The 72,089-nt window shown below is 37.8% G+C and overlaps 1 protein-coding gene across 1 annotated transcript; it reads left to right on the top strand.

Annotated features, from left to right (window-relative positions):
• The first annotated feature begins 28,955 nt into the window (after window positions 1-28,955).
• Window positions 28,956-65,457, top strand: LOC125238944 (vitellin-degrading protease-like). The gene is made up of 5 exons (XM_048146447.1): window positions 28,956-29,181; window positions 52,708-52,876; window positions 54,466-54,718; window positions 63,407-63,556; window positions 64,839-65,457. Exons 1-5 carry the CDS (start codon window positions 28,956-28,958, stop codon window positions 65,010-65,012), a joined length of 972 nt encoding a protein of 323 aa, XP_048002404.1. The 3' UTR covers window positions 65,013-65,457.
• The last annotated feature ends 6,632 nt before the right edge of the window (window positions 65,458-72,089 follow it).

Raw genomic sequence — 72,089 nt, 5'->3', positions numbered from 1 at the left:
CTGTGTAGTGATTTTAAGTGTTTAAAGTGTTTGTTTTCTAATAATGTGTAATTATGTTCAAGTAGAATCAGTGAAATCAGGAAGTGTTTAAACTTATTTATAATTTAGTTTTAAGTAATATAAAGTTAATCATTTTATCCCCTTAGGTCATCACGTCGGGTGTTTTATATTTTTTTTAGCTTAGTCCAGCGTGATTCGCGAAGGGTTAGGGAAATCGTCAGTGGACGATTCGTACGTAGGACAAAATAGATCTCTTCTGCAAAGTTCCCGAGTCGAGCCAGCTAGCGACAGTGCGAGTGAACGAGAAGAAGATTATAGGGAGCCCTTCTGGCTACTTTCGTATCTCATGATTTAGTTCGTAATTATTTAATTAGCTATGAAAGTGGATAAAATACTCTTAAAATCAATTTTACTTTGATCTGTTTGCATGAATTGAATGTTCACATTGCAGTGAAGTTGTTTTGAAGGAGGAGCCGAATACCATACATCATACACTCAATCATATTTTGGCTCTTTCCGACAGAATGACAAAATTGTAGTGTCACGCATTTAATTGCTTCTTTGATCCTTATATTATTTGTGACGAGATAGTGAACCACAATAAAAAACTACACACACACACACCCATGTATTCTGTCTCACAAACATAATACATGGACACACACACTCGATACACACCACACTACACTTACACACACAGCTGACACACCACACGTTTAGTCCATTTGCATACACACACTTAGGTACACTCGGAAGAAGGTCGGTGGCTGAGACTAGCTCCTGCCGCACTGGGCGCCGAATCTGGCTTTGGCCTGAAGTATCTGACGTGTCAGTGCTTCAGAAGTCCGAAGCCTCTACACCACACATTAGGTACACACCCAAGGCCTGAGTTGTTTGTATTTCTGCAATATATCGCTCTGTGGGTTCTGGGATGTAATCGCTCGATTATACGGACCTTCGGCATCTGCGTCGATTAGTGGAAGTAGAGCGACAATGCAGTCCAATTTAAGGGATCCTCAGTACAGTGAATGTTGTAGAATATAAATGATATTCAGAGCACCTTTGGACAAATTCACACACTCACTAACTTTGTCACAAATACGCGGCTGCATGTCGAGTTAGGGAAAAGCGTAAATATCGCAGCGCGTAGATAGCATGGCGTAGTTTATAAATGCATTGTGCGTAAATATATTTTTGAGAATGTCAGAGAAGTGCAGTATGTTGAAGAATGAATACCTAGGTGCGATGGTTTGAATGTTTTTCATGGTTAGATAGGTAATGCGCCACGAAGGATTGTCGGACGCGTAGACGGGCTTGTTCCATTCTCAACGTCACGCGAGGTAAGGGGTGTAGGCGTGCAGGGAGCCCCTTTTCGTTCCAAAACAAAGTAATAACTTAGGTTCCCCTTTATAGACCTATGGTCTTATATCACAAGGTCCCTTTGTGGTCGGGTTTTATTTTAGGTTGTTGTTTGTTTGCTGTACGACGGAGTCTATGGATATTTATTTAAGTTAGAAAAGTACTTAGTTGTTTAATTGTAATATAATTATATATTATAATGTATTTGTAAAATAAGGTAATTTTGTTGATTCATTAATTTTATTCTTAGTTTTAAGCCCCAAGCTGTTTTTTCGGGTGAGTTGCATGTTCATTTATGTAGTTAGTTTTTTTATTTTTCATAATTTATGTCTGCGGGAATTTTATTGTGTTTTCATTGTTTCATTTTGTACGTACAATTTTATTTAGCACGGTAACGAAATTTATTCGTAATTCTAACGATATTTTATCACAACGTAGAGGGTTCTACATTTTAATCTAGACGATCACAAATATGTAGGCCAATAGTTGAATAAAGTATTTCTTAAAAGCCGTAGGGTTATTGCTTTTACAGTGGTGCCGTGACCAGGATTCAAGTCATTCAAAATTAAATTAATTCAGTTAATTTAATTACTTGAGAACGGATCTGAGTTATTGTTTACTTAAATTGCTACACATATCGAATGTTCTTTATTCAAATCAAAATATTATCAGGATTCTTCAAATCGTGAGGGCGTATGTTAGATTCATGTAAGTAGTAACGTTTGTTTACTGTTATTAATGTATTTCGTTTAAACATCGGTCAAAGGATATTGAGGGCGTAAAAGTACGGTTTAAAGGGCTCTTATGACTCTTGCTTAAAATCAAAATTTAATTCATAATTTCCTAAATATGTTCCTATTTCCTATTTAGATATCCTCACAATTTTAAACTCTTCGATTCTAAAATTGTATCGTCTATCTGAGGGCGCTCTGTAACATCAGTGTTACAGGGTTAGGTATTAATTCCTTATAACTGGCTAGTATTTTAATGCGGATCCCTAAAAATATATTCACAAGTCGCAAGCTCTTGAAATCGACCTAATCTAAACACACGGTCATAATTTTTGCTTTTTATTACCTTTTTTTCGGCGTGTCGCTCTTATGGTACTTGACACTATCGCATACTTGATAGCTAAATACAAGAGTTCTATTTCAGATGCGTGTTAAAAGGGCGTAGGTTAATCTAAATAAGGTAACACATACGTCATCTAGTTAGAAATTACAATGATCGAAATTATGAAATGACGTATGTTAATGCAAAACGTATGTACAAAAGTCTTTTTATTACGAAGGTATATTCGTGTGAATGTTATGGTTTTAAAAATATAGACCTACAGGAGTTAGTCAAGATTTGGAGCCCGAAACGACTGGCTGGATACGCGTCGTGACATTTAGCCAGAAATCAGTTAATTGTGTCTTTATCTCTTAGGTCAAATCTATATAGGTAGATTAGCCTTGAAAGTGAATTATAGCAATAGTGTGATTTAAAAATGACAATAGACTGTGTAGAGATTTTAAGTGTTTAAAGTGTTTGTTTTCTAATAATGTGTAATTATGTTCAAGTAGAATCAGTGAAATCAGGAAGTGTTTAAACTTATTTATAATTTAGTTTTAAGTAATATAAAGTTAATCATTTTATCCCCTTAGGTCATCACGTCGGGTGTTTTATATTTTTTTTAGCTTAGTCCAGCGTGATTCGCGAAGGGTTAGGAAATCGTCAGTGGACGATTCGTACGTAGGACAAAATAGATCTCTTCTGCAAAGTTCCCGAGTCGAGCCAGCTAGCGACAGTGCGAGTGAACGAGAAGAAGATTATAGGGAGCCCTTCTGGCTACTTTCGTATCTCATGATTTAGTTCGTAATTATTTAATTAGCTATGAAAGTGGATAAAATACTCTTAAAATCAATTTTACTTTGATCTGTTTGCATGAATTGAATGTTGACATTGCAGTGAAGTTGTTTTGAAGGAGGAGCCGAATACCATACATCATACACTCAATCATATTTTGGCTCTTTCCGACAGAATGACAAAATTGTAGTGTCACGCATTTAATTGCTTCTTTGATCCTTATATTATTTGTGACGAGATAGTGAACCACAATAAAAAACTACACACACACACACCCATGTATTCTGTCTCACAAACATAATACATGGACACACACACTCGATACACACCACACTACACTTACACACACAGCTGACACACCACACGTTTAGTCCATTTGCATACACACACTTAGGTACACTCGGAAGAAGGTCGGTGGCTGAGACTAGCTCCTGCCGCACTGGGCGCCGAATCTGGCTTTGGCCTGAAGTATCTGACGTGTCAGTGCTTCAGAAGTCCGAAGCCTCTACACCACACATTAGGTACACACCCAAGGCCTGAGTTGTTTGTATTTCTGCAATATATCGCTCTGTGGGTTCTGGGATGTAATCGCTCGATTATACGGACCTTCGGCATCTGCGTCGATTAGTGGAAGTAGAGCGACAATGCAGTCCAATTTAAGGGATCCTCAGTACAGTGAATGTTGTAGAATATAAATGATATTCAGAGCACCTTTGGACAAATTCACACACTCACTAACTTTGTCACAAATACGCGGCTGCATGTCGAGTTAGGGAAAAGCGTAAATATCGCAGCGCGTAGATAGCATGGCGTAGTTTATAAATGCATTGTGCGTAAATATATTTTTGAGAATGTCAGAGAAGTGCAGTATGTTGAAGAATGAATACCTAGGTGCGATGGTTTGAATGTTTTTCATGGTTAGATAGGTAATGCGCCACGAAGGATTGTCGGACGCGTAGACGGGCTTGTTCCATTCTCAACGTCACGCGAGGTAAGGGGTGTAGGCGTGCAGGGAGCCCCTTTTCGTTCCAAAACAAAGTAATAACTTAGGTTCCCCTTTATAGACCTATGGTCTTATATCACAAGGTCCCTTTGTGGTCGGGTTTTATTTTAGGTTGTTGTTTGTTTGCTGTACGACGGAGTCTATGGATATTTATTTAAGTTAGAAAAGTACTTAGTTGTTTAATTGTAATATAATTATATATTATAATGTATTTGTAAAATAAGGTAATTTTGTTGATTCATTAATTTTATTCTTAGTTTTAAGCCCCAAGCTGTTTTTTCGGGTGAGTTGCATGTTCATTTATGTAGTGCTTTTACAGTTAGTTATAATTAGCTTTGCAAACATTACTCATTTAATAATGTTATTCCATACCAAGAGCGATATAATACGGGACTGACAAAGCCCATACCATAACCTAACCACAAAATTAAAATTTTGAAAAAACCCCCTACCGCGACATAGTAGACCGATTTTCATGAAACATGGGTAAGAACACTCCCGACTTACTTAACTTTTAGACAAAAAAACTAAATCTAAATCGGTTCATCCGTTCGGGAGCTACGATGCCACAGACAGACACACACACAGACAGACAGACAAACAGACAAACAGACAAACAGACAGATAGACAGACAGACAGAAAAACAGACAGACAGACACGTCAAACTTATAACACCCCATCGTTTTTGCGACAGACAGACAGACACGCCAAACTTATAACACCCCTTCGTTTTTGCGTCGGGGGTTAAAAAAGCGTACCCCTGAATTGTATGGGCTTTTTAGGCTTAAAACTAGATGGCGCTGTTTCGCAGCCTGGAAGTGGTCAAAATCATATTTTCCCGAAATATTTCTTCGTGTTTTTACTTTTTATAAGAACAAAATGACATATTTCTTTATTTATCACGATCTCAAGTCAATACTTACACATTTTGAAAAAAAAAAAAAATCTTTAGGCATCATCAAAGAGGATCGAGTATTATAGAGAGCTACTGACAGACAGACAGACAGACAAACAGACAAACAGACAAACAGACAAACAGACAAACAGACAAACAGACAAACAGACAAACAGACAAACAGACAAACAGACAAACAGACAAACAGACAAACAGACAAACAGACAAACAGACAAACAGACAGACAGTCACACGTCAAACTTATAACACCCCGTCGTTTTTGCGTCGGGGGTTAAAAAAATCACAGTGCATATACTGCCATCTCTCGACACAGGCTTAATACTTTTGAACCTTTTTGACAATTTGTCCCATATTCTTAGATCGATATGTGTCAAAATGTCAAAATTAATATAAGCGCCATCTAGCCGAGCGTCCCCCAAAAGGTGTAACGTCATTTAGGCCACCGTACCTTTTTCTATTGGTTCTGAGGTACAATACAATACAATACAATACAATACTCTTTATTGCACACCTTGATAAAATACAACAATACAAAACATGGAAGCAACACAAACAAAGGTAAACAACAGGCGGTCTTATCGCTAAAGAGCGATTTCTTCCAGACAACCTTAAGGTAGCGGAAATTGATAAATTTACATAATGTCACGTGAGGTACGTTTTTTTCTTAGACTTTATCTGTCTATACGGAGTTATATATGTCTTTGGCATCATCAATGTAGTTATGATACTATTTAATAGGTGGCGCTAAAAAATCGAGGTACGATTCTTAGTATGAAGATTGTAAATCCTATAGGTATACTTATAAATGATCCTTGTTCCATACTGACCAAAACGATATCGGAGCCGGTACTACCACAAAATACAAAATATAAGGTATCCTACAGACAACGTAATGTTTTTGTTGGCTAGTTTGTTGTTTATATACGACTATTTTATTAGCATTTCGACCTATTCACATATTTTCCGTTCCTTTCCTACGGAATCTCCAAATCCGTTCTCTAATACAAGGTCACATACACTTTTCTCTGAGAAAATCGGGAAATCCTGTAGAAAGATAATGTTAAGAGCACCCTAAGCCAATGAGTGTAGAGGTAAGTATAAGGAATATTATGGAAGTGAAGAAAGCTAAAGAGGCCACCTATACAAAAATGGTCAGCTGCAGAGAAAAGTAGACAAGTTTGTATGTAAGGGGTTCTACTTTTCTCTTCGGGTGACTGTACTTATTACCTTCACAGCTCACGGTCTTAAGGAGCGACCTCACCGCTGCTTAAAAAAAAACGGCGACAGTACGGAATCGCAGTGACGTATCGTGTCCGTCAAAACAATTTACCGAAAGTCATGTTCTACTTTTGTGATTTTTTTTCACATTTTTTGCAGCTCAAAAGTTAAAAACGGTGACGGTACGGAAACCCGCACGACGTATCCCATACGAAAGTCACTGTGTTTCCGTACCGTCTGCGTATTTTGAGCAGCGGTTACTGAGTGTGGACGGACATGACGGACAAAAATCTAAAAGTTTTTGAACCCTAAAAAAAATCGCCCCCGACTGCGACGTAGTGGACCGATTTTCATGAAACATGGCTAAGAACACTCCCGACTAACTAAGCTTTCAGAAAAAAAAAACTAAATCTAAATCGGTTCATCTTTTCGGGAGCTACGATGCCACAGACAGACACACACACAGACAGACAGACAGACAGACAGACAGACAGACAGACAGACAGACGGACAGACAGACAGACAGACAGACAGACAGACAGACACGTCAAACTTATAACACCCCTTCGTTTTTTCGTTAAAAACGGCGACGGTACGGAATCACAGGGGTTACCGTTTTTACCGCAAAACTGCAGCTCATAAAAACGGGATACGATGCGTCACTGCGATTCCGTACCGTCGCCGATTCCGTACCGTCGCCGTTTTATAAGCAGCGGTGTGGTCGCACATTTACTCGGGCATTCGATTCCAGGTATTCAACAAACATTAAGTTTTTAGAATTTGAATTAAGTAAATGCAAATGTTTGAACATTTAACCACAGGGTGTATTCATCATTAAGACTTCATGATAAGTAGACATACGGATAGAGCACTTAACGGAAGATGAACCGCAGCGCTACTTGATTCCAACGTATTTCCAACTAGCTTTTGCCCGCGGCTTCGCTCGTGTTAGAAAAAGACAAAAAGTAGCCTATGTCACTCTCCATCCCTTCAACTATCTCCACCTAAAAAATCACGTCGATTCGTCGCTCCGTTTTGCCGTGAAAGACGGACAAACAAACAGACACACACACTTTCCCATTTATAATATTAAGTATGGATGTCCCTCAATCTGTATTGCCCTTAAAAAAATATCCTTACACAATTTATTCTAACAGGAAAATGCGGATTACTTTTATACACGGTGTAACATGACTTATTATCTCAGCACAAAAAGCTCTTTTGATGCCATCGGGCATAATCTAACTATCTTCGTTGATAGATGTCAAAGTGACTCGTTATGAAAGTATTTTTGGGAAAAAAATGTCAAATTTATTTTAAGTGCCACTTTTACGAATAACATTTACATTTTGTGTGAAAATACACCCAAAAAAACAAAAAAAACTTTTTTGATCACTTTTGCTTGACGTCATATAACATTTTTTATCTTTAAAAAAAAAATATTCCTTGTGTTATATTGTAGATTACCAGTCCTTTCTCTAAAGTCTTAGGGCCAGTTGCATCAACCACATTTGACAGACACATCATCGTCACGCAGCAGACGTCTATGGAACTTCCCATACAATAAAATTTAACGAACGCTTTAACGGTGACAGAGGGTTTGATTGATGCAACCGGCCCTAAGTTTTGAGTAGATGATACGATGGTAATTTAACATACATTATTTCCTAGAATACCGGCATAGAGTGGATCCTTTGGGATGCAAGCAACGCTCGTCGAAAGGTTCAGGCTGTTGAATTTCTCTTGAAATGCAATTTCTCATTACAGCGTTGCAAGAAACGAGGATTGTTTTAATAAGGAAACTGCTTTATCCGCTCAAGAATGTGCAGATATTACTTAGTTATGGAACTTATGGATAATAGCTTCATCAGAGCCAAATCAGGGCTATCACGCTACATAGACTACCCGACCTACCCGTAGAAAGTGAATTTTCAATTCGCAGTGAGATAATGATGCGCCAATTATTGTAGCTCCAGTGTGATCGTCTTTTTCGAAATGTTTATCATAATAACGGGCTCGCTTGGACCTATTTTTAACCCCCGACGCAAAAGAGACGGAGTGTTATAAGTTTGACGTATCTGTCTGTTTGTTTGTCTATCTGTCTCTCTGTTTGTGTGTGTGTGTGTCTGTCTGTGGTATCGTAGCTCCCGAACGGATGAGCCGATTTAGATTTAGTTTTTTTTTTTTGAAAACTGAAGTAGTCGGAAGTCTTCTTATTCTATAATAAAAAACTGGCCAAGAGCGTGTCGGGCCACGCTCAGTGTGGGGTTCCGTAGTTTTCCGTATTTTTCTCAAAAACTACTAAACCTATCAAGTTCAAAATAATTTTCCTAGAAAGTCTTTATAAAGTTCTACTTTTGTGATTTTTTTCATATTTTTTAAACATATGGTTCAAAAGCTAGAGGGGGGGGGACGCACTTTTTTTTCCTTTAAGAGCGATTATTTCCGAAAATATTAATATTATCAAAAAACGATCTTAGTAAACCCTTATTCATTTTTAAATACCTATCCAGCAATATATCACACGTTGGGGTTGGAATAAAAAAAAATGTCAGCCCCCACTTTACATGTAGGGGGGGTACCCTAATAAAACATTTTTTTCCATTGTTTATTTCTGCACTTTGTTGGCGTGATTGATATACATATTGGTACCAAATTTCAGCTTTCTAGTGCTAACGGTTACTGAGATTATCCGCGGACGGACGGACGGACGGACGGACAGACAACATGGCGAAACTATAAGGGTTCCTAGTTGACTACGGAACCCTAAAAAAAGAGCGTGTCGGGCCACGCTCAGTGTAGGGTTCCGTAGTTTTCCATAAAAAACTACTGAACCTATCAAGTTCAAAACAATTTTCCTAGAAAGTCTTTATAAAGTTCTACTTTTGTGATTTTTTTTATATTTTTTAAACATATGGTTCAAAAGTTAGAGGGGGGGGACACACTTTTTTTCCTTTAGGAGCGATTATTTCCGAAAATATGAATATTATAAAAAAACGATTTTAGTAGACTCTTATTCATTTTTATTAAATACCTATCCAACAATATATCACACGTTAGGATTGCAATGAAAAAAAAAAACACTCCCCACTTTACGTGTAGGGGGGGTACAGTAATAAAAACATTTTTTCCACTTTTTATTTTTGCACTTTGTCGGCGTGATTAATATACATATTGGTACCAAATTTCAGCTTTCTAGTGCTAACGGTCACTGAGATTATTCTCGAACGGACGGACGGACGGACGGACAGACAGACATGGCGAAACTATAAGGGTTCCTAGTTGACTACGGAACCCTAAAAATTGTCAACATTCAGTTCTATTTTAAAGTTTTCGTTTAGTCGCTTACGGCTCGATTCACTAGATAAGAATTCGATCGGCGGTCAGAGTCGAAATTGATTGACCTTTTTGTTTGAAAACCTCGTTTTTGACATTAATTTGTCTGATAAATATACAGCAAATCATTAAAATTCCATCATAATATGTAATTGGAGTACTGATCTATTTTAATATTATCTTCGTCTAGTTTTTGAATTCCAATATCTTCCAAATAACGCTCCCTTCTAGCCTATTTTTTGCAAAAAAATGTCAGTTTCATTACTTAGATTTCAGTCAGCCTTCCGCTTAGTCGCTTCGAGTGACAAGTACCAGGCTGAAAGCCAAGCTGACCCGCTTTGTACCTATAGGATAGGACCTATACCTGTATGGAGCCAATCTAGTTCTTTCGCTACGATGTCGGTGAAGTGCTACTCTTTACAAGGCTAAGTGACAGGGATTTACATCACTAGAATGGACTTGAAAATGTAAATCGATTAGCATGACTGTATTAACTACGTCAAAGACATGAGAGAGCAGACCCCAAAATGCGACGTTTCAGTAGACGACGCGTCCGTTAGTGGGAAGTGGAAGGAAAGGACAGGAAAAGCAGACACTTCACGGTTTTCAATAAATAAATCTGAAAAATCACAATGCAATATTTTATTACAATACTTATATGTTAACACTGAACTGTTCCGAGGATGGAGAGTTGGAGACTGCTCAATGGTCAATGGAGATAAATAAAAACGCAATCCAAATTTTTTGTGTACTGTTAGAATTGTCGATGTGAATATTATTTGTTGTTTGTGTAAATAATATTACAGACAGCGATAAAAGATTGTCTGAATAATGAAAATATTGAATAAGTATTAACATTCATCATCATCATCATCATTTCAGCCATTAATTGCCCACTGCTGAACATAGGCCTCCCTTCGTGTACGCCACTTATCCCAGTCCTGCGGGCCGATTTTTGAGTCTCACATCTTTCACGCGTTCGAATTCAGAAAATTGTCACTGAAAATAATAAGCAAGATAATAATAAGATGATAATAATGATAAGATAAGATAAGATGTAATAGTCTGTCGGTAGATGGCGCTAGACGTCACCCCAAGACGTGTGTACAAAAAGGAAAGGCATGGAAACATTTGCGAAGTCCGGCGTGGCTTCCGTAGCTCAATTGGTAAGAGCATTGCACGGATTGCAAAAATGGTGCGGGTTCAAGTCCCGCCGGAAGCGTAAACTTTCCCATTTTTTCCTTTAATATAAAAATGTTCAGAATCGTTAGCAGACGTTTCTGCTTAATAAAAATTAATAAGCAAGTCACCGTTTTCAACCGGTATTTTAGTGACAAAATCCCGTATGCGAGATTCAAAAATCGCCCCCTGGGCTAATCTCATCCAGAAGTGCCCCTCAGTTTTTCGAATGTCGTCCACCCAACGAGCCAACGGATGCCAGGCGCTTCTTACATCCGATAGCTGCCACCATTCGGTTAACATTTTGGTCCACCTGCCATCACTCTGCCTGGCAACATGCATTCCATTTGAGTTTGGAAATGACGTCACCCACGTCACACACCTTGGTGATATCAGTAGTATTGCGTAATCTCTCTTGGATGCTCAAACATACAAGAGTATCATAGATGAAACTAAATTAAAATTCCGAGTATTTGAACTCAGCAAGGAAGCTGCATAAATCCTAACACACGCCGCCGCCGTCAGAAGGTGGAAGGGGATCTTTTCATTGTTGATATGCACAAGTTTCACAAACGCTTAGGTACGCGCTATCCAGCATTTCTATATAACTTTGTCAAAATTATTCTCTAAAAGCCCGAGCGACCGGCAGGTTGTCTGCAGCTGTTTCATAATATTTTTAGAGCTACGATATAACAAGCAAATATTAAAAGTGGAACTTATGATTCCAACTCATAAGCGCATCTTACGTTGTTTTACAGATGTCCTGGACATATTTAGTAACGCTGCGTTTTCACTTAGTGTTCGAATGATTCCGGCGCCAAACTGAAAACAGTTCTGAGCGAGCATCTTCGTTCGTTCGTGAGCGTTTCGGAGCGTTTGGTCGTCGGCTACGCACCCTGAACAGTGACGAACAGTACGTACGAACAAACTGTTCGCTCAGACACTAACATAAGTGTATTGAATGAATTTTAATATTTCGTGATGGATGTAAAATCCATTCTATAGTACAGTAAATAGGAGTACAGTATGCAGATACGTCTGAGCATCTACTATGGGGTTTTGATTGGTTACTACCTAAGGTACAGCGGTATGTTTGTGTACCTATATGAATAGTCATTAACAGTTTTACAATAAAGCACAAAATATTTTTTATATTTTATAAAATAAACAAAACGTAAATTCATCGCGCGAAGTCCGATGGAAGTTTCAAAAGCAATTATATGTGAATTGCGACCGAGCTCGGTTCAATGCATAAGAGTTTCTTTTTAATTCCTGATTTTTAAACAGGATACAATGACGTGGGAATATGTAAATGTGAGATGGGAATGGAGAATTCAATCGTCTCATATTCTGCTGTTTCATGCATATTATGTGATCAATACTGGACTCATAAATGAATATGAAAATTATATCTCTTTATAAATCACAAAATATTTTTTACATACATATTATATCTGTGTTGGTAATGTCATTCATCGATATCGATACATTTTTATTGCGTTTTAATGTATCATAAATCTCTGAAAAGCAATTTAGAAATACCATTTTTTATATTTTCAGCATTACTCTTACAATACATACTCGTATGTATATGTATTATTAGTTTTCAGTAACTACATACCTACTTAGTACAAGTTTTTATTTTGTTGCCAATGAACGAGCCGAATACAAAAGGTCATTAAAGTTTTGGCTGACTTTTAGCGTAGGTACCTGAGTAGGTACTTACTCGTAGGTACTAATCATCACTTCATTCTGGCTACACTCTTGTCTTGTCATGTAGAAGTGCATCATCATTATTATGGGTATATGAGACGCCTATTATGAACGTTGTTTGTCATATACTACTGTTTCTACTCCCGAACTGTAATTCGTCATGAATTACACCCTGTAGGTCGTGCATAGATTTTTAAAACCCTTTTTCCCAAAACCGGCGCCCACCGGCTTCCCGCGCACGCGCGCAGTAACGAAAAAATTTAAAACTCATTGTTTGGCTCTGGAACCATGGCAACGCATTGTCATAACGATACTGCGCGTGTGCGCGGTAAGCCGACGGGAGATGGCTTTGGGCAGCTGCGCTGGCAGTGCAAAATACAGGAAACAGTGTGAAATTCACGAAAGTTATTCTATGTAGCAAACTATGTATTAAAAACTAAGTCGCATGGTCGTAGAAAAAATATTGATTGCAAAGGTGTTTAACTGAGTAAAAAAATACTCGTGGCGTGTTTATTAACAATTTTCGGCTTCGCCTCAAATTGTTACCCACGCCACTCGTCTTTTTTGACCTCCCTTAAATGCCTGTTGCATAAAATACTGTTAAAACAATCGCTTTTATTCTACACCATCCCGCAGCCTGTTACAAATACTTCCTGGCAGATACAAGATAAATTGTGGGTTAACTCCCTCCGATTGTTTGTAGTCCTTCCTTGATTGAGGCGCCCGTGCAAAACAACCAATCATGCAAAGCCGCTCGACAAATTGAAGCCAAATGTGTTTTATATGCGCGAGCCGGGCCCAATACAGGAAGCTAGTCTGAAATTGTCTTTGTAACTTTGGTATTTTTCGTAAGATGATCTTAGACTACACGAGACGTGGTGAAGTGTAAATAGAATGTATCTAGCCCTAAAACGGTATAGAATGGGAAATGAATGAATAATAGTAGGTATAAGAAAATCGGATAACGTTTGGATATTTGTGTGGCGAGTATTCGTGCTGTTTAGGTACTATCATTTACTTAGCCTTTAATCTATTTGTGACTGCCAAAATCGATAGGAACAAAACAATAAATTAACATTTAAAGCTAATATTTTTTTTTGCACAAAATTAAGTGCCTAATGCTATATACCAATTTAATAAGAAAAAACCTTAAGGTACCCTGTTCAGAACACTAAGTGAAAAGTTAGCGTTACCTCTATAGTTAGGCTGTCGATTAAATAGGTACTTATTTAAAAGCGAAAAATGGGCAAAGTACAGTGGGGCAACTCTCGGCGGGGGCAATTGGGCACTTGCAACAGATCCATTTTTTCCATTATTACACTATGATGTTGAGTTCTACATGTATCTATTGAACACGCCTACCATATTATAACCGGTGGACACTCTATTTAATAATGCAAACATTGTAAAACATGGAAAAAATGGACCAGTTACAATTGCCCCCCAGTCGAGATTTGACCCGCTGTACCTTGTCCCTTTTTCGCTTTTAAATACCTATTTAGTCGCCACCCTAACCTTTGTGCCGAATGGCACAAACGCTCACGAAACGAATCGCTCGTAGATAATCTATCTCTATTGCTCTTGCATATTGGTGCGACAGAGCCCGACTACCTTTCGCGGCATTTCGTTTTCGTTTCGCGTCGCAGAAATTCCATTCGGCTATGGCACCAGTTCTGAGCGAGCATTCGTTCGTTTGTGCACCGATGAAGGTATGGAAGTCAAGACGTGTTTTCATCTGCACACGAACAAACGAATGCTCGCTCAAAAGACTAAGTTATAACCTAACCAGAAAATTAAAATTTTGAAAAAACCAACGACCGCGACATATTAGACCGATTTTCATGAAACATGGCTAAGAACACTCCCGACTAACTCAGCTTTCAGACAAAAACAAACTAAATCTAAATCGGTTCATCCGTTCGGGAGCTACGATGCCACAGACAGACACACACACAGACAGACAAACAGACATACAGACACGTCAAACTTATAACACCCCTTCGTTTTTGCGTCGGAGGTTAAAAACGAAGCTTAAGATACGTTTCTGATAATGCTAAATAAATTCAGTTCCAGTTTTGAGTAAGGTCAGGTGGGGTAAGGGAAACATACTTCATTTTTTATATTTTACATCGAGCTCTAATCACTTTATTTAATGTCGTATATTCATCTTGACCGACACAAAGTATGCTTCTTTAAGTCTGCTTTCTAGGGCAAAATTAATTTTTAAACTAGCTTTATTGCATGTAGCTGGAAATGTATAAAATGTTTAGGCTGGTCCCGCCGTTTCCCTTTCCCGAGTTTTGGGGTAAGGGAAACACTTGTCTAAAATCTCAAAGTATTGGTGCTAGTGTGGATTATACCGGCAATGTAAATTAAAAAAACCTCATCAATCAAATGGAGACTTTGGTTCTTTGACATATAGTTTAAAATAGAAAATATTTACATAAATTGAAATTCGGGGTAAGGGGAACATATGGGCTTGAGACAGGGGTGGTTAACTAAAAATTATAATTGTTTTTTAAGATTTTTTTTACAAATTTTTTTCGAAAATTCAAATTTCAGTATTGCAAATTAAAAAACGACTATTAATTATTCGTATTTAAAATACTGAAGCTTGGATCAATACAAAATTTCTGTACTTATAGAATATGTGTCTCTGAAAATGTTCATGACCCCTGAAATCGGGAAAAGGAAACATATGTTCCACTTACCCCGGCTATGGTAGTTCCCGTTACCCCGGTATGTCATTTGTAGGTTGTGTTATGAATCACGTTGAATTTTCATATTTACAGCATAGTTTTCTCAAATTCAAATACGAGACATGAACATTAAACATATAAAGGAATATTTACAGATATCAAAACTCTTCGGACATGACTTTTTACTACCCAAATCACGACACAAATAATACTCGTCCAACTCGTGGTCTTGTAGCACGACAACAGATTTTTTGTTTTTGTCAAGGACGCACACTCCTTAGAGCTAGCGCTATTTTTGTTTTTGTTTTGGAACTAAATCCTAGGTAGTACCTTACCGACCACCAAATGACCCAGCTACAGTCTATAAATTCAGAGTTACCAATCAGTGTTTCCCTTCCCCCATAGTCCCCCTTACCCCACCTGACCTTATGTGTAAACTGTGTAAAACTAACAATCACAGACATAAGCCAAGACAGTGAGAATGACATAGCTAAACTACCCCCAAAATTTACCGATATTGACATCATCCCAAAATACACAAGTCGGCAATTTGGTTGTCAGAGTGCTAAACTAAACATAGCTGTCCCAAAATAGACACTGTCTGCGGTCACAGAAAGAGGACTTAGTTCTATAGTAACATTCTATTGTCCTATTATAAAACTGTGACGAGTAGACTGGGTAGGGACTCTGGCTGCTAAGGCTGGAGTTACGTGCATATTCACTACCATTGATGGTAGTGAATATGCACGTAACTCCAAACTGGCCAAAATATTTTTATTTTTAATCTTAATTTCTAAAAAAATGCGTTTACAAAGTACTTTTGTTTACCGTAATTTAATAGTGAAAAATTTTAACGCACCTTTTTAGGGTTCCGTAGTCAACTAGGAACCCTTATAGTTTCGCCATGTCTGTCTGTCCGTCCGTCCGTCCGTCCGCGGATAATCTCAGTAACCGTAAGCACTAGAAAGCTGAAATTTGGTACCAATATGTATATCAATCACGCCAACAAAGTGCAAAAATAAAAAATGGAAAAAAATGTTTTATTAGTGTACCCCCCCTACATGTAAAGTGGGGGCTGATATTTTTTTTCATTCCAACCCCAACGTGTGATAAATTGTTGGATAGGTATTTAAAAATAAATAAGGGTTTACTAAGATCGTTTTTTGATAATATTAATATTTTTTGAAATAATCGCTCCTAAAGGAAAAAAAAGTGCGTCCCCCCCCTCTAACTTTTGAAGCATTTATGTTTAAAAAATATGAAAAAAATCACAAAAGTAGAACTTTATAAAGACTTTCTAGGAAAATTGTTTTGAACTTGATAGGTTCAGTAGTTTTTGAGAAAAATACGAAAAACTACGGAACCCTACACAGCGTGGCCCGACACGCTCTTGGCCGGTTTTTATTTTAAATTCCCGCACAAATTCTCAAAACGCAACGTGACGTCATGTTACACTTGACGTCTGTAAGTGAGAACGAGAAAGAGTTATTCTTTTCTCGCTCCCACTCGTGTGTACGGCGTTGCCGTGTGACGTCAGATTACGCTCGAACGAGCGCGCCAAAATGGCCGCGTTTAAATTGCTCGTAAATTATAGTGTTTTCTAGTTTCATAGTTTGAGTTTTTGATGTAGTAGAATCGTATAAAAAAATCATGCATATACCCTAAAGAAAAAAATTTTTTTTTTTTAATTTTAATTAGCCTCTTTTGTGTCCCACTGCTGGGCAAAGGCCTCCCCTCGCTTTCTCCACTCGACCCTGTTGTTGGCATTTTCCCACCATTTCGGGTAGAATGCGTCCAGGTCGTCCCGCCATCTCCTTTTTGGTCTGCCTGCACCCCGGCCTGTCCCGTCTATGGTGTTTCGCGGGTCCCAGTCTGTAAATATTTTGGCCCACCTTTCCGGGGTTTTTAAGAAAAAAATATTATTAAGGAAAAATATAGTCGCGTAGGTACCTATTTTATTTTACCCGTTTTACCTCGGTTTACGCTTTTGGTATATTTAATAGGATTTTCAAGTTGAAATCACACTGTGCACCGTTTTGTTCAAAAACTTCAAATTACTATTACAAAGAGATCCTGCGCGCAGGCAACAAAGCAATCCTAGTTCCCTTTCTCTCTGTACATAGTTTGTAGATTTCTCCTTTCATGAACAAATAAATATGTAGGTACGCTAGCCCGCCCATATGAGCGAGTTTCAAAATCATATTGCCTGCTTTGTGCAATTTGGAAGGATCTGCAACGCTGAAATTTTAGTTTGAAAAGAATAGTTAAGCCCCATTTAGATGGTACGAGTTTCTCGCCCGTCTTGGTCGAGAAACTCGTATGACATAATCGTATGCGATAATCGCCTGGCGAGTATCGTACGAAAACGTTTACATTAGTGCGAGAAATAAAAACTCGCATACGAGTATCGTATGCGAGACTCGCCAGGCGATTATCGCCAGGCGAAATAGTTTAGACGGAGAGTAGAATTTTCGGGAGATATTTCCATAACATTTCTCGACTCGTCTAAACCGGTTCTCGTATGACATTTTTTCTCGAACGTGCGATTATCGCACGAATCGGAGCGAACCGATTTTCATACGAGTTTTGTCTGTCAACTTGCGTGCCTAGTTGCTAATTAATTAATTATATACACATATATTATATGCTTTTTTATAATATTGGGTATAATTTACCTTGGATTTATTTGAATTTAAGATGAATAGTACCCAATAATATTAAAAACACTATAAATGATTTATGAAGGTCTCAATAATATACAATAGGGAAAATAATGATTTCGACCGTAGCGTTACCTAGCTAATAAAATCTTGGTTGCGATACTTGCGATTAGGTTTAGGATATTATTAAACATAGATTATAAATAACATTTTTTTTAAATTATCGTATGCATTTTGCCCCATAGATATATGGGGTAAAATGTCAGTAGGTAAACATCTGTATAATATTAATAAGCCGAATTTATTTTTGGTTTTAGCAGTTACTGAGAGGTAGCTATAAATATAAAAACACCATGTTTTACATGATTTCTACTGAATACATTTCGACTGAGTAGCGTCACGTAGCGTATAAACTCGTATACGATTCTCGCATATGTGTTTTGTTTACACGGAGACATACAAATATCAAAGGCGAGGCGATTATCGCCCCCTCTCGTGCGATATCGTACGCATAGTTTACATGATACGATATTTTTTCTCGTACTTCGATAATCGTACGTTCGAGGCGAGAAACTCGTACCATCTAAATGGGGCTTTAATGTGCGAGTATGTTTCAAAGTGGAACTACTGCCTTTTCTTTCAGCATATTTGTAGAATGGTGTATGAAATCACATATCTACTTATTTAAATAGGATCAATTTTGTATATAAGTAACTATACCTTATAAACTATAATAAACTGAAATAGAGAAGAGATTTCGTACACAATAACCTAACCACAAAATTAAAATTTTGAAAAACCCCCGACCGCGATTAGTAGACCGATTTTCATGAAACATGGCTAAGAACTCAGCTTTCAGATAAAAAAAACTAAATCCAAATCGGTTCATTCGTCCGGGAGCTACGATGCCACAGACAGACACACACACAGACAGATAGACAAACAGACAGACAGACAGACAGACACGTCAAACATAACACCCCGTCGTTTTTGCGTCGGGGGTTAAAAAAAGAGACAAATCAATTGGTACGTGTCTTCTGCTTACGTGGATAACGTCCTGAGAGCGTTTTCAAATTATCCGATCCGATAATATATCGGATGTAGGAAGGAAGTAAAATAAAAGCGGTATGGCGGTGGAGGCACAACAATGATTCTACATCGGTCTCCGTCACCACTCAGCTACCGCGGTACCCGGTATCTCTCTATAACTACTATGAGTAGAAACGGGCTTATGGGCTTATTTGCAAATGTGATGTCAATTTCCTATAAAAATATGACGTTCAACATCACCGTAATATGTTGGATTGTAAACATAAAATTATTTTGGCCCAAAAATGCCTATCACCAATTATTTTTCATTATAACCCGATGTAATCAGACTGAAAATGAGCAGAATAGAATACATCTTCCCATCCATTAAGTGTATATTTCCCACCCTATCTGTCTTCGCGAATGTTTAGTGCCTACTTAAGGTGTCATCGTGATTTATGCTCCCCCTTAAGCTGCAACCTCAGCTGTCCTCAGGATTGTCGACATGCGACATTTTATGAGGAAAATCATAATTATAATACATTGATAAGGAATTGGTACACATGGAAAAGATATTGAAAGGAGAGTGAATGCTGGGAATAGAGTGAATGGAGCACTAAACGCTTTTATGGGCAGCCAGAAAGTGTCGCAAAAAGCACGTCTGGCGGTGCATAGAGGAGTTTTGGTGCCTACACTTATGTATGGTAGTGAAAGTTGGGTGTGGGAGAAAAGACTTCAAAGTCAAGTGAATGCCGTAGAAATGAGAGCGTTAAGAAGCATGGCTGGTGTAAAGTTGAGTGATAGGATCAGAAATAGCGTGATAAGAGAGAAGTGTGGAGTGGATGTAGATGTGGTGACAAAGATTGAGATGGGTATGTTAAGGTGGTTTGGGCATGTAGAGAGGATGGATGAGAGGAGATTAACGAAGAAAGTATATGAAAAAGGAGTGGAAGGGTCAGTTGGTAGTGGAAGACCTAGGCGAACTTTTCTTGATCAAATCGGGGAAATATTGCAAAGAGGCCAGGTCAGAAGTACTCGAAACCGACGAGCGTGTATGAGAAATGTTATGAAAGTGTGTGAAGCGAAAGTGGTTTGTCAGGATCGTAGTAAATGGAAATCCGTGATCTCTGCCTACCCCTCTGGGAAACAGGCGTGATTGTATGTATGTATGTATGTATGTATGTATGATAAGGAATTTCCGCGCGCGCGTCATGCGAGAAAATAAAAATGTGACAAATTCTTGATATATCACTTTCGTTTGGAAAGGGCTTAGGAAAAAATACCTTTGAAGAATGATGTTGTTTGTGAGGCCTGCTCTGCTGCTGGTTGTTCGACATTGCTTTATACTTTGACGATTTTTAAATTCGTACGTAATTTACAAGTATAACAAATTACTTCAGTGATTTTGTAGATAAATATAAATAAGAAAACGTGCTTACACTTATCTGGCGAAAATCAAAGGTTCATCAATCATGAATTTAATTATTACGGCTCATGATGGATGGACGGATAGGAGGGGCCCATCTTGGATTAACCTTGGGCGTCCTGATCAACTCATATTTAGGGTTACATTCGTCTGTATCTTTAGGTATTTAAATAAATATAAACAAAATCTACCTTCAAAAGGCTCCTTAAACCAGTTAAAGGCAAGAAATGCTGAATACATTACAAGATTAAATTTAATAAGGATAGGTTTAAAACAGGTCGCTCGGTTACAAATCCGCTTCGTTTTGGTTGGTTATGGTTACCTAACCAACAAATGTTGTAACTACCCGACGATGTACAAATTATTTATTTACTTTTTTATAGGTGTACCTAAACCTATACCCAAAAATACAGTGTAATAACGATTGCATCGCCTATCTATATATCACTAGGTCACTACGCCTTGTGCCTGTTTGTTTGTATGTTCGCGATAAACTCAAATGCTATATAAAAGCTACAATTTGTATGATGCGGTTAATGGAACTACTTCTGCACATATTCTTTACCAATAGTTAAATCAGAATACTTACCCCTCTAAAGTATCTTTAACATACTCCAAATAAGCTAACTCCAGCGATTTCTGTACAAACATTACAACCAGTGAGGCCCCTTAATTAGACAAACAAGAGTAAGTTTCAGTAACACACCTCGGGAACTTACGAGTTGTTGGAAACCTTATCAAACAGGTAGTTCCCGGAATGAGAAACATGTTGATTTACGAAGACGGAGCACTATGGCTACATTACCTTAATTCTCGCTTTCCTGCTTCTAGTATAGTTCGGTATTAGTTTAATCCTGAGAGAGGTGAAAATTAATAGAGTTTTAAGTTCAAAGCGACTCAGCGTACAGCGGGATTAAGCACTTTAATCGGATTACGGTCACAGCAGATGCTACACTCATCATTTTATATAATACCTACTTTAAATTCTCGCGTTTTGTACACAAATATCTCAGTTAGTCTTCCGTGACGATGGCCAGGGCAGGTGTCAATGTTGTGAGTTCAAGGATGATTTTAACTATAAAACTTGAGACTCAAGGATGACGCTATATCGACTTAATACGTGAGTAACCCGCTTAAAATATTTTGATGATGCTGGGTTGGCCGGACATACATTCATTGGACAGCGTATCTCACTAAATGAATCTATCTCAGGTTTCGAGCTTATTTTAGTTATCTACGTATTTTTTTGCCAGAAAAATAAAGATAACCTGGAAAAATTAGTCATCACTGCTGAATTGAAGCGGAGACGCAGGAGTCTAATGAGAAGGAGAAACGTCACAGTTCCCTACCCTCGTAAATAGTCAAATTGAGGTTTCTAAAGTTGTTTCCAATAAGTTGCAATGACCAGTACAGAGCCGGATCCAGGGGGAGCGGTCAATTTCAACTTCGTTAAATCCAAGGGGCGCCTTTGTCACTTTTTAGTTTTTACCCCCTTGAAACCCCCTGGATTTGACGCTGCTACAGTACTACAATTAAGGAAACCATTGCAACATGTCGAAGTAATGATTGCAACTATGTTTTGTAGCTGAAACTAGAGCTGAAAATATAAATGTGAAGTTGATAAGTGCCTTGATTCAACCCGGAAGAAACCTATATTAATAATAAATAAATAAATAAATTACTATTGTATATTTACATTACAACTATTTACAACTGTTTTAAAAATGCAATATTCTCGCGTCAATATTGTATTTGAAACGATTGACGCGAGGATATAAAGAATATAAAAGTACATTTCTTTGTAGGTTATCAATAAAATTAAAATAAAAGTTGCATTTTCATTCTTAAGGCAATGGAAATGAAATATTTATTGGATAGGTATTGTTTAATAAAAGACTTTATATCCGTTGGACAGTCGCTATCTGATATACCGAAGCAGGAAAAGTGCTCACAAATATCGGACATGCACTTTATAACTGTATTTTCACATTATCCTATTCGATATCGGATGTAGGACCGATATCTGATATATTTAAGCGGCCACTTCTGATTTTTGACATTGAAATCCTTTCTACATATCCGATATCGGGTCGGATAATTTGAAGACGCACTAACGCCTTAGTAACAGAGGTGTTGTTACGATAATTGAGGCAACTTGTCCGTTCATGTATCTGATGGCGTCCGGACTTGTCGAATCGAAAAAGTAGTTCAATAATAGTACATTGTGCAACAAGGGGAGGAAGTTGAATATTACTAACGAGAGTAAGTTAAATCGCGACGGCTTGCCGGAGCGATTTAAAGACTCGAGTTAGTAATATTCATACTCCCCGAGTTACACACAATGTTTTTCATCACATTTGAGAGAAAAATACAGAGGAAACAGTTATAAGGCAAAACCTTCAACCGGCGGCGTTGCGACTAGTAGTGTATCTTGATTTACATCAGATTATTCATATTAAATCCATTGTTTTTGATAACAAACACTTTTTGAACGAAAACAAACTCGAAAATACTGCGTATAAATTAAATGCAATGTTCAAAAAAGCAGATAAATCATATGATTGAACTAAAATTTCACTTATTTTCCATTCAGTTAAATATTTTTATCTGTTGTACTCTCCGTTGCTAGGCAACGATGGGTGCCTCGCGCACGCACGCGGTCAAGCGCGAGTAGAGAGCATGTTGTCAGATTATAAATTATAACAATCTATCTCAGTTAAATTTACGAAATAAATGCAAAACACACTGAGATAATTGTAAAACATAAATAAAATGCATTTTTAATACCGTATAATATCTTTTATAACTTAATAGACAAATTTTGCTTGTGCAATAAAAATCCTTGGCAGATTGAAACATCCTTTGCCTGAAGTATTGTACGGATTGTATTCATTTTTAAAACTAAATCCATTATTCCCTTGGGAATAAAATAGTACATTATGCTTCAGTACACGTAGACGTAATGATACCTTTAAACAGCAAATGTGATGAAAAAATATATGTTGTCACGATCTTCCAAGATTCGCGGTTTACAACCGATCTGGGGGCAGTAAAAATGTGCGAGAGATCGAAGGTTGGGGAGCTGTAAATACGCTATCAGATATCGATGTTTCTATTCAAGTTTTGATACGCAATCAAACGGTACCAGTTGACGCAGTTCTGTCTCTTGAACATTATTGCAACGATATAGAGGACACAGACAGTCATTTGTATGGTTCTGTTAAAATTCTTGGGTGCGTTTACAAAAAAATATTTTTATTGCGTCTTCAGTCTTAGTCAGCTAAAGGGTTGCAAAAAAACGGTTTTTTCTAACTTGAAAAATAATAAAAAAAAACCGTGAAAAAAACGGTTTATTTCAAGAACATGTTTTTTTTCTAAAGTACGTAATCTCAAAATTTGCAAGGCAGTTAATACAATTATTTAAGACATAATATTAACTATTAAACGAATTCAATTTAACAACTTTTAATCTCTGGTTTTATAAAACTATCATTAACGAAATCTGTTGGTAGTTAGTAGTAATCGCCATTTACTACTGGCAACACCACGCTCCACGCTGAATCGAGGATTCCCCAAAACATTTTTGTATTCTGAAATTTCTGAATTTTTATCCAACTGAAATGTACGTTATTGTTATTGAAATGTTTTTAAGTCACGTAAAAGCGTTATTGTCAAATTATTTATTCATCTGAAAAAAAAAACAACGATGCCAGGTTTTTTTCATGTTTTTTTTTTCACAAGTTTAAAAATAAACATTTTTTTTTTGTTTTGCGACCCTAGTCAGTTAATGTAAACCAACCCTAAGAAGAAGCCATTTCTCAGCGAGTTCAACGCATGCAGGAGACAACACATTCTACAACTTGGTGCAATATTATTTTTCGAAACTGTGAATTTCGTTATAAATGGCACGACGAAATAAGTTTCACCTACTTTTTAACACACTTTTCAGCAGTATGAACTGTATGAAATATTATGTGACGTAGGCTTGTGATACACCGTGTTTTTATTGAATTCCGTTCACTTCAGCATATAGTTAGGTCCATTATAGAAAACAAAATGGCATAGTTAGTTTTCTTAAATTCGTTACTTAATATTTTTCTAAAAAAAACAACATACACCTGCGATAGATGTTACATCAATTTGCTGTTGAGAAACGAATTAAAAAAAACCTAAATATTCTGCTATTCTGCTTCCTATGACTACTAGTATTATATGATCTGTGTCTCAGGCTTATATTTTAAAATACCTCGCTACGCTCAGGATTAAATGTACGCTCTCACCGTAAATATGTCATTTTGCTCCCTTGTGACACAATCTAATTGCTGATTTCACCGTGTAACAAAACACATTTTTCTAAAACGGCGTTTTAATGCTCAAGTGTGTATTTTCAAGCGCTCTGACTGCGAAGTCATTTAATTAATTAATCTATGCAAATGCTAAAAATGAGAATGTAAAATTATTCATGGCGTGTGTGTAATACCATTAAGTCTTAATTAGATTTGTTCCTGCAGATTGATCCTGCATATTCACTCAGTAAGGAAGGACAGGTACCTTTGTACCCTTACGCCGTGTCTTGCGTGGGCGACAGTCGCGCGACCGTCGCGCGACCGTCGCCGTCGAGTCTCATCGCGTCGTCTACTTCCATATCGATAAGGTTTGATTTCGTATGCGTCGCATCGCCGTCGCGCGACCATCGCGCGACCGTCGCCCACGCAAGCCACGGCGTTAGTAAGTACTAAGTAGGTGTTGATGACCTGACAATCTTTGACAGTGTATGATTAGTACCAATAAATGTATATCTATATCTATAAAGACCTTTCACAGCTTTGGATATGCCAATGACCAATGTACTATCAGCTGCAAAAGTGCATGGAGAAATTATGAATGAAGTCATTTATAAATTCGCCGTGCAGTTTTTCAGCTGATAGTGCCTATATATTTATTTATTTCTTTAAACTTTATTGCACAAAAGAACAACTTAATGTAGGTACAAAAGGCGAACTTAATGCCAGGAGGCATGTACCGATGTAATTCTCCGTGACGTGACGTTCAAACAAAAACAAATGAAAAAGTCATGATTCTGTTCAAACATACAACATGTTTTGAAACAACAATTTGGTCATATTCAAATTGGGTGACTTGGACAACTAGTTCTCTCATTGTAATTTAGTTTTCGGAGAAAAAGAACGCAAAAGTTAAACTGCCGCATCCCTCACACGCGCTAGTCATATGCAAATCATTCAGTCTACAACGTAAGGACTTAAGCAGCACATTCATTCATTACATTTTCGTTCTTCGTGTTATAACTTTAAGTTCAAATACAGACGGCCAGTTTCATCTACATGTGACATTAAGTTATTAGAACACCCGTTTGACGCGTTAGTTGCATTTTGAAAGTAATTTCGCGCGCATCCATTTCTAATTGATTCGGACTATTCTAAATTGAACCTTATTTAGCACAAATATAGAGTAGCTTTTCAGTGAGCTGTTAAAAGATATAGGATTTTGTGGAAATTAGCCTAAGATTTACATAATCGCCGGATGAAATGTAAATATTAGTCTCGCTTTGTTAAGTGAACGAAACTGGAATAAGTTTTTACATAGCTATTAAAAGAATAGGTACATAGTGTGTATGGCTACCCAATTAAAAATCTCTTAAACCAATATGCAAACCTAACATTAAAAGGTACCACATGATTTTCCTGCTTAACATAATTATTTTCTTTTTATGTGTAGGTGCATACATTCTGGCAAAAAAGTAGAAAGTATACCTAGTGGCAATATTGCAGTTTCGTCCCGATTTTATAAATATAGATAAAAGCGCCCTCCACACTAACGCGCATATCGCGGCGCGAAGCCGCGCGTAAGCGAGTGTGGATTCGATACGCAGAAAAAATCCACGCCCGCGTTCGCGGCATCGCGCCTCGATACGCGCGCGAGTGTGGAACAGGCTATTGAAAAATATTGATAGCAATATTGCCACTTTAAAGTTCGACTCTTTTTTACTAGATCACGCTAGACTATAAATATGGTGTCCAAAGAAAAAAATAAAACGTCTTACAAAATTGTTGCGGCAATGCTGCATTGCGTCCTATCATGTCCTATTCGAATAAAATTGTAGTGCGCTTTTTAATATTATGTCCTACGCATTACCTACATAGTATTATGCTCTGTGGCATTACCAAAAATACATTATATCTCCGTAAAACACTAATAAAGTCTAAGAAAAAAACGCACCGGAACAATAGGTACAGAGACATTTATTCTGGTTCAGATGGCGCCATACGTTTGGTTGGTTTTAGCAATTAAGGGTTTTAGCAATTTAGCAATTATTTTAACACACATATCAAATAATTTTAACTTCGATGTCAACAAGAAATACAGATGTAGTGCGAAAAGACTTGCCTTCGTATTGTTACGGAAACGTACGAACGTGTCATGCTATTTCTGTCAGTCTCAGAACAAGACGTACTGACATTGACTGAACTAGCATGACAAATACGAACGTTTCCGGAAAAATACGAAGAAAACCTTTTTCGCACTACATCCGTACCATATTATATACTTAATTGTTTTTAAATAAAAGGAAAAATTCTCACCAAGACTCAAGACTCGAACCAGCGATTTTTGTAGGTGTGGTTCTTTTTTTTACTTTTTCCTTATAAAAATGTAGTAGGTAGTAGGTACTGTCCGACCAAAAAGAAGTAGAAATTATAAAATGGCAACATCGTAGTGCCGTCCCGTTTACTCACACATATTGATTTGAAAGGGATGACAATACAATGTTGACACTTTTTAATTTCGACTCTTTTTGGTCAGACTGTATCATTCGCAGACTTTTCTGCATTACAATAAATTAGTAAAGGACCTACCTTGGTGATATGCAATAAAAATTTGATATTTGATATTTGATATTTACCCTATTTATTTTGGCCTTTGACCTGGTTCTTTGCATGATCATAGAAATGCGTTGAACTCTATACATTCACTTGTTCCCGAGATATTAAGGCCTTGACAGACCGACGGACAGCAAAGTGATCTTGTAAGTTTCGGGTTCTCCGTCCGTCCGTCCGTCCGTCCGTCCGTCCGTCCGTCCGCGGATAATCTCAGTAACCGTTAGCACTAGAAAGCTGAAATTTGGTACCAATATGTATATCAATCACGCCAACAAAGTGCAAAAATAAAAAGTGGAAAAAAATGTTTTATTTGGGTACCCCCCCTACATGTAAAGTGGGGGCTGATATTTTTTTTCATTCCAACCCCAACGTGTGATATATTGTTGGATAGGTATTTAAAAATGAATAAGGGTTTCCTAAAATAGTTTTTTGATAATGTTAATATTTTCGGAAATAATCGCTCCCAAAGGAAAAAAAAGTGCGTCCCCCCCCCTCTAACTTTTGAACCATATGTTTAAAAAATATGAAAAAAATCACAAAAGTAGAACTTTATAAAGACTTTCTAGGAAAATTGTTTTGAACTTGATAGGTTTAGTAGTTTTTGAGAAAAATACGGAAAACTACGGAACCCTACACTGAGCGTGGCCCGACACGCTCTTGGCCGGTTTTTCTTTTTGAGATATAAAATTGCTATTTAGGGAGTTATGGTGCTGCCACATTGGCTATTATAAATGTTATATCATTGTGTGATTTGTGTGACAGGAACAGCGCGATGGTATTGACATTACGCTATCCTTGTCACACATGCAGTGTTATTTGTACAGGATTTACATTCTTCATACTAAGAATCGTACCTTGATTTTTTAGCGCCACCTATTAAATAGGTACTATCATAACTACACTGATGACGTTTACAAAATTATTTTTTTCAAAATTTGTATTGACGTGATATAATGATTGAATAAAAAAAAACATGTCATTTGTTCTTATAAAAATTAAAAACACGCAAAAATGTTTGGAGAAAATATGATTTTGGTCACACAGTGCCATCTAGTTTTAAGCCTAAAAGGCCCATACATTTCAGGTGTATGCTTTTTTGTATGGGCTTTGCCTGTCCCGGTATTATTATATCGTCCTTGATTAGGGATATTAAAAATCACTTAAATTCAAAATGTACTTACTAATAGCACTAGCTAGGACCTAATTTAGTAGATAATTATTTATTTCTTTAAATCGGTTCTACCTAAAAGATTATCATTTATAAGAACTGCTAATAGGTATTTATTTTGTTTGTTAAACAGTTTAATTAAATAATATTAAATCAACAAGTTTATTTGTAAGGAAAAGTAAGTATTTACTCATTGCGACTTTAGTTGGACAAGTATTTCAACATTACGTGTTTATCGCGCAAAGGAATACGAACGTTTACAACGAACACTACAGACGAGTACACAATGGCCTTAGCAACCGCAACCGGCCGAGTCGCCTTGTTACGTCATGCTTCTCATGGCCGCGCCCGCGCGCCGCCGACTTCGCGTAACGGCCCGGTGAATTAATATATTCTATCTCGCTCGCTCCACGCACGCAACCGACAGTCGCCTCGCTCTCCCAGCGCTCGGCGCCCACTGCGCGATACTCGCATTCCGCGTCAGTGCCGCGCGCTCCACGCAAAATGGCGGACGTGTTCGACTACAACGAAGTGAAAACGAGATACTTAGAACAAGTAAAACTGTATTATGCGAACAAAAAGTTACCTGTTGTAACACCGTATACGCAGGAGGTTGTGAATAGAATTAAAAGTCTCATAAAAGAGAGCCAGTTTTTAGCGTCAGTCGGATGTCCCTCAGAGCATGCGAAGTATAAAGTTGCAGAGAAATACGAAATTATTGAACGTAATGGTGAGGATATATTAATTAATAAAAGATTGCTACCTGATGACCCTATTATTCAAATTGTTCCAGCGGAAGACTGTTTTGACATTTTGGTTCATGCTCATTTACAGACTAGACACGGGGGAAGAGAGAAAATGTCAAACGTTATTAAAAAACGCAACTTTGTCGTGCCAAAGACTAGCATCGATTTTTTTATAGTCGTCTGTACAGTTTGTAACAGCAAAGGTCAAGCAAAAAGACGAGTTGATGAGCGGGTACCTCGAATATTTAATTCTAGAGGTCAAGTAACTTTAGTTAATATGAATCACCAGCCAGATAATCTGTTTGAGCATGTGTTATGTTATGCAGACAGATTCACAGGTTACGTGCTTTTGCGACCGCTCATAACAAACACTCCACAGGAGACAGCCATGGAGTTACTGAAGATATTCTTCGATTTTGGACCGCCAGAAAAAATAGAGACGTACAATAGGCCCTTCTTTAAGCAAGTCATGAGCATAATAAACACTGCGCATAGTGAATTTAAAGTCAACCTTATGTTGCCAGTGAAAACACCAGTTATTACTCCGTTAGGAGTAAAAGAATTGCTTCAGAAATGGCAAACTGAGACTGGTAGTAACAATTGGGCTGTGGGATGTTATATGGTTCAATGGAAACATAATTCTGATATGAATAGCAATAAACCTTCACCATATTTTTCAGTATTTAAATGTCCTTTGATTGGAAAAAGTAAAGATGTACAAGAAACAGAGACGTCTGAAGAAAATGGATTAAACAATGAAATCAGTGCTCCTTCTATAAACTCTGGAGATGAAAATAGTCAACCAACCTCTTCCATAATACTAGACGGTGATAACGAAGAAGCCATGCAACAAGAGAAAGTGCTAAGCGAAGATGATGAAGATTGTTTGATAACGATAACCGAGAACCCTGATGTTAATGAATCTGTACCAACTGTTCCAATACTATCTGTACCAACAGTTGCCTCTTCGAATAAACCATTAAATCATGTACCTAATATCCTTAAAAGGAAGCTTTCGCAAGGCAGTACAGACAAATACGTTAAAGCGAATGAGACACTGCTTGTTTTAGCTCCGTTTAAAAATGTTGCGAATCCAAAAAACAATAATATTTTAAAAGAGCAAAAGCAAGATGAAAGCAATAATACTCCAAAACCTTCAAATAATAGGTGTCATGTTTGCAAAACTAAAATAAAGCAAGCCTACATATGTACAACATGCGGTAGAAATGTGCATTTGTTCTGTTCTGATAGATTATTAAAACCAGAAATTTCCCCGGACATTTTAAATGTAACGTGTACTTCTTGTACGCTCACAACGGGAAAAGAAAAGATGAAACGCAAGGACGTCGATGTTGATAAAGATAAAACTGACGTTATAACCATCAAAGACTAAATACCTGAATATAACAAATTAAATTGATGTCTAAAAAGTATAAACGTCGCAGAAGAAATGAAGAGATTGATTTTTTTTATCGATTTATCACATAAGTAACTGTGAAAATGTATGACAACGTCTTACCCATACATTCCTTAATTATAAATGGTTAAAATGGTGGATCAAACAAGTTGTCACTCTACTATTTATTGTTCTATGTAATACATTACATACTAGGGAAGAAAATTTATTTTATAAGCGCTGCGCGTGCGTCGACGACTAGAAAAAGAAATCAACTGAGTATTTCCATCTCTTTCTCTCCTCTGATAACTCGCGCGCCACGCCACCGCGCTGTTGCCGCTCCGAGCGATCATCCCGCCCGGCGCCTGACAACAACTGTGTTATTAGCAAGTTACAAGAAGTCTCATGGCTCCAGATGCTTCTAACGAAAATCCAGTATAACTTGATCCCAAGATGTATAACACTTGCGCACTGTTGAAGGTACGTGTTATACTGGTTAATTGTTATCGTATCAAAGCGTTGTAAATAGATCAGCGCTGTGTAATTGTTTACGCGAGCTCAGCAAAAGTCACGCAACTCAAAGTACCAGTGTAAGCGGACCTTCGAATCGCATACCAAATTTTCCTACTCGAATAGCGCTCTTAGACTGGTTTTGTTTCATTGGACTGCACGGGTCCAATAAACGTTTGATATGACAATCGTTAACAAAGTTATATCTTTCGGTCTACAAAATGTCGCCACTGTCGATTACATGTTATAGATTGTATTGCATATCATTAGTTCTAATTTTTACCACTATTTAAGATTAGTTTGTAAAATTGTGCGGACCGCAAGTGAATGAAAGTGTTGCATGTGTTAATTTATTTTACGTTAGCGTTTTCGTTAAGAAGGTACGTTTCCAATGATTATAGTTGTTGATACTAAATTCAGTTGAATAGTTTAGTAGGTAGACTAGGTAGTTGATGAAAAAGAGATGTTTATTAAGTCTCTACTCTACTGTACAACTTGTTTAATAATTATAAAATAAGTCTGATTATTTTATACAATGGTTTTATTCTAAATACTTTTTTAAATAAGTTTATTCCAACAAACAAAATAATTATGTGGTAAGTAAGTAGGTACCTGTGTCATTCACGAAATCGCAATGCAACCTTTTAGTACTTTTAGTAGAGGTAAAATCCGAAGATCAAAGTAACTTCGAACTTTCAAAGATGCACGTTTCGTGCAAGCTGAATTCTAAATACATAGTTTGCGACTCAGCAAAATTGAACTCCCGCGGATTCTGTAATGGGTACCCTTAATGGCCTAGAAATTGGAAATTTCTCGAGGGCTAAAACATAGATTTAGTACTAATAAGACGCACATTTCAGACATTACTTATGTGTCATGCTTGAAGTGCTTACAGGCACAAAATTATTAATAAGTTACTAACGTAACAGATCCTTCACTTGCCCGCAAAGCGACAAATACCTACGCTTTATTTAACTAATATTTACTAATAAGTTACTACGTAAAACTCAGAAGAATATTAGGTACGTGCCACGTGACTATTAGACACTAGACAGGCGGGCGCGTGGCGCCCCTCGGCCACTTGTTCATTCGAATGAACGGTAGGCTTGTGTCGTTCACGAACTATGAACTGTTAGGAATAAAATCCCATCAATGAACGAAATGAACTGAATCTTTCCGTGGTCTGTGAATCGGTCTTTGCTCATTTAGTTCAGTATAGGATCGGCGAGCGCGAGCGGTTTGGATCGAGAGAACGAATGTGACTGCGCCGACCGAGAGCGAGAGCTACTTAGCAGAGCAACAAAAAAAGTCAAGTTTTCATATTAAACTTCGGTTACTTACAACCTTTCGGCCCGGAAAGTTTCTATCTGTAGAAAGGACCAGCAGAGTCCATACTAAATACCGTACCCCGTTGGCAGCCGTAAATCTATGTCACTAGATGTCACTAAGAGTGTCATTTGAATAAAAATGTCGTTTTTTTTTTAAATACGCACGCGGTAGTTCAACGGCATTACAAGTGATACAGTGAAAAGTATATAGATGACGCTAGGGACCCGTGTCATGTTTCAGTCCCTGTTTACAACGCAAACCATCGTTCTTATTTTGAATTATGACAATCATGCAAAAGAGTACCATACTGTCAAATTTTCTATCTCTTTCATTTTGAGCATGACGTCAATGATTAGTAATATTACTTCAATATATTTAAAATTTAGATTTTAATGAGGCCATTTCGAACGGTGTTTATGATAGATATCATGTTGACAATCAATCTCCTGACCGTCTCGCTCATACCAATCCTATCCTATATTTGAACGAGTGCGACCGAAACAGTTGAGTATTATTGAAGATTTTTGAATGTCTAAAATCTTATTGGTACTTAGTTGTCGAAAACCCGCTTTTTCCATAAAGTGTTGGCGCGACGTCAAGTGGGTGATAGGCGTACGAACAAGTACGCGTTGGATGGTCGACTACTATGCGCAGCGGTTTTTACGCGTACCTACTTACGGTGACACACAATCGAAAAAGGTGGTCGAGCCATAAGTACGCATACCTGCTCGTATCGTACGTTTATCACCCACTTCAGACTGCGTTTCGATCGGCGTTTAGCGTCAATGATTATCAGCTCGGCTTCATGGCTTTACGAACCTTAGCTCGGACCATCGAATATGAAACTTATAAACTTCTTTATACACAAGGGTATAAAGAAGTTTATAACCAGGTGCTCCATGACACCATTGCACCAATCTGTCGCCAGCACCGCTACACTTCAACGGCCAAGTCACACAACATCCATACTAATATTATAAATGGGAAAGTGTGTGTGTCTGTTTGTTTGTCCATCTTTCACGGCAAAACGGAGCGACGTATTGACGTGATTTTTTAAGTGGAGATAGTTGACTGGATGGAAAGTGACATAGGCTACTTTTTGTCTCTTTTTATATCCCCCCACTTCCTTAGAATGGAGGATGGAAGTTTGTGGAGAGATTTTCGAATTTAACGCGAGCGAAGCCGCGGGCAAAGGCTAGTTAACTATAATAATAAAGAAATCGCAGTAAGGAACTTTATGTAGATTTCATTACTTTTTAGAGATAAACAAGCAGCTCTATCGAGACGGCTATTTTTTACAGAATGTTTTTGGTAGGATATACATAGGCATAGGTATATAACACTAACAAGGTATCTATTGTCTTAGTCCATTTTCACATTATCCGATCCGATATCGGATGTCGGAAGGATTTAAATGGAAAAAATCCAAGATAGCGCCTGTAATGTATGGGGTATCAGTCCTACATCCGATATTGGATCGGATAATGTGAAAACGCATTTAGTCTCATTAATTATTACTTATATCAGAGTTTCACTAATTATTTCCTTTTATTCATTTATTATCTCAGTTAAGGTTTATACGAGTACCAAACGAGTATAGTATACGAGTAGAAAATATATTACCAAAACAATACAAACTATCATTAATTTATTATAAAAACGTAATCCAAAGTGCCACACCTGGCGGCCTAACTATCGGCGTTGTGTCCAAGACGAAGCCTGACCGACGAAGCTAGCAAGTCTCTCTACATCATGTTAGCTGAAATACTGTCAAACCATTCACTGTGATTACTCAGATTATTATAAGCAAAATGATCTTCGAATGAACTTTCTGGACAATTGAGATGCATGGGCGCAGTCGAAACCAGCTCGCCCCTTCAGCCGTGTCCCGTTGAAAATCGGAAAGATTCTTTTCCTTAGCACATTAAATTTAATGTTTACAAATTGGATTCGCCTTCTGTCACCTAAACTGGTAATTTTATGTATGAGGTCATTGGTCATACAATTATTAATTTATACAGTTATTAATTCTGTATCTCTACTCGCATTGCTGCTGCGATTCTAAAATATTTAATATCCATATATTATGAATATTCAATAAATCATACAATAACATTTGTGATGTGACATGGATGTCAGATGTCACTGGATGTCACATCTGTTGGCACAATAATTGCGTTTTGTTGAACGTATTTGAGCTCAACATATAGGTTTATTATCACTAAGTATATTATATTAATGAACAACGAAACGGATGTGACATTTTCCTAGTCCACCAACGTCATCTAGTCATTTTATTTGGCAATAGTTAGACAACATGCGAACAAACTTAGCCAGCGAAGCGATCACAACTACGTCGAGGCCGACCAAAAAATATAATTTGTAAAAATTATGTTTTGAGCCAATATTTTGATATTAAAATAAAGTTTTTTGATAGTTATTCATAGTATAATATAAAAACAAGTAAACATATGTGTGAAAATATGTTTTTTTCCACTCCCGGGTTACGAAACAACGCCATCTAGTTTTAAAGCAAAAACTAAGCTTTTTTCAGGGGTACGCTTTTTTGTATGGGCTATATCAGTCTAGTATATCTGTAGACTATTCGTATCATTTTGACACTATTCGGTCCCATTCGTTCTGATCTTTCTGACCGCAGTGGTCGCTGGTCTGGCTGAACTAAATGAGCAAAAGACCTAAAAGAGCGAACTAGTTCGTGGGAGCGATTGAACGAGATCGGAGCGCTCCGATCAACGAACGAAACGGCACAAGCCTAATGAACGGCTAGCGCGAGCGAGTGACGTAGGCCTGTTACAGGTTACAGCTAGATCTGCTAAACTACTAAACTTCTGTGCAAGTTTTTCAAACTACACCTACAGTCCTCTGTGCGTCTCGAGTTCAGTGTTTCAAAACAGAGGTAATTTGAAACAACGTCAACTGTGTGACATCTCTTGTCAAGTTATCGAGCTGAAAATAATAATTATGTAGGTATCTAAATGAGCAGCTTTGCCACAAAACGATTTTCAATACTGCAAAATTACTTATTGATACTTATCTATTCTCTGTTACAACTTACTAGTGTGTCGACATTGCATGTTTTTAAACGCCTGATAATATTATGAGTCGTTCAACAATATTATAAGAGCCAGGATGATTGCTATTAGAATACAATAAGGCACCTGTATTTTTCATTGAAAGTGCGAGTAGGGTATACCAATGAGTACGACGACTATTGTCTGTATGCGTAAAGTACGAGTATGCGTGGCAGTGCGGTGCCAGAAAAGGGGGGAGAGGGGCATAGTGGTCATGACACTCATGACTTCATAGTCTGCTTACAGTGGGCTTTGGGGAAAACTCTGTGCTAAAAAATTACCAGTATTTGATACTTAGAACGATATAAAAATAATGCTGTCTTATATTTCGTATTTACGCGAAAATGTTTCTCAAACTGCTGGTTGCACCTTAATGTGAAGATAAAGCGCTTGAGCTTGCAGCTTAACACACATGTATCGCCCGAGTCGGCCATCTTTCACGGCAAATCTCGTGCGTTTCGGTGTTCCTGACATTGCTTGCCGAACCAGCGAATCTATTAACAGTGTCAAATACAATACAATACAATACAATACAAATCCACTTTATTGCACAACCTCAGAAATGTACATAGGAACACACACATTACAATAAATTTTATTACAGAGGTGAACAACAACAAATATCTGGGAGACCGAGTTTTGCTCGCAAAACATGCTTAAACGTAAAAAAAAGGGATTTCTCAGAAATAGAACATGTTTTTTGTTTTCCGAAATCCGTACATCCGATCTCCATCATCCTATTTTTTTACGTCATTTTTCGGATCCAGTGCCTAAAGTAGGTACCTACCATACAAATAGTTCTACGTCTATGACAGATTTTATTTTCCGAATTCGGATCGGACGTAGTGCAAAACCGCTCTTAGAGACGTTTCCAAGGTCAGAGATTGTCGAAATATAAGTACCTAAGTTCAATCGTATTGGCTACGTGCACGACAATTACGCCCATACTACCATGTGAACTTGAAGTGGAAAATGTCAAAAAATGACATGTAAACAAACATATATTTTAACGATTTTTCGTTAATTTTAAATAAATCGAATAACAAGAGCTACTATTTCAAGTGTAATTTATGTAGATAAATTATAAAGACATGGATATAATAATAAAAATCTGTTTCCAAAGCATTACTCACGGTATAAACTTCCAACCACAGAAAGAGGCAATAAATTGGTGCTGGCAGGGCATATAAGGAATCTTGAAGAACATAGGAGTAATGGTAGAAGTTCTACGAGCGAGTGATACGGTATTCGCTAAACATCCGTCCCGTTAATGCCATATAAAACAAGTCTAAAGTACCTAGTCACGTCCGCGGCCGCAGAAATATCCGACACGGGCCTATTCCCAGGCTAGGCCTGAATCTTTAAGCATAATCTTTTACGGTAGGAAAAATACTAACAGCGTATTGAACAATATTAGGTAAACAAAGCTTAAATATAATTTATTATAATGGTTTGTTTTGACATGTCACTTACGTTTTCTTTTCACGGTAGCTATCCATTTAGTTCTTTGATCCAATTTCCAGTGTGCTTTAAGAAACGCATAGAACGTGTAACGACTATTTATGCCATTATTTTTATTACAATTAACAACGAAACAACATTGGTGCCCAATATCAAACATTACACATTGTATTATATTATATTTATGAGTTTTGATAGATGACAACCACAATCAGTGTCGATTTTGACCACCGCAAGCACTGCGATCGCTTTGCTTACCCCTTCCATGCACTTCGCACGAAGCCAATAAATGTTGTTTATGTCAATCATTCTGATATAAGGGTGTTCTATTTGGGCATTAGCGTCGAGATGAATAAACAAGAAGACCGAGATAAATACGTTTTTGCATTATCCGATCCGGTATCGATCGGTTGTATATCCTATATATTAAAGGCGTATTATCTTTACATTTGCCTTGACATTCTTCCTACATCCGACATTGGAATAGGATAATGTGAAAAGTCTCATTTTATTATGGAATTTTTAAAAGCGTGCCATAGCGGGACGTTTTGGGAAGTTTTTCTGTAACTGTGTCTGCTGTCTTCAGGCGCTGCGTCTCTGTGTTGGCAAGTGTGTGGAATACAGGGCCAGCTTACAGTGAATTAGTGCGCAATTTGCTGCATACATCAATTAGACACTTTAGACAGCGCTAAGCGGCTGTATTGGCAGCTAGACCGCGTAATGACTAGAGTCGTCTAACGGCTAGAAGTCTGATTAAACTAGGTATTTGTTGTACAAAATACACAAAAGTACCTTGTTTTAAGGGTTAACTGCCTTTAGCGCATGGCTGCGCTCCAAGAAGTTCTTAAATTTAGTTCAAAATGTTGAAATGAAATGTAAAGGATGGTTATACACGTTAAACTTCCGTGAGACATATTCAAATACGTTATATAATTGAAATAGGCCCCTCTTCAAAGGATGGTATTGTGATGTTATGAGTATAATCTGTAAGTACTACCTAATCTGAATGATATTAGGTAGTTGCCTGTATGATAATTAAGCATTCTGTGCTACAATCCTAAATTAGGTTACCTTTATTATACATACAATCGGAAGTTTGCCGTAGGTAATCAATGGTAAAACGTCACTAACAAGGGTTTCAAGAGTAGGTACATACATACCTTATGTACTTTATAATTTCATATAATCTCGACTGAAAATCTCGTTGGATGCACCTTGATGCGGGAGGTGAGTTCGCATCACGCGCGCGATTGGTCGCATAGACTGCATAATTGCCACGCATATTGCGGTTTCAGTAACACCGCAGTACGGGATGTCAGTTTTGGTTCTCGTATGGCACGTCCTTATCTAAATATATAAAAGAAGAAGCTGACTGACTGACTGACTGACTGACTGACTGACTGACTGACATATCAACGCACAGCCGAAACCGCTGGTCCTAGAGATTTCAAATTTGGCACGTAGGTTCCTTATGTAGTGTAGAGGAGCACTAAGAAAGGATTTTCCAAAATTCACCTCCTAAGGGGGTCAAATGGGGGTTCAAAGTTTGTATGGGGAAACAAGATTAGTTTGACTATTTTATTCGAAACTTCACAGAAAGATTCCTTAAGACATATGACTGAATACGTGTTTCAGGTTTTTTGAAAATTTAACCCCTAAAAGGGTGAAAAGGGGGTGATAAAGTCAAAAAATCAATATGAGTATCGTTTTTATGGTTTATCGGGTCGCTGATCACGATAAATACAACGTTTTTAAAATCTAACGAGGCGGAAGTGAAATACCTTCTCCCCTGTTGTGGTGCAATGGGGTTTAAATATCAAAAATATATATAAAAGATGATATTGACTGACTGACTGACATATCAACGCACAGCCGAAACCGCTGGTCCTAGAGATGTCAAATTTGGCACGTAGGTTCCCTATATAGTGTAGAGGAGCACTAAGAAAGGATTTTTCAAAATTCGCCTCCTAAGGGACTCAAATGGGGGTTAAAAGTTTGTATGGGGAAACAAGATTTGTTTGACTATTTTATACGAAACTTCACAGGAGGATTCCTAAAGACATATGACTAAATACATATTTCAGGTTTTTTGAAAATTTGACCCCTAAAGGGGTGCAAGGGGGGTAAAGTCAAAAACACAATATGGGTATCGTTTTTATGGTTTATCGGGTAGCTGATTACGATAAATACAACGATTTTAAAATCTAATGAGGTGGAAAAGAAATTTTCTCCCCTGTTGTAGTGCAATAGGGTTAAAATATCCAAAATAGCCATAAGAGGAGCATTAAGAAAGGATTTTTCAAAGTTCACCTCCTAGCATGATAAGCCTAGGACGGGGACGGGGACGGGAACGGGATAGGGTTAGGGTTAGGGTTAGGGTTAGGGTTAGGGTTAGGGATAGGGATAGGGATAGGGATAGGGATAGGGATAGGGATAGGGATAGGGATAGGGATAGGGATAGGGATAGGGATAGAAATAGGGATATGAATAGGGGACGGGGACGGGGATAGGGATAGGGATAGGGATAGGGATAGGGATAGGGATAGGGATAGGGATAGGGATAGGGATAGGGATAGGGATAGGGATAGGGATAGGGATAGGGATAGAAATAGGGATATGAATAGGGGACGGGGACGGGGACGGGGATAGGGATAGGGATAGGGATAGGGATAGGGATAGGGATAGGGATAGGGATGGGGACGGGGACGGGGACGGGGACGGGGACGGGGACGGGGACAGGGATAGGGATAGGGATAGGGATAGGTATAGATAGGGATAGAAATAGGGATAGGAATAGGGGACGGGGACGGGGATAGGGGAGGGACGGGGACAGGGACGGGACGGGGGCGGCGACGGGGACGAGGACAAGGACAGAGATAGGGACGGGGATAAGAATAGGGATTGGGGTCGGAATAATCGGCCGGCAATCGATACCTAGGCAGTGTACAATGCAGGTGGCTCAGTGGGAAGGGATTAGTAAGTAGGCATCGCGGCGAGTATCCTGCATCCGTGATAACTATTATATTCAATGTGCTGTAAGAAGATCGTTGTTTGCTTGCCTTTTATATGTTTATGTTTGCAATAAGTATAAGCAAAATGGAAAAAATTGTAAGCGATAATGCAAGGAAGTACTTTTTACCCTACCGACCATAGCGTAGAGATACTGGCTATGTGGGTTGTATGAAGTTTCCCCAGTATAAATATTTATATAGGTAAAATACATACATATTCGTACCTACTACCTACGCTGTGGTCGCTGTGTAACAATTCTACAACCATTGCAAGAATTTATTTTAAAACAATAGTAATATGTGTAAGGTACAGTCAGCCAAAAAGCAGTGTAAGGTTCTTGGCTGACCGTACAGCAAATAGATCAGTTACAATGGCCCCCCAGTCGAGAATTGCCCCGCTTCACCTTAATCGAAATAATCGCGGACAGATGTACCTACAAAGAAACCTACGGATCCAAATGAAAATCTTATTTTTTGTAAACGTTTCAATAAGAATACTTTTATTACGCGGGCGAAGCCGCGGGTAAAAGCTAGTAAAGTATAAAGTTACTAAATTGTACAACTAGAATTGGTTGAGAATTGCGACCTGTAGAGGAGGAAATTATGTAGATAGAGACAATCATAAGCAAATTTCCCCAGTCAAATCCTTTTTTTTTACCCAGGGGGAATCCGTTATGGATCCCACTGGCCCGGGAGAAAGCCAGTGGGTATGTCCGACTCCCACGGGCTAAACCCCCTGGGGTGTTCCGACGCTCGCTTTTTGCGCAGGGTTTCGGGCACTCGGTTGTAGGCTTCCGATACCCCGCCAGCGTTGCCCTTGAGGCCCGTCGTTTCAGACTATTCTGATAGCCTAATACTACGCTGAAGGCACCTCGGAACACTGGAGGGCCTTCCATCTCGGAACCTCTTCAAGCGAGTGATGGGACTCCCGACCCACCACCCGCAGGTTCCCCTTAGGGCGGCAGCATTCTGCCTGTGTAGGCTCTTCGCCGCCTGCCCAACCCCCCAGTCAAATCCTAGACCAACGGTAAGTAATATTCTGGACTTGAAGACAACGGGTCAGATATGTTTGGAGTCACTTTAGGACACCATATGTCATTGTTCTAGTTCCTGGTAACGGAAAATCGATTGTGTGTAGTATGTCGCGATAATCGCATTGTGAAACTAGAATGCAATTTCAGGATCTGATCGAGTTTTGATTATCTGCAGAATCTCTCTGAATAATAAATGAGATAATAACGAATAGTGTCGAATAACGATTCCCTGACTCAGTTTAATCACTATGCAAAATTATCCTCAATGCGATGGGATATGTTTTGACATTAAACAGCAACACAATATTGGTTTCAACAGAGGCAGGAACTATGTGTACATAAGGTATAGTGTTATTTTCAGAATCACCAGGCATGCCTGCTCCAATACGCTTTACTTACACAAATCTTATTTATTTCCCACTATTTGTACGTTACCTCCATAACAATCATTAATTACCCGTTCATTCGATCGGCCCAGCACATAATCGAAGTAAACCAATCGGCAACAAATTTCGTGCCGCAGTGACGTCATAAATCGTGGTGTTATCGCTTTCCGCGCCACTTGACGCGCGGCTCCCGACCATTGTGGCCGGCCGGGGCGTTAGTGGCCGTTTTATTGTGCACTAAAAGAGACCAGTTAAGGCGAAGGACCCACTTATGGCTACGCGTCGTAGTGTGTAATGTTGTGGTTTAGGTAATCCGTCTATATCGGACACACGTACCACACCGCAGTTTCCGATACGCCTCTGCAGTGGCTCGCGGTGTAGCGGTGCCACACGTAATATGACCCAGATACGTGGGATTTTCGCCAAATACAGGAAGCTGCTGCTGTTACTAAATCATTTTCTTAATTCAAACGTCACTCTTCTTCAACTTCAAATCTGTCTGCAAAACGGCAAAAAAGTGGCTCTTATATTTTTTTTTTCGCGTTAATGGATGTCATGTCATGACTGCTGCAAATCAGCCACATGGTAATGGACGGCTTCATCGCTTTGCGAATGCGGAGAGAAGAAGCAGACCATCGAACACCGAACGCATCTTCCAATGCTGGGCAGCATTGGAAGATGCGTTCGGTGCCCGGGCCTGCTGAAGATCTGAACATCTTGACACCGGTCTTGGTTCTGCTGGCTTAGCAGCTTCAAGGCTACACTCTGATTGGTGTTAATACTCTTAATGTACAATTTAGCCACACGATTATGATGTTTAAGCTTACTGGTTTTGTTACTGTTGATCACAGGGCTTAGCTAAGAAGTCTACAGCAGCTGCTAAAATATTGCCTATCAGTTTTCTTACATAAAATGCGATTATAACGTTTTACATATATATATCCGCAACAAAACCCATTTCTTCAAGTTTCATTGAAAGCATCGTTGCTTGTTCAACGATGAGCAGTCGTTCGTCGTAACTAGTCTCTGTCGTGTTCTAACTTAGGCAGTTAAAAAAGTCGTCGCTGCGTACAAGTCTTACAGAGTCATACGACTTTTTAGGTTAAGGATGCCTTTATAGCTGAATAGTGCAATATAAACTGTTCAAATCCATAATATTGAAACTTTTATCTGAATAGGTTACAATATTGTTTCTATACTTGTCACGTGACTCGTTAACAAAAGCTCGTGATGTTTCAATTGTTTTAAACTAATTGTATGGCACGTCATCAATTTCGCAAGGAGTAATAGGTTGTTGATTGAAAGCAATATTTGTTTCATTCATGAAAGCAATTTTTATCATGGATTTTTCCTTCAAAGAATTCTTATCTTCATATTACGGAAGCAATCAAAAATTTGATATCCTCTTCTTGCCATCGGAGATTTACGAGGAACAATAAAGCGTAAAAAGAAAGGGTTAAAATTTTTTGCTGGATAATAAAATCGTATTGTCGGTCACTTTACAATGTACAGCATTATATGCTAATCCTAAAGAATGTAAAATGCAGTAAAATGACCATAATTTATACTAACAGTCGCCCTTATAATACTATACACTCACTAAGGGTCCCCCCACATCTAGCGTCTCCCGAGCGTAGCGTCGGGCCAACTGTATGGAAAAAGACGCCGCGTCGACGCGACGTCGACGCGTCGTCAGGCTTTGCGTTGGCCCGACGCGACGCTCGCGAGACGCTAGATGTGGGGGGGCCCTAATATGTACCTATTAGTAGTTACCCATTCTGCGTTGTCCTTATGTATTGTCTTATAATTATGTTGTTAGTTAAATGCATCACTTGGTCTAAACTCGTTTATATTTAAAACAAGCAATAATATGCCAGGATGGCCAGGTATACGAAATACCAATTAATTTTGCGAGATATAATCGCTTAAATAAATGTACTGTTGTATCCCTTAAATTGTAAACGATACTATCAAAGGGCTAACTTCCTCAATAAAGAGATAGGCTGTAAAACTGGGCCTTATTGGATTCGCCGTAACTGTTAAAGTCGCATCATTTTAAAATCAACAGTGGATATTATCACGTGGTGATTTTATACTTGTCACATTTGTTACCTAACTGTGGATTTAAAATGTCTAATTTGACAGGTTGACAGGTGATGACGTCGAAAACGCGATTTTATCCACATCAATGGAGAATCAACATGGCACCACAGAAAATAAATAATAGTTGGTACTCACGTAAAAACAGAACACTTCCTATAAAACCTAAGTTTGACAGCAGTTCAGGGTCGAATCGTGTAATCCCTTTCTGATGCATGCTAATTTCCTTTTAGACTATTTAGGGTTGTCAAAAATCACGTAATTAACAAGTGAAGTTACGTTGAACTACGTATAGTACGTAGCAATACGCAATACGAACCGAACAGCCGCAATCGCTCGATCGGTTAAGGTTTTGTGGAACCATCAGTTCAGCCGGCGTATCATGCTGCCAATTTTATCACTTATCCACGTGGATAAAGCATCCGTCACGCTTTAGCAAATATGTCAGTGTGAGAGTGACAGATGTCTTATCCACGTGGATAAGTGATAAAATTGGCAGCATGATACGCCGGCTGGCAAGTCAAATAAGGATCCTGTAATTGATAAAGACATTTGCTACAATATCGTTTGATTGCCTGTAACTAAGCGAAGTAATGGGTTTTTTATAGCTTTTCGCCATCGTAAATTCCCAATAAGTGTTTTAATAATTGATTTAGCTTTGTATTTAGGTAATTCAGAAAATTATGAATACTTTGTTCTTATCGATATTTTGCAATAATGATGAGATCTTTTAGCCTTGTTCACTTGACAGTCGGTATCTGAAATCTGTGGTAATCGTTTTCTGCATCAGGCATGGAGCAAGCAAGTTGTAAACACATCAGAGAGCATAGGCTGGGGATGTTCTTGCCAGGGATCAGCCGTATTGAGGGGGCTGAACCTTAAGACGCTACGGGAGCGAAAATGTTAAAATGGAAAGGAGTCCCCCTTTCAATTTGGGAATTTCAGTTAAATATACTAGTGTTATTAACTAGATTTATCGAAAAACAAAATGTTCATTATGGACAACTCAGTTAAAAGATATTGCGAAAAAATCTTTAAAATCGAGGTTCCGCTCTCGACTGTTTCCACCTTCAAAACTTATTTAAACGGAGCGAAATTTGAGAATCTGAATAACAATGAAATAATCTGTGTCGGACCATTTAGATTTTTTGGCTTATTGTTACCGATCTTGAGTATCACACCTTTTTTGAGCCATATTGAAAAAAAACCGGTCAATCAATAGTTTACGACTTACGACATGTCGCAAGGACGCTCCTGAACCGACCTCATTATATCAGGAAAAAACGCGATGTAGGAAATGAGCGTTCAACGTACAGCGACATCTATCGGCAAATTGAGTAAACTAATGCGCGCGAGCTAGTATGGAAGATGATTTTTATGGAAAATTGTTTATTGCGTGAACCGATTTTAACCATTTTGCCTCTATTTGAAAGTAGGTAATTTCATTGTTATTTTGTTAAAAAATACAGGTACAATAAACACCCGCAAGGGCGTTGAAATTGAAAATGTAAATCTGAAAGGTTTTTTATAAATAAAAAAAAAAGTCCCCTTACCCCTTATATGCCAAGAGTGGCACTGAAGCTTAAGTAGTTTCATGTGCTCTGCCTACCCCTTTATGGAATACAGGCGTGATCGTATGTATGTATGTATGTAAAAAAAAAAGTTTTCAAGATACGTGTACGATTTTATTTTTCCTGTAATATTCATTATAATAACAGAAAAGGCCGTTTTTACGGAAAGGCCGTTTTTAGAAATTTTTGATTGGCTCTTGCGTCTTTTAAAATAAAAATAGCAAAAAATCCAAACGGTCTGACACAGATAAAAATAATAATAATCTGTGTTGAAAAAATCATTGCTCTATCTTCAAAAACCAGGGAGGAAATAGTCGAGAGCGTTTGTATGGAAAATTGACCTGTATCGTATCGTCTTAATAATAAAACTACCGTGAGACACTGACATATTAAACATAAAATCGGGTAACTCACGTAAACCACAACAATTTTACGTGAGTTACCCAGTTCTACATGTTTAATAGGGGTGAACCTTGTTCTACGCAGCATGTCTTAATAATTAGCAGATTTGAATACATTACTGTAGGTACGAATCATAGGTCATAGCTCTAGAGATGAAGAGTTGCCTTATTGTTAGTAATTTCGATTCACGGAAGAGCAATGTTGTAGGATCCTGGATAACGGGAGTGTTTTTGAGAATAACTTTAATTACTGCTCATTGTGCTCATACTTTGTGCATATATATAATTTTAGTGACGTTTACGATATCGAGTAACGTAAAAAATAATTTTGTAGTGAAAATACATCCGAAAAACTAGAAAAATCTAAAACATTTTTTAATTTTGTTTCTGAATCCATTCACTAAATCTTGAGTATATCAATTTGCTTTCTCCTCCACTGGGAATGCAGGCGTAAGTCTTGTCCTTGAGCGTAAACGATTGATAAGTTACTAAGTTGCTTGACCCCTACTAAACATCACTTATCATCAAGATAATAGTCATTTACTGCAATTGCTCGCGTTTGATAAACTAATATCGTCACTACTTTTAAAAAATCTCGTATCTCACGCTGTTCCTCAAAGTTAAAACGCAGTAAGTCTATATGCATTCCATACATACTTACTACAATTTTCTTTTCATTGACAGACGAAGATAAAAGTTTTTTTAAAAGTAGTGACGATATGTCAACCTTGAATACATTTATGGTTCTCTGTTTTATTTTGCATCTACGCGGTTTTATTTTATTACTTATTCTCTGAAAGGAACTGCATGTAAACATCAGTGTGTTTTGGAAATGAGGTTTCGACATGGTTTTTCCAGTTCTGGGAAATTGAAAAATCCGTTTAAGATCTGAAATAACACTGAATGTATATTTCCAACGTTCTTATAGAGCCAAATATACATTGGCAACGATTTTGACAGCACAGCCCGTTGTAAATATTATTTTTCACCAAACCGACTGATAAAGACTCTTGATACCTACCTCTACTCTTGATTCGTTCATTCATCATTTAATTGTGCTTTATACAGAATTGACATGTTAAAGAAATTGATGGGTGTTATTTTATTTTATTCAAAATTTTACAATTAATATTTGGCTCGTGTATGTGTGGTGAAAAATGTTGTGTTTCACTCAGTGGCAAAATTTGTTTAACCTACGTGCTTCAAAACTTCAATTTTCTACATTTCGAATCTTTCGGTTGTTCGGGTAGCAATAGCAATTTTGTTAGTTTTAGTAAGTTACCAGTGCGGTCAAACAGCAATGCTCCATTGTAAAACAAATAACTATTGATCGTCAAGCTTCGTTGATATTATGACGGATACTTGTATTTTAGCGCTACGATTGTACCCAATACCAAAGTTCTTCTCTTGTTTTAAGGAAAGGGACTGTTTTACAGTTTACTTTATGTAACTGTTTTAATTTGAAATTATTTTAGCAGGTATATAAATCTTCTATGGCCAATCGCATCAACCAGATACATCAAGAGTTTGGTGTATTTAGGTTTGGTTCAGTCATTTGTATATTTGAGTCTCACGAGAGTTTTAAACTTTAAATTGCTTTAATTTTGTCGATATTGCCTTGAGCGGAACTCTTTGTATGCAGGATAAACTTGCACTTGACCAATTATGTACTCCTCTAGTAGGTACTTATTCCTAATCGTCTTTATAATCTTAACAAGTCACGTGAATTGTCTTTGATTATGAAATGTTTATCAAAGAATGTCAATAGCCAATACTTTAATCAGGCTAACCTCTAAATTAACTATGTTATCTATTACGCATTATTTGTACAGGTATACATTTCTTAAGTGTTTGCCCTATGACCTTGAACTAAATCGATGGTTTTCGTAATCAGAATTATTATTAAGTATGAATACTAGTTGAAAGCTTAGCTAGGCTAGGTAACTATTTACTGTATTAATTTTAAAATCGATACTTTTGCAAATATTTAAGTATATATTTCTAGAAAGAAACTTTATCTACCCGTCGATTCCTTAGACACTAATTCGTTTGAACCGGTCGCTTTATGTTACTGACAATTTTTCAGTGGTTAAAGACAAGCAGCATACGGAGAGTTACATGTAATATCGAAACCAACTAATCGAGGCTATGGAATTACCTACTGTTGATATAAAAATACTAAAGCCAGCATTATATATTATATGAAAGGTGAAGATACTCTTTATTCCAAAACCAACTAATCAAGGCAGTAAATGAAATAAATGAATATTAAAAGGACATCCTTACAAATATTAACTAAGCCCCACGGTAAGCTCAATAAGGCTCGTATTGTGTGGTACGCAGACAACGATTATTGATAGTAAACGAATACCTGGGTTTGGTCGGCATTAAAAGTAGCGGATTAAATAACTTCAGAAGTAACCACACTTGCGGAAATTTCTTTTCACCTTGTTATATTAGACATGGGGCCCATTTCTCAAAACTGAAAGATACAAGTTACAAGCGAAAGTCTCTCTCCAATTTGTCATATTAGACATTGACAACCACTTGTAAATTGTAACTTGTAGCTTCGAGAAATGAGCCCCTGGACGGGTCACAACGATGAGACTAGCCCAGGACCGGGATAAATGGTGTAGTAGAAGAGAGGCCTATGCTCAGCAGTGGGCGATAAAGGGCTGATATGATGATGATGATCCCTATAAGAGATCTCTTCAGGGAGATATTCAGGACATCAGATACTCTTGGTGCATTCATTGTTTCAACCGCTACTATTGATGGCGACTTGACTGTACTGAGTCGAGAGGATTCACCACCGCATATTGTAGTTCAACGGCTTTTACGAGAACAAAGTTGGTTGTGGTCGCAATTAATCAATTATTGTATTTGAGTATTCTGATGTGTCCCATTCAAAACATGACGGTCAATATTGAAAGAACACTCCAAATCTCAATTACTAACACTATCAGCCGGGCCCTTTAGAATGGTGTGAAGGTCTGTGCTATCAGTTAAATGACTGTCCTTAATTTTTATTTTGTAATTTTCAGGTATATATAGTAAAATTAATCGTATTGATGTTAGTGTACTAGTCTTCTTCAAGATGTTTAATTGGGTGTTGGGTTGTGTTTTCTTCGGGTTGGTTGGTAAGTTCTGCTTTTAACTGGCTATCGAAAATGGAACCAATATTTATATCTCGTGTCTGAATAACAAGGAAATGCAAATGTTCATCATATGATCATATCGGTTTGACAGTATGAAATCAGGAAATTTTAATGATATATAGGATGTCTTAATGATAATATCAGTGTAAATTAGAATTAGCCTATTTATCAAATGGGTTACATGTACTTTAATTCAATAACTACTCTGACCACAAATTAGTATATCTCATAGGATGATTATATAAATTTAACGAGAATGATATTATAAATTGAAATAGACCTTGTCGTTTTTTTCATTTGTGTATGATATCTATTTCAATTTATAATTTTTATATATATAGTGTGACTACTTGAAAAAATAACAAATCAAAAAATATTCAATAAAATAATGATTTGTTCCCTAGTTGTAGAGAATGATATTGTTTTCTGAATACGCTTTGAAAATAAACGATTAACTTATTAAGGAGGCAATTAACTATTTATGAGATGGCAGGGGCTAGCAGGGTAATGAAGAACGTTGATATAAAGAAAACAAATTCCTAGATATTCCTTGAATGAATGAATGAATGAAACCGTTTATTCACAATGAACATATGGTTACAAAAGATCTTGGATTACAATAATGTGTCCCTTAATATATTCAGTCTAGGTAGACGTGTGAAAACAGGATGTCAGTGATATTATGATCACTCAGTCATTTAAAATTAATTGCAACTATTTTATTACGTCTAATTAGATTTACAAAATGTATATTTGGCAACGAATAGGTGTAAAGATTTAATGAAATGTCACTAGTATGAGAGAGTAGTTGTGCTTGTAGTTTGTGCTACTATTATTACCCGATACTATACTACAAATGTAACAATAAATAATTATGATGATGATGAATGGATTAAATAATGATCTTGCAAGGCGCTGGGAAAGCTTTCTTTATTATATAACAGAATTTAGGTCGTCCGTTAGATTTGACCCATGAGACTCATTGATACAAACCTTCCCGGTCCCTAATTAGTGGGCACTGTAATTGAAAGTTTAAATAGGATTTCGTGTTCATAGCTCAAAATTGATATATAGGCTTTTTTCTTTATTTACATGAACATATTTACATAATTATATAAGAAACTAAGACTAAACTTAAAAACTAGCTAATGTCTAAAATAGGCCCTTGAGGCATTGCACCAAGGATACTGGCGACATTTCCTCGCTGTATCGCAATGCTGATACGTTGTGCGAGGAAGTCGCCAGCTCTTCGGTCACCAGTTACCTCAACCAGACGCTTTGCGATTTCTGTGAACAACTTGTTCGCGCTGGGACCCCAATGGTCCTAGAGTTTCTACGCCAAAGGGCACAAAAAGGTATTCTTTGCCAAGACTTTTGTATTTATTACGTTTCAAAATTTCGGCACTTTCTGCCGCTGCGCCCGCTTTTTAACCGACTTCAAAAAAGGAGGAGGTTCTCAATTCGACTGAATGTTTTTTTATTTTTATTTTTTTTTATTTTTTTTTGTATGTATGTTACTCGATATCTCCGAAAATCGTGGACCGATTTTCAAAATTTTTTTTTTGATCGAACCGGTATAACCCCGAGATGGTCCCATTGGCACCAAGTCAGGGTCTGATGATGGGATCCTGGAGAAATCGAGGGAACTCTTCAAATGTTATAGGCACATGTAATGTTTTTAGTCTATTTTTCAAAGGTACACCAGTATTTACGTCTAATGGTAATAATTTTATGTGGCTGAGCTGATGATGGAAGGTCAACTCCTCAATGGTTAGGAGTTAAAGGATAATTCTTTCACTACTGTACATGTATTCGGACGGATACATATAATATCACTAGGAACCACTAAAAATCAACAAATAAATAAACTTTTTAACAAAAAATAAAACCGCCTTCAAAAATAAGCGCGTTACAAAACACGGAGAAACTAAAAAGCCAAAAATAATAAACCTTTCAATTCAGATTTCTTATCGTATTGCAATAAGCTAAACATCCAAATTATAAACAAATCAATTATTTTTGGAGTCGGTACCAGCCTGTGTATGACAATAGCAAGGCGACGAACAGGTCTGGTACCGACTACAAAAATAATTGATGGGTTCTATTTTAATATATCACGTCTTTAGATGGCAATGTGTCTACGCAGGTAGCATCCCACACTAACATTCGTCCCATACTCCAAGGGAAAAAAAACTCTTATAAATACAAAAACTAAAAAAAACACAAAAAACATTGAAAACTTAATTTCTGACCGAATAATTAAGACTAAAATGTCACTTTTCTGGGATTTCGAAACCCTGACACCTACGATCTATCTGCGTACATTAGACCGACCTCGTGCGACTGAGCTAAGCGGAATCGATGCGCACGCGGCGAAATTAAGGACCATATTTTACGTTTACAAATGCGAAAAAGTAAAAACTCATGAAAACTCGAAAATTCGCGTTTTCCGGGATCTAAGGCTACGCTAGATCGATTTTTCATACCCCGAAAAACCCCACAAAACAAATTTCAGCGAAATCGTTAGAGCGGTTTCCGAGATCGTCGGTATATATAAATAAATAAATAAATAAATAAATAAATATACAAGAATTGCTCGTTTAATAGTATAAGATATAGGATATCATGAATGTACCCTATATTTTGTTCATTCATGCCTGTGGGGTCAGGTGTGACGCACGATGACTAAATGATATCGTTTCGATGCCGGTGTAAATTTGAATTAGCCTGTTCGTATAAATATTATTATATTCATATTGCTCAGTAAACAAGATTTTTTGGCGTACATAAAGTTTCAAGGAAAACTTCAGAATTATTTCAAAGTGAAATGAAAATTATATTTATTTAAATACCTTTACGTGTGGTGAAAATACACAAGAGTAGGTACTTCAGTAAATGCGAGTACCTGCGGAGATTTAACTTACCCTTCTGTTTATCCAAATATATGAAGTTAACGAAGGTGACTGCCTAAATAAATAAGCATATCTACTTAATTAACATCAGTGGATAAACGCTGGTAGCCTAGTGGATAAGCGCTGGTAGCCTAGTGGTAAGAGCATGCGACTTTCGATCCAGAGGTCGCGGGTTCGAACCCCGGCTCGTACCAATGAGTTTTTCGGAACATATGTGCGAAATGTCATTTTGATATAATCCCAGTCGCTTTTCGGTGAAGGAAAACATCGTGAGGAAACCGGACTAATTCCAATAAGGCCTAGTTGGAAGGTCAGTTGGCAGTCGCTTTCGTAAAACTAGTGCCTACGCCAAATCTTGGGATTAGTTGTCAAAGCGGACCCCAGGCTCCCATGAGCCGTGGCAAATGCCGGGATAACGCAAGGAGGATGATGCTCTGCTTAATTAACATTGTTCTCATAAATCTATCTATCTAATAGTTCCTGTAGGATCAAGGGGTGACTCCTACAGGAGCTATCAGGTATTATCGAGGCTACTGATGGCAACGCCTTGACAATAGAAACGTGTTCAAATGTATAGATAGGTAGAATACTCTTTATTGGCATATCTAAGCAAAAGATACAGTGGACAGAACAAATGATTATAAATTCAGGCAGACAACAGGCGGTCTTATCCAAAGAGCGATCTTATCCTTAATCCTTATATATCATATCTATTATATTTTACGATACACATATATACTATAAGATTCCAGGATTTCAGTAAGAGGATTTCAGTTTCCAGGTTTTGTATTATTTCATGCGCTTCTGCTGATTGTACAGTTCCCTGAATTAATATCATAAAGTGAGATTAATATCATACATACATATAAAGCTTTGGCGACCGGTCTGGCTAAGTGGATAGTATTCCTGCCTGCTAAGGTGGTTCTGGGTTCGAGTTCCGCGGTGAGGGCAGATATTTGTGTGACGAGCACAGATGTTTGTTTCTTGTCATAGGTGTTCTATGTATTACATTATTTGTATATTAAGTATATAGGTATATATCGTTGTCTGGGTACCCACAACACAAGCCTTATTAGGATTACCGGCTTACTGAGTCCCAGTCTATTTGTATGAAAGTGTCCTATAATACTTATTTATTTTCACTTACAGTGTCAACGCCAACACCCAGCATCGAAAATGTGAAGATTGTTGGCGGCGATGATATTGACATCAGCGAGGCCCCCTTTCAAGTGTCCATGGTGTATAGTGGCCGTCATTCTTGCGGGGGCTCCATCATAGCTGAGGACATGATATTGACCGCAGCGCATTGCGTTATTGGGTAACATTCTTGATTATTCCATTAGGGTAATTCCGACTGGGAGTTTATTTCAACTACATATTTGAAATAATGCATCGAAAATGTAAAGATAGCGGGCGGGTCTTGACAGCGACATCAGCAAGGCCCATTTCAAGTGTCATTGGTATACACCGGGGCCGTCATTCTTGCTGAGGTTCCATCATAGCTGAGGACATGATATTATACACCGTGTTTTTTCTGTTTTCCGTTAAATTCGACACGTCGTTAGGTTCGTTATCAGGAACCACCCTGTATATCACTTTTAGTTAAATTCGCCAAAAAAATTTTTTCATCGTTTTTATACATAATAAATGTATTAATTAGTGTGAGAGACCCTTAAGAATAATATTCAAGTTAGTGTCAAGTGATTGACGGCACATGTCAAAACAAATAACAATAGGAAGTGGTGAAGGCTGTCACACACGTGTTCAGTAATTATTTTTATTTTTTTAATAACTCAGTAACCGAAAGAGTTAAGACGCTAGTTTCTTAGATAAATTAATTGTATTTGATCTAAAGAACCTTCCCTTAAAGTTAACGGAATTCAATAAAAACAGGGTGTATAGGGGTTAATTTCAAATAATGGAAGTGTTTTCAATTAATTAGTGTAGTTATTTAATATGTTTACACTGAACACGAAATATGTTATGGCACACTCTAGTTAATATTATTAAACGGAAAATATTTCGATTAAGTAGTCGAAATTACCCTCCTCTCTTGATTTTCCCTTAAGCCTTATACCTGAAAATATATTCTTACCGAAATAACTTTTTCCAATCACTCTCCGTTTTGATCCACAATATCTGTAAGTAGTATTTAGTTGGAATTTATTTGTCGTCCAATATAATAACTATTGTCCGTAAGTAAGATTGAGATGTCTGTCATTCTTCATTGTCACCGTGCTTTAGTGAATAAACCAATAATATTTGTTATTCTGAAAGATTGATTTTTAGAATCTGTTTCGTGTGTATTTCTTTAACACGCTTTACGGTGTATGCTTGATAAAACTTATAACTACGGACCAAACCTTTTCTTTTAAGAGGGGAAATGCATTACGCATACCACCCAGGCGCGGGGAAGGGCCTGGTATGGTTATGTGGGACTCCCTAAGCTGATGAGACCTCGTTTACCCACTAAAACCCCTCTGTCGCCGTCGCCTTGCTATACGGCGAGGTCCCAGGCACTCCGGATTACTCGTCCGCAACCTCGCCAGCAAGCGTCCAGACCCGGACCCGACTCTTAGGGGAAATCACCCCACCTAACTGGGCGCGTACCTAACCAACCTAAACCAACCTAGCCGAAACTAACTAACTACTAATACTACTAATATACCTTCACAAAGATCAAAATTTTAATTTTAATATAATCTGAAATAATTAGATAAGATTTAGGTATAATTATTGTATTATAAAGAAATATTCAGGCCAAATTCACGTCGCGCCAAAGTAATGCCGTTTCACAAGTTTTAAATTTTCTATAGTGTTTGCTGTTTTTGAAAGGCTCAAAATATTGGAAAAAAGTTGTTCTTAGGGTACAGTATACTAATTTAATATTTACCTATTTGTTTTCAGGAGCTCCCCAAAAGACTACCACATACGCGTAGGCTCATCATCAAACAAAGAAGGTGGTTTGCTAGTTCCAGTAGCGGATCTGATATACCACCCCAGCTTCTCTTTCAATAATATGGACAGTGACATTGCGCTACTGAGACTAGAGACTCCGCTGGAGTTCAGTGACACTGTCAAGGCTATAGAGATGATGGGAGATGGAGAAGAGGTGAACGATGGAGCCATTACTGAAGTTAGCGGGTGGGGAAATACGAATGTAAGTAATTTCTTCCAGCCAGATAGTAATTCTGGGTCTCTGTCTAGCCTAGGTCCTATTTTTAACGATGTGCCCCTGATGGATACCCTCTCTAATTAATCACTCACATGTTTTCAGTAGCTATAGCTACGAGCTCACACACCTAGTTATATGTCGAAGCAATTTAGAGCGCTTTTCCAAAATGAAGATCCAAATCACATGAGTCGGCTAAGAGAGCGCCGGGGATTATGGGATAGGGAATGGGAGAGTCCCATCTTCCATTCTTCTCACTAAAAAGTTCTACCTACTAAACCGACATCGGTTTAATGTAGGGGAGTTGATGTCCGTCACATCGCGTTCTACAAGGACGCATCCCACAGTGGGATGATGTCCACTCCTAATTATTAAAGTTAATTTCTAATACTATGAATCTTGTACCAAGATGGTTTTCTTTTAAAGATACGATATTCACAAAAGCACCATTTGTATTTATAAGGTCAACTTATTTTCTTACTTTTAAATACTTTGTAAAATCTTTTCCTTGTCCACTTTAGTAGTATGATAGTCGTAATATGCCCAGATAAGTGATACAGGTCTAATAAATGTATTATTTACATTGACAACCATATAAAGACTCCACATTTATTTTCATCAACCTTTGCCATCGATTTGTATGTCACGGTTATTTTAAAACGTGAAACGTGAAAAGTCCGCTCTACCACAATCGCTGTTAACTTAGCATGGTCTGACTGTAAAGGCATTGAACAATCAGCTGCAGGGAAAAGAAGATGCTTTTCTCTGCAGCTGACTGTGCGTACACACAAAACAGGTTCATCTTACTCATTATTATGTAGGTATTTCTTTAGTCTCCTGATAAGCACAAAATATATCAAAATAACGTACTAGCGCAGAAATTATGGTCGATGAGTATTTAATTTTGACACACCTATAAGGAGAACTCTGTGATCGTAGGTTTATTTCACGAATTCATGTAACTTTACACTAGATTACACCTCCAGAGATTTCAGAATAATATCGCCTTAGCTAAGCCATCTAGTCGGTATGTGACCCGTGATTTCAAGGAAGTTTTGCTCGTAAGAAAGTAAATCTTTGTCTCTGTCTTTGCAAAATAAGCAAAAGATTTCTAAAAAAACAAATACATAGTTGTCATAGTGGTGTAATAAATGTCGTCCGTATTAGTGGGGACGTTTATCGACAAAAAGAGGCCAAACCTTTTTTTTCTTGACCAAAGCATGAAACTTGGCACAGTTGTTCCTTATATCAAAATAAGCCGATTAAGATCGGGAGCCTTCGGGAGCCTCCCCCCTGAGGCTCGGGAGGGGGGGTCAAAGTACCGCTTCACCCGGCTTGCTTTGAAAAATTCTAACATAGCCCGTTTAGTTCATAGGTCATGTTTGGTATCGTTTTCGAGTAAATCAATAACGTAGAATTCATTTTTGGTACTAAAATTATAATTTAATGGTAAATAAAATAAAAAAAAATTAAAAGTTTGAATTTTTCATCTATGATTTACAAATTCAAGTCATCATAAATGTCAAACTGTTTGCTTTTTCTACTATGATATGAAAGCCTATTTAATATAAATTATGAATAATATAACTTTTACCCACCTTTACTAACGTTAAGTTTCATAAAAAAAACTTTAAGCCGCGCGGCGTCGGGACGCCGCGAGCGTAATTTTAAAATACCTTTATTTTAGAAAACTCTATTAGAACCCGTTTAGCTACTAGGTCATGTTTAGTATCGTTTTCGAGTAAATTAATAACGTAGAATTTAGTTTTGGTACTAAAATGACCATTTAATGTTAAATGAAATTAAAAAAAAAAAAAAAAAATTCTGTGAGTTGCAAATTCAAGTCACGATAAATGTCAAACGGTTTGCTTTTTCTATAAATATAAAAATATGATATTAAAGCCTATTCACAAAGGATAGTACGCGTTCACCTACGCGAGCTTAGACTGTGTGCGGGGAATGCGCCTCTTTCATATATTTGATCGCCAGTGTCAGAGATGTGTTAATGCATAAATAGAAAAAGATTCATTATTATTGACTCTGGTGTAGACAACCGGCAACACTCGGGTCGGACCTCACGATCTAAAGATCGACTGTACCTGTTGTTTATTCATTGTAGTGAATCCTTGAAAGAAATTTATATAATAGTATTTTATACAATCGTGATATAATACAAAACTTTTCAGTCGAGTACCATGTTTGTGTAGTACGGTACGAGAGTGAAAAGCTATTATATCACTATTGTATACAATACTTTTTCTACGAGTCATCATCTTCATCATCAATGGACGGAAATATCACCATTCATGCAAGTTAAAATTAATGTCAATAGAGTCGTTCACCGTTGTATCAACATCGAATTACCTAGCAACCAATTGTTTGTAATAACCGTCTCTGATTGGCCGATAACGCGACAGATAAAAAAATTTGTTTCAGATGCAGGAAAATTTGCCAGGTATCGCAAATTAGTATAGAAATTGTATGAAGTTCTATTTTTGAAATTATTATAGTTAACTAAAGTCAATTATAATGAGCTTATTATAATTGAGTCGGAACTGCCATAGAGTATCCAACACTGAAAAGTTAGCACTTATAGTTTAGTCTGTGGTGTCCTAATTGACAGATTACTCATACTCATACTATACATTCCCTTCACAGAAACATAGCTGGGTACATATGGAACTGCATAAAGAAGGCTCTACCCTCTTTATGCAGTTGCATCGGTTTTTGTAACCTGATTTACATTTACATCTTGTAACTTCTAAGCATATACTGGCCACTTCAGTGTTGTCTGACCAGTGTGGTACCCATTCGTCTCCTTCTTCCTTCCATCGCCAAGAAGACGGACTTGGCAAATTTTGGTGTGGCACCAACGCCTGACTCCAAACAAGAACGCCCTGAGTCCCATTTCTCAAAACTGAAAGTTACAAGTTACAAGCGGAAGTCTCTTTCCAACTTGTCATATTAGACATTGACAACCAGTTGAAAATTGTAACTTGTAGCTTCGAGAAATGGGCCCCTGGTACACTGTGCGCAGTATATGCTGATCCAAGGCAGCCTCTGAAGGAGGTATGTTCTCCAATTGTCGATCTTTTCTGGTACCTAAAGAGGTAGGTACTTCGACCACTCATTCACCGTTGCGCAACTACTTGGTCTGAAACAATATGTGCATTATCATTTTAGAGTCTACAACTATCAAATTACAACTTTTTGGTGGATCACGTAACCTTCAGTATTACCCACTTACGTTACGTATCATAGAAAATTATTACAAACTTTTGTAGAATCTGATTTGCCTCTGATATTGCTCCATCTTGTAATAGTTTGACACTTTGAGTGGCCTGGCTAAGCTTCAAAGCCAAAAGAAAACGTTTCTAGATTAGACATAGTATGGGATAGGTACGATAAACGCAGCTTGAAACGATCAACAAGGGAGAAACATGGCCACCCAAGGCTTCAAACTATTACGAGATGGAGCAATGTCATAGATAGGCTAATCAGATTCTACTAAAGTTTGTAATTATTTTGTATGATAGGTAAGTGTGTAATAGTGAAGGTGATCCACCAAAATGTTGTAATTTGATAGTTGCAGAATCTGTTTAAATAGAATGACAATGCACATATTGTTTCAGATCAAGGGTCCTTACGCAACAGTGAATGAGTGCCGGAAGAACCTCTTTACTAGAAAAGCTCGACACTTGGAGAACATACCTCCTCCCGAGACTGCCTTACTTCATCATATACTGCCATTTGTCTAAGACTGGGGCTAAAGACATGCCAACCACACCCTTGCTGCCGACGCATTAGGACACCACGGACTTCACTGCCAGTCTATTGCTGGCCGAATTTTGTGACACACTGCACTTAACGATTTAATCCGCAAGGCTCTCGGCACAGCGAACATACAACAGCGAACATACAAGCGACAACCCTCGAACCTGTCAGCTTGTCAGCAGCAGACGGAAAGCGGCCTGATGGATGCTCGCTTTTGCCTTGGTTTCTGGGATGACCCTTGGCGTGGGTACCTGTGTGGATACCTTGGCTCCGTCCAACGTCTAACGCTCGGCCCATAAACCAGGGACTGCTGCTGCAAAACGCCCAGTTTAAACGCGCAAATATGCATTTTTAAAAAACAACTACATATTTGCGGCAATTGCATTTGAAACATTTGGACCATGGTCATCAGACACCAAGCAGTTCGTGAAGGAAGTTTCCACCAAACTTGTCTGGGTGTTTGGTGACATACGCATAGGCTTTTAAATCTAATTTTTATTTAAAGAAAAAGCAAACGGTTGACATTTTTGTTGACTTGAATTTGCAATAGATGATTTTTTTTTTTTTACCATTAAATTATAATTGTAGTACCAAAAATAAATTCTTTGTTATTAATTTACTCGAAAACTATATCAAACATGACCTAATAGCTAAACCGGGTCTAATAGAGTTTTTAAAATAGAGGTATTTTAAAATTACGCTCGCGGCGTCCCGACGCCGCGCGTCTTAAAGTAATTTTTTTGTGGAACTTAACGTTTGTGAAGGTGGATAAAAGTTATATTTTTTATAATCTATATTAAATAGGCTTTCATATCATATTTTTTATTTATAGAAAAAGCAAACAGTTTGTCATTTATGATGACTTGAATTTGTAAATCATGGATGAAAATTTCAAATTTTTTAATTTTTTTTAATTTTACTAGCCATTAAATTATAATTTTAGTACCAAAAATGAATTCTACGTTATTGATTTACTCGAAAACGATATCAAACATGACCTAATAGCTAAACGGGGTCTAATAGAGTTTCTAAAATAAAGGCATTTTAAAATTACGCTCGCGGCGTACCGACGCCGCGCGTCTTAAAGTAATTTTTTTGTGGAACTTAACGTTATTGAAGGTGGATAAAACTTATATTTTTTTATAATCTATATTAAATAGGCTATCATGTCATATTTTTTATTTATAGAAAAAGTCAACAGTTTGTCATTTATAATGACTTGAATTTGTAAATCATGGATGAAAATTTCAAATTTTTTAATTTTTTTTATTTTATTTACCATTAAATGATAATTTTAGTACTGAAAACGAATTCTACGTTATTGATTTACTCGAAAACGATACCAAACATGACCTAATAACTAAACGGGGTAAGTTATAATTTTTCAAACCAAGCCGGGTGAAGCGGTACTTTGACCCCCCCCCCCCGGGCCCCAGGGGGGAGGCTCCCGAAGGCTCCCGATCTTAATCGGCTTATTTTGATATAAGGAACAATTGTGCCAAGTTTCATACTTTGGTCAAAAAATTTAAGGTTTTTCAATAAACTCCCCAACTATATTCAGTATTTTATGTTTATTATTTCACATTTTATTGTACTTACATCTTTGTAAACCCATATTTCAGCAAATAAAGAAATACAATACAATACAAGTTCTGTTCGTTCGTCGCGTTGTTTTATATACCTCGTTATTGTTTTCAGTTTACTTCTTATTAACTTTTTATTTTATAAATTCGAATAAAACATTTTCCATCTGCATTAAAAACAAATTTTTACTTTTATAATATTTTATTTTCGAAAATCTGTAAAGTTATTATTAGCTTTTCGTGTCTGTAGGTATTAATTAACTTACTTCATAAAGCAGCAAAATAAATTGTTTTTGTAACATTACCGCAACCATGCTCATAAAATAAGGTAGATTTTATTAATAGACTTAATACAAGGACGCTATGTACAATATCCCAACATTGTTGTTCTAGCATAAAATTTAAGCTCATTCGAAAATGTTCACCACAGAAACATTCTAGGTAATAGGTAACCTAGGTTTAATAAGCTTAAAAGTTGCCCCGAACGCGCAGTAAACGGGTGGTATAAAAGTTTTCCTACTTAATATTATGGTACAGGTTGTATTACGACTATAATATGACTTGTTAGTTTGTGCAAGTTTTAATGAACATCGAATATTCATGTGCAGAAATTAGTTGTTTTATGCTCTTAACTTTTATAATTCCTTCAAACTTCGTCTTCGACGTGAAGTTGTCAGTTGAGTCTTTATGTTCGTTGCGAGTATCATTAAAATGTGTGAGATTAATGTGTGCTAGGTATTCAGGCTTTGTACATATACACCCTGTTTTTATTGAATTCTGTTAACTTTAAGGGGAGATTCTTTAGTTCAAAATACAATATTTTTTTCTAAGAAACTAGCCTCTTAACTCTTACGGTTATCGAATTATTAAAAAAGAAATTAATTACTGAACACGTGTGTGGCATCCTTTACCACTTCCTAATCTTATTTTTTTGACATGTGCCGTCAAACACTTGACAATGACTTTAATGTTATGATTAAGGTCCTCTCACACTACGTAATTAATCCATTTATTATGTATGGAAAAGAAAAAAAAATTTTTTCGAATTTAACAAAAAGCGATATATACAGGGTGGTTCCTGATGATGAACCTAACTGCGTGTCGAATATAACGGAAAACAACCTTCAATAATGGTTAATGAACTTCTTTTTTTTTTTTTAATGAGCTTTCAATGAAATGCCATGTTCATAATGTTTTGCGCCTGTTATTTCGAGTAAACCACCGGATTTGGCTGATGAGTGATGAACCTCCAACAACGCAAGGACTCCTCAACCACTTCTCCAGCAGATCGTTTGACAGCCTTCCGTCATCTGTTTTCGGATTATGTTCCTTTAGACATCAGCGTCATGTTTTGGTAGAAATGAATTGAATACCAGTCGAAGTACGAAGTCGTGAAACCCTTTTTTGCTCTTTTGTCGAATACAGCGTCATCAAACTCATCTTAGACCATATTTGGCTCGTTCTTCGATATATATTTACCTACCTATGTTATGTTTTAAGCACAAACAATTTCTAGCTCATTTCGCTGAAGCCTGATAAGAAAAATCTTCGCATAACTTTGTACTGCCGGCGGCAACAACACGAGCACGGCTTTTGGATAATTTTGGATAATTTCAAAGCGGTTAGAAGGTTAAAGAAATACCAAAAGGTTATGTTATGTGAATAAATTAACATCAGTGAAGCGACTAAATAATTAAACTTTATTAAGATTACAGATATACCTAACTATTCCAACATTACAACTATGGAACAAATCAAATTATTTTATTAAATATTTTTTTGATTTGTTGTTTTTTAAGTAGTCACACTACTATATATAAATTATATACACGAAAGAAAAAAACGACAAGGCCCACTGGTGGCCGAGCCGGGAATCGAACTCGAGTCTTCAGCTTACGCGGCTAACGTCATTACCACTAGACCTAGCGGCGGGCGGTGGTCAGTTTATATTCCAACATTAGTGAAGTAGCCATCAGCTACGTATTTTTATTTTTATTACCACCTTATTGGAATTTATAATTTAAGGGTTTTGAGTACGCTCAGTTTTCTTTAGCAACTGTAGTGCGACATCCTCTGCCATTGTATTTTCTCAGAAACGATTTGTTTGTCATGCCACCCACAGTTTAACTTCAGCCAAGTTTAACAAAGCCTAGCACCTTTTGTACACTGACAGGTGGTCTAGCAGTGGTTTATAGCACAACTTGAGCTTATTTATTTTCAGTTTATTCCATACTTGAAGTCGCGCTTGATGTGAGTCGAGCGTAAGAACGCAAGTTGAACTAAACCGCCTAAAATAGAAAAAAAAAACCGGCCAAGAGCGTGTCGGGCCACGCTCAGTGTAGGGTTCCGTAGTTTTTCGTATTTTTCTCAAAAACTACTAAACCCATCAAGTTCAAAACAATTTTCCTAGAAAGTCTTTATAAAGTTCTACTTTTGTGATTTTTTTCATATTTTTTAAACATATGGTTCAAAAGTTAGAGGGGGGGGGACGCACTTTTTTTTCCTTTAGGAGCGATTATTTCCGAAAATATTAATATCATCAAAAAACGATCTTAGTAAACCCTTATTCATTTTTCAATACCTATCCAACAATATATCACACGTTGGGGTTGGAATTTAAAAAATATCAGCCCCCACTTTACATGTAGGGGGGTACCCTAATAAAACATTTTTTTCCATTTTTTATATTTGCACTTTGTTGGCGTGATTGATGTACATATTGGTACCAAATTTCAGCTTTCTAGTGCTAACGGTTACTGAGATTATCCGCGGACGGACGGACGGACGGACGGACGGACAGACAGACATGGCGAAACTATAAGGGTTCCTAGTTGACTACGGAACCCTAAAAACACGTTCGTGTCTTTCAGTAAAAATATCATTGTAAAAGGTCGTGTAATTCACGATGACGCTCTAATTTGACTATTTTTTCTGTGCTCATCACACAAATACAGAGTGAAATAAAAAGGACCATCCAAACTTTGCATAGTGACTTTTGAAGTCATAATGAACAACTTTTATTATGGGACCAATGCTGAAATCGCGAAAAAAATTGGCTGTTCCAAGTGTTCCATAGAAATGAGCGGCATATTGACAGTCAAAATATATGAAACAGCCAAATGTTTTTTTTGCAATTTCAGAATTGGCCCCATGATAAGTCTCTTCAAAAGTCACTATGCAAAGTTTGAACGGTCCTTTTTATTGCCCATAACCGGGTTCGACACTCGCGCGTCGACTTAGCAGGCAGGGTCACTATTCATTATGACAGACCAGTCGTCTACTTAAAAATCTACCATTATCATTATTATATATTCTTCAGGAAGGAGGTAGTTCGCCGTCCACCCTCCAGAAGGTGCTGGTACCAGTCGTGAACGAGCAAGTCTGCCGCTCAGCGTACTCACCATTGTATGCAATCACACCGAGAATGCTATGCGCTGGAGTACCTGCTGGTGGAAAGGATGCTTGCCAGGTATGGACCTTGATAATCGATTGTAACCATCAAGGTCAGGACAACAGCCAGTTAGGGTCCCCCCACATCTAGCGTCTCGCGAGCGTCGGGCCAACCTGTATGGTAAAAGACGTCGCGTCGGCGTCAGGCTTTGCCATACAGTTGGCCCCACGCTACGCTCGCGAGATGCTAGATGTGGGGGGACCCTTAAACTGACGCAGATGCTCTGGGCGCGTAACTAAACGCACAAAAGCTTACGATAAATAAAATGAATAAATATTAGGGGACACCTTACACAGAATACCCAAACTAAGCAAATCTTGTACATACTTATGTAGATAAATACATTACTTATATATACAGAAAACATCCATGACTCAGGAACAAATCTGTGCTCGTCACACAAGTAAATGCTCTTATACTAGTATAGTATTTAAATTATGTCCTACTCATGAAGCATGACCAGACTCTGTTTTTACTATGAATCGTGCGGCTGCGACAAATTTTTTTTTTAATTATTACAATCCTATTATGACTGTCGGTCGAAAGCGAAATCACTCTAATTTAATCAAGTAAGTAGCTCATGTATGTTGTTCCACGTTCACTCAATGGATTCCTGGAAGAGCACTAGCTATTTTAGTGAGTTCGCCGTAGTTGTGCAAACAATTTATATAACAGGGTATGTAGCTATAGCTAATGTTACAATCATTTATACGTATCGTACCTAGATCCTAGATCTCCCTATTCGTTCTTCTGCCAGCGTATAACAAAAATGACAATCGTTGACGCTAGACGCCGATCAAAACGCAGTCTGGCTCTGTCACTCCAAGTCCAATACTAAAGAGCGATGGAGTTATATAACGACATTATCGTAAGCTTTCGTGCATTTGGCTACGTACTCTGTAGTGGCAACCCAGCCTTCTTGAGCTTACCATGAGACTCAAGAAAATCTGTGTAAGAACAACCTATAAATATTGAATAAATTTATGTATTTGATTTAATTTGATGTTTTGTAGTCAGTATTTTATTGGTGTTCGTGTGGTGAAAAATGTTGTGTTTCACTCGGTGGAAAAGTTTGTTTAACCTTCGTGCCTTGAAACCCTCAAGATTCCACTTTTAGAACCACTCGCTATGCTCGCGGTTCAATATTGGAATCTTTCGCTTGCTCGGGTATCAATACAGGCACGTGCGGTTAAACAACAACTTTGCCCCCTTGTAAAACAAATAACTATTATTTATTACAGTGTAATTCCTCGTATAATCTGGAGCTTTTACGTAACTCTCACCTACTGTATATCCCCAGGGTGACAGCGGTGGTCCTCTAGTGCACGACGGGAAGCTGGCTGGAGTGGTCTCATGGGGCATCGGGTGCGCTAGGCCTACGTATCCTGGAGTGTACGCCAAGGTATCCGCTCTCAGGACTTGGGTGGACGACAATATCATATTTCTGAGGATCAAGTCTTGGCTGCGATATTAATAAAAGCACCGAGAAAAAATCATTAAGGATCATTAAAGAGGAGGAGGATGTTGAAAGAGGAGGAAGGATTAAAATCATAATGTAGGATTAACGGTAATTATATAGTGTTCCTGATTAATATGAAATAAAACTATGGAAACGGATTAAATCGCTTATAATGAATTTATATAATTCATCCCGACTTTTCGAACACTTTACAGCGCTCGTGGTCAACCGGTGACGCTGGTGAACGCTGTAAAGTGTTCGAAACGTCGGGATGAATTACAAATTCATTATAAGCGATTTAATCCGTTTCCATAGTTTTATTTCATAAGTAAATCGCGGTAACCGAAGACAATATCCTGATTAATAGTTAAAACCTCAAACTTTGCTGAAAATTTTAAGGTATTTTTTTTAATGAAACTAGTAATCTATTCATATTGAAAGAGATTATTTGTAATATAAAGTTAACTAAATTTAAGAAATAAATGTATAAATCATTTAATAATTGTATTTAATAGTTTTCCCCAATCATACACTACATTAAACTTAAAAGGTTTTCCTTGTTTACTTACCTAGCAAGTGTGGAAAGCGCCTAAGATTTGAACCAGAGTGTAACAAGATAATTCAATTATGGGGTTTACTGGTATCATGCGATTAATTCCGAGAGCTAAAGAGATAGCTTATACCGATTACAGGAAACACGTCGAGCTGTTGTTTCCAGAAACGACGAATAGACTGAGATACGATCGCGAATATCTGCACCTATTATGATGTGAGTAAATTGAATATCAATCTGAGGCTGTGGTTAGTTTGCTTATATTTAATATTGATTCGCCGCCGCTATAAAACCGAGTACCTACGTATTTCTAGAAAAACTACTTTTACTTACCAACTGCAAGCAAGATATACCTATTTAAGGAACTATGATATTTATGGCATATTTCAAATCTTTGACGATATTATTATTCCGCTTACTTATATGGTGTTTCGGAACAACCAGTCTACACCGTCATTAAACTTCTGTGCCAAGATATCGGTGAACCCGATCCCTTGCTAGAGGATTCGCAATATGAAGGTAAGATTTTCAGCTATCTTCGTCTAATCATTTGATAGAATGTGTCTTATGTACATGCCAGCTTTGTTTTATTAAATAGATACATTGTGCAATGAGTATAGTCTGTAAGGCTATTACCGACCCTAATTTATACCTTCAGTTCAATCCGAGAGGTTGATCGCTGTGTAAAAGGGAAGCACATATATTCCTAGAGCATCAGTCCGTGAGGCTATGCCGGAATACTATAGGTAAAATACCTGGTTGCGGCGAATTGTCAATGCTATCAGTCTAGACTACAGTCCGCGAGACTGTAGCACGACTGCCTATATGTTTAAGAACATTAATTACGTTAATTACAACGGCTTATATGTACTATTTTATACGTAAGTATATAGATATGTAGATACGTATGTAGATACGTACGTAGTTATAGTATAACATCCAACATCGAGGAAGTAGGCGGTAGAAACACTACCTATTACCCTACCAAATGGGCAATTCACAAAGATCACCGAGCCGCTTATGATGTCTGACCAGTATAAGCGTTGGTCTCTGATTGAAAACATCATGTCTAGAGATAAGGGTCAAAGATAATGGACACTTATTTTTTGTTGCTGAAATTAGAGCAGCATTGTGAAGGCTATTTGACCGTATTGTTATAGAATCCCCATTGACCAACAATACTGTATACGACTTAACCGATGATGAGGCCGGTGCTTCAACGTCGGGTGCGCTGCCTGCTGCTGGCGGGCTGCGATCGGTGGTCATACAGAATGGAAGCGCCGCCGGGCCCCGCGCGGTGGACGCGCCGGCCCCCGCGCCCCCTCCCGCACCCGCCGCCGCCGCCGCGCCGGCGTGCGCGCCCGCGGCCGCGACCACCACGCCGGCTGCGCCCGCTCCCGCGCCTACATCCGCAGCTACCACCACACAGGTGACCGGTGAACAAATTGGTTTACAAGAATCTACGCCGATTGTGACCGCGCTTGATCCCGGTTTATTATGTTTGTTGGGCGATGAGCCCGTAAAAGAAGAAACATTTGGTCCTTGCATTCACGACGATATATCGACGAGATAGTCCAACATTCTAGTTAATGGTATGAAGGACGATATTAAGAATGATATTTTAAAACGTTACGAAATACCAGAAAATTTAAAGTTAGCGCAAGCTCCTATACTCAATCCCGAGATTAAGGTCGCGTGTAATGATAATGTTTTAAAACGGGATAATATTCTAAGTGACAAGCAAAGGTTGCTCTCGACTATTATAACAGGAGTTGCCAATACATTGTCGAATATCTTGACAACAGATTCAACTTTAGACAACAACAAACAGGGTATTATAAAGTCACTGAGCGATACATGTAGACTATTATGTCACTTACTTTTTTCAGAGACTCAGAGCAGGCGTAATTTCTTGGTGCCTAGTTTAAATAAGGAGATCAAGGATAATATTAAGGACTTAAAGCGCGATAGTTTGCTTTTTGGTAAAGACTTACAAGAAAGTCTGAAGTCAATAAAAGCAATGACTAAAACCGGAGCAGAATTGAGACCGACTGTCACAAAGCCTAAATGGACGCCCAAGCACCAACAGGCAGGAGCAGGACCGTCGACATCGAGGGCTTTAAACTGGAGGGGGCAGCCGTCGTCGGCGTCGCGGCCGCCGCCTCGCCAGAGTCGCCAGACGCCAGCGAGGACGAGCTACACGCGTGGCGGGCGCAGACCGCCGCCGCCGTCCCGCCGCGCGAGCGACCGCCGAGCGCCGCCGCCGCGGCCGCACGCCCGGACCTCGCGCCGCTAGCATCGGATGCTGAATTGCTGATACACAACCTCAGGCTGGTAGACTTCAATTCTTTTATAAAGTATGGTTAGGCATTACCAAGGATTGTCTTGGGTCCGTGGTGTGCGTATTCCAATATCGGATTGTATATCTCAATCGAATATTCCTGTTAACAAACCCGAGTCGGTTGCACACGAGACGATTATGAACGAGGAAGTCAAAAAACTTATTAGTGCTGGTGCTATACAAGAATGTGATCCGTGTCAGGATCAATTCTTGTCCAGTATTTTTCTTATTAAAAAGAGTAATGGAAAAAATAGATTCATTCTAAATTTAAAATCATTGAATAAGTTTATATGTACCCCGCACTTCAAACTCGAAGATTATAGGACAGCAATGAGACTTTTATCACAAAACGCTTACATGTGTTCAATAGATTTGAAAGACGCCTATTTTGCGATAAATATTGATCCTGATTACAGAAAATATTTACGATTTCTTTGGAAAAACAAAACATACGAATTCTTGGTATGTCCATTCGGCCTAAATATTGCTCCGTACATATTCACGAAGTTAATGCGTCCTGTTGTGCAGTTTTTGCGCAATCAAGGTTTTTTATCAGTCATTTACTTAGACGACTTGTTACTCTTCGGTGACACGTATTCTAACTGCTTACATAACTTTAATGTAACGAAAGACTTGTTAGAATCATTAGGATTTACAATAAATGTTGCTAAATCAATAGGTACACCAAGTCGAACGGCAAATTTTCTTGGGTTTAGTTTCAATTCTGCAAATTTGACAATTAATATTCCATGCGAAAAACGAGAGAGGATTAAAGGCGAACTTTTATACTTTAAATCGATTCGAAGATGTAAACTTCGTAATTTCGCACATTTGATAGGATTATTAGTTTCTGTTTGTCCGGCAGTACCATACGACTGGTTGTATACTAAGAGATTGGAAAGAATCAAATTTCTTTATTTAAGTAAAAATGATGACTATGATCAATACATTAGCATTCCGGGTAGCTTAGATGATGATCTAGATTGGTGGATATATAATATAGAAACATGTAGTAATCCGATCAAGACAGGAAATTATCAATTAGAGATATTTTCTGATGCGTCGCTAACAGGCTGGGGAGCAAGTTGCTCAGATATGACAGCCCACTGGCTGAGACAGGACCACTGGACACAGGACCACAGGTCATGACTGGACCACTGACCACTGTCAGTGGTCCAGTCATGAGCTTGGGCAACACATTAATTGTCTAGAGTTAACTGCCGCGTTTTTTGGTTTAAAAATATTTGCTAAAGATTACAAAAATTGTGAGATTTTGCTAAGGATAGACAATACCACTGCGATTTCATATATCAATCACATGGGTGGTGTTCGATTCCCACATCTGAGTGAATTAAGCCGACAGATATGGCAATGGTGCGAGGAACGCGACATACATATATTTGCTTCGTATGTTCGTTCAGAAAACAACGATATAGCAGATGCAGAATCACGCCGGAAACATGCAGACATTGAGTGGGAGCTAGCCGACAGTGCCTTTCGGAAAATTTGTAATTTTTTAAACAAAAGTCCAGAGATTGACCTCTTTGCGAGTCGAATAAACAAAAAATGTACTAGATTTGTTTCGTGGCATCGTGATCCTGACGCGTACAATATCGACGCGTTTACCATATCTTGGTCGTCGTATTTCTTTTACGCTTTTCCACCATTTTGTCTAATACTTAGGATATTGCAAATGATAATAACAGATAAAGCGGAGGGCATTGTTGTTGTGCCACTATGGCCTACACAACCCTGGTTTCCTCTTTTGAGAGATTATTGATTTCTGAACGAATAGAACTCCCACCTAAACCAAATTTATTGTCCTCCCCTTACAGTGTCGAACACAAGCTGCACAGGAGCCTTACCCTGGTTGCCGGAGTGTTGTCCGGGCGGCATTCATGAGGCAAGGCACTCCTGCAGAAGCGGCAGACATCATGCTAGCGTCACTTACAGAAACCACACTTAAGCAATATAATTGTTATTTAAAGAAATGGTATATATTTTGTAAGGAAAAATGTTATGATATTTTTGATGTTGGCGTAGCAGAAGTATTAGATTATTTCACATTACTTTTTAATCAAGGTTGTCAATTTGGATCAATTAATACTGCGAAAGCAGTTTTGTCATTAATATTGAATAATAATGTTATAAATAATCCAACCGTGAAACGTTTTATGACGGGAGTATACAAACTGCGGTCTCCAAATCCACGATATGATTTTACTTGGGACCCTTCAATCGTTCTTAATCATTTAAGTTGTTGGTATCCAAATGAAAGCCTTTCTTACGAGCATCTTTCTAGGAAGTTAATAACTATTTTGGCATTAGTTACGGCACACCGTGTGCAAACCTTATCGTTAATCAAGCTAAGTAATATTCATAAATGTAATAAAAAATATATTATTAACATTACAGATAAGATTAAGACATCCGCAGTTAATCGCATGCAGCCAAAACTGATTCTGCCTTATTTCGATGAAAATCAGTCAATTTGTCCTGCAAGGACTTTAGAATGTTATTTGGTTGTCTCATCTACCAATCGCCCAAGCGATTGTGATTTTCTTTTTACAAGTTTTAAAAAACCATTTAGAAAAGTGTGTTCACAGACCTTGAGTCGATGGATCAAAACCACTTTGCTCGAGAGTGGTATTGATACATCGATCTTCAAATCGCATAGTACGAGACACGCAAGTACGTCAGCAGCCAACCGGCTCGGGGTTAATATAGAACTGATTAAGAAGACCGCCGGTTGGTCAGATAATTCCTTGACGTTCGCTAGGTTCTATAATAGAGATGTTCTAGCGGACTCGTCCGAAGTATTTGCTCGTACAATATTACATGGTAATAATAATTGAAGTGTCTGTTGATTACAGTTAAACTGACGTAAACGTTTGTTTTATTTACATTTTTCAAACATACATGTTTCATTTAATCTGCTATTTCGTGTAACTCTAAACATCTACATGTAAAGTACAGTGTAATCACGAAGGACGAATCACAGAAGTTTAATAGATAATCAAACGAACTTACCTGTAAGTGATGTTCGATGACTATTAAACGATGTGATTCGCCCGAGTGATTACAACCCTCCCTGACCCGAACTGGTCAAGCTCCAGATTCTACCCAATATTATGTGGGGTTTACTTAATGTCTACACCGCTGAACTGCAAGACCGTATAATGTGAGGGGTGTGGTTAGGCTGTTACGAGTAGATTTCCGTTTCCTTCGAATCGTCTCCGAAAAGCGACTTAAGCTCCAGGCCCCGTAGCCTAATGGCATTTCTCCGACGCGAAACGAAAACGAAACGCCGCGAAAGGTAGTCTAGCTCTGTCGCGCCAATACGCAAGAGCGATAGAGATAGATATCTAATTGCGTTTCGTTTCGTGAGCGTTTGTGCCATTCGGCTACGCACCCAGGCTCACGGACCCAGCGCTTTGCGCCGAAAAGAATAGGTACATTTTCTATCGCCATCGAGACTCCATTCATTTCCCCAATTTCGTCCTCTATCGCCTAGAGTACAATTACACCTAGCACAGAATTAATTAGGTAGATCCACACATACAAGAACTCACGCTGATATTCCCAAAAGGGATAGACAGAGGACAAGAAACTGCTCATGTTTCAGTGCCAATTAAGGAGTTGAAAGAAAACGCGATTGTAAAATTGCAGTGATAGATTGTTATAGTCCACCTCACAGAGATGACTTCCACGAAAGGGAGAAATGCCAAGTAAGGGGAAATACTACATTGATGCCAAAATTTCCAGTATTCTCCCATACTATACGTTTACCTTAAACGCAACTGGTCAAAGGTGGGTCAGGTCAGAGCCATTTTGTATCAAAGCTTTGTTTTTGTCAAAGCCATTTGGTGGCCTCTTTGACTGAAATAACTGAAACCAGTTGTGCTTCTGTTAAATTTGGTCCGATAACATTAACCTAGTCGGTACAAATTGTTGATGTAAATTTTATGCCTTAGCCGTCCAACGGCTTATTTTATTGAATACAGAATATTCAATAAAACCGTGCAATCCACTTTTTTACTAAAATATTTTATTGTTACTTTTTATAGGGGCATTTTCAAAATTTGGGACCCCCCAATTAGCTAAAGTTGTTAACAAAAATTAACTCACTGTCAGTTTTGTGACGATAATAAAGCATGAAATTTCAATAAAAATATTGTTTTTATGTTAAATACATAAA

The sequence above is a fragment of the Leguminivora glycinivorella genome, chromosome 2 (assembly GCF_023078275.1).
Source record: "Leguminivora glycinivorella isolate SPB_JAAS2020 chromosome 2, LegGlyc_1.1, whole genome shotgun sequence".
NCBI lineage: Eukaryota > Metazoa > Arthropoda > Insecta > Lepidoptera > Tortricidae > Leguminivora > Leguminivora glycinivorella.
The sequence above is the reverse complement of the archived record's forward strand: the minus strand, read 5'-3'. Positions and strand labels throughout refer to the sequence as shown.

Coding starts and splice junctions, on each gene's coding strand:
- LOC125238944 (XM_048146447.1), top strand. CDS start 28,956: ATGGCGGACGTGTTCGACTACAACGAAGTGAAAACGAGATACTTAGAA. Junction 52,877..54,465: donor GCAGCGCATTGCGTTATTGG/GTAACATTCTTG, acceptor ATTTGTTTTCAG/GAGCTCCCCAAAAGACTACC. Junction 54,719..63,406: donor GCGGGTGGGGAAATACGAAT/GTAAGTAATTTC, acceptor TATATTCTTCAG/GAAGGAGGTAGTTCGCCGTC.